A 60,948-nucleotide genomic window follows, 5' to 3' on the forward strand; every position below is an offset into this window, starting at 1 on the left:
ATCATCGGAAAGAGTGAGAAAGTGTGTGAATTTTCCCACTGTTCTTGGCCGAGCTGAGTGACTGCATAGTCTGTGCGTTTAGTGGCTGCTAATCGTCTCTTCCCGTCGTTGTTGTGGAAGTGCATCCTGTGCCAAGGCCTGAACCACCCTCGCCTGGCACACTGCCTGGACCATCTCGCCCAGGCAGCATAGCTGAAGTGGCTCGCGGAGCCAGCACGGACACGCAACCCAGCGGGACGCTCCTCACAACACCGCCCAGCGTTAAAAGAGAGCAGATCTGTTCCGTTAGCATGCACATGCTAGCGCTGAAAATACATTCCTCTCATGCCAAAGCATAGGCCCGATCGGTGCACGTACTGTACTTACTGGAGAACATATAGCTGTGTGGAGCCAAACAGAACATTCAAAACCAAAATGTGTCCGAACGCAATTTGCATGCTCCAACTCCACATCCCGCAGATTGCTCTGCAGAGCAATCTATAATGAGCCTAATTTACATATAAAGGAGGCATGTTTGCATAAAACATTGACTTCATTTAAATAAATCACAAAACAGCATTGTTTCAATGTATGTAGTGTAAGATTAAACAAGATTGCGTATGGTTTTTGCACAACCTGCAGGCTTTTGCGCTCAAGTTGCGCATCCGTTAAGTGAATTCGCTCCGAAAAAAACAGCAGAACTGGATATTTGTTCAAATATTAATGTCGCATTTTGAGGATTACAATCGTTCTGGTGATTCTGTGAGGGTGTTAATGATGATTATCATACGAGGACGCCTTTCTGAATTGTAATCTTCTTAATTAGCGCTCGCAGTCATCTGTTGTGTTCATCAGCGGTGATGTAAATGACTGCATTAATAATTGATTGTTGGCACACTGATCTCTAGCTACATGCTCTTAACAGATGGCCTGATGCTGAATGGAGGTTTCTGCAGCTGTTGGTTACAAGTTAAGGCAGGTAGAACTGGATTTCATCTTTCCACCAAAAGCTGTTTGTCTTTTTACTGCCTCCGTGGATTTCTTCAAGTCTTCTTTATAAGGGCAAACGTGGCATACTGTGCTACATGTACCTGGTCATTTACTCTTTGTTTGGAGGGTTTTTTTCAGCTTGGTCAGCTGACTAGATTTGTTACTGCCAAGCTTGTCCTTAGATACCCTTGTTGCACCTAGTCTTTGCAATTCAAGCTTAATCTGTTACACGGGGAAAGCGCAGCCGTGTAGGAGGGAAACAACATCAATCTTACAGCTGTGGAGATGTCACGCAGCTTACCTATTTCCACCCCTGCTGTCCCGAACAGCCGTAGCGCACATGCTTTGACCTGTTTAGTAGCTCTTGAGCCCTGTTTTCAGATAAAATATTATTGAGAGAGCAGCGTGGTCTTTTGTAAGTATGCCCACGCGAGGCCTTGCCAGGTTGCGGCTGAGCGTATCGCTAGCATCGGATTCCATCCCCATGGAGAGACAGAACCAAGGAAACCAAGGGGCTGGTGAATAAATAGTATCCCGCTTACTTTACTGTGAAAATGTTACTCTAGTTTGCTGTAGTCTAACATGCACATGAGCAATTAAGAAAAACAGCAATAAGTATTTTTTATTACGCATTCACCCTTTATAATCACGTAGCCGGTTTCACTTGATTATGAACTGAATAGAAAAAACGAACAGTAGTAACTAAAATGCACTGAGCAATTCATCTGCACAGTCACGAAAATATACTGTATTTAGTGCATCATGACTCACTGATAGCACGGCATACGTTATGTCCTGCTTGCTATGGACTTATTTAAATTTACTGAAATTTGCCTATAAATACATATTTTCTTTTCTAAATGCAGTGGATTCAGTTCTTCAGTAATATATGCAATGTATTTTTGCTACTAGCCTGCAGCACCATTGCTGGCCTTCTCATTAACGGCGCGTTTCACACACTGATGATATTGTGTACATGTGAGCTTATTATAAATATTATAATGAGATTAGAAATAAATTTGCTGTTAGGAAGGCACAAAGAAAAGACCTTTTATTCATTATTTACTCATGAACAGGATTTGTGTGTGTTTGTACTGGTGCTCATTTAAATGTTAGAAATCCCACCGAATCAAATAAAATGCAGTGCATAAATTACTATGTGTGTGTAAGTGTAATGTACATGTATATGTAATGGTACACATAACAGTGAATTATTTCAGAATCTATTATTAGATCTGTTATGCATGGGTTCATCAGGTCTTTCTCTTCTCTCCCACACACTGCAGGATTTGAAGAGTGCAGTTGTAGTTTAGAGCACTGGCACTGATGCCCTTTACTAGTCTTCTTCAATCCTCTGTGGATTGCAGTTCAAGCAGATATATGATGAAATATCTGCTACAAACCTCTGTGTGAGGAAATAGTAAAATGGTCTTGGCATATGTTTGCCAGCCATTTTTTTTTTTAGATTAAAGCATTGAAAACATAATGTTCCAGTGAACTTGAAAGATGGCTCATACAGCTAGCGGTGAAAATGCCAGGATTTAAAAATCCGTCTTTCAGACATTCATTTTAAATGGCGTTTCTGGAAATAGGCAACTAATTGCACATTTTAAACCAGAACAACTGCATTTCTTTATACCATTAATAGAAATGGGTTATTCATGAACACCTGTGATGTAACAAATTAACAACTCTCTTTATTTGCCTTTCTCATCATTTACCTTTGGCTGCATTATAACGATTTTCTGATTCTGATTAAAGATCGCGTTCACATGTTCTAGGAATGTAGATATAGTAAAAATATAACATTTTAACAAATGAATTAAAATAACTGTGCTGAAATAAATAAGATGTGAGGTCTGTCAAATGATCAGTACATTCCATTCTGCAGATAGATTAATTTAATGTGCATGTCAACTATAAGGTTTATGAGGTACGTATGGCAAATTTGAAATTGTCACCACTATTAATGTTTGAGAGGTTTCAGGGGTTCTTAGCACAAACCAGAATGCTTTTCACATACTGACAGTGACTCTCAAAACGACATAATTATTTAGAAAAAGGCACTCTGTATAATCAAAGATAACAACCATAATAAATTAGGGTTATTATAGTTAACTAAAATAAACCAAAACATACAAAAACCTAATTTAAAATATAATAAACATTAACTGAAATAAAACAAAAAAAATGCTCAGGTAATTGCCATGGCAACATATATCATTTTAGTTTAGTTTGACCTAAGTAATAAAATAACTAAAACTAAAGGTAAAAAATATGACTATAGATATTCATAGACAGAGAAACATGACCAAACTCGATTTGTAATATAAACTATAACAGTATCTCAATTATACAAAAAAACACTGCTTCATATAGAATAGTAATCCTAAAAAATTATTTAAAAAAACACTTTATTGCAGTAAAATGGAACATTAAGTACATTCTATGATGTATGTCATGCTTACACAGATTAATGCATGCAACTGCATGTTAGATATATGTTGATAGAGTAATAATTGGAACCCACATTAAAAGCAAACCTGAACTAAGTGACCCTTTAATGGCCTTGGAAGTGTCCTCGAGCCATTTGTCGTGATCGTGACAATGTCAGCGCACTGCTTTCATCAGTTGCACAGCCGTTCGCTCGATCAAAGAAACCTCAGCGGAGAACTGGTAAGAGTAAGCCCCTCTGATGAGACCAAAGCTCTGCAAATGGCACTTGCTTCAGTACTCTCATGTTGCAAATGATCAGCTAATTGGCTAATTAAAGTAATCTTTGTATAAATTGCTCCTTAATTACAACCAGCCAATAATGAGCTACTCCAGAGGGAGAGTTACCCCCGACCCACACCAGTGTGACTATTATTACACCTCATATATGAGCATGAGTTTGACAAACACACACTATTGACTCCAAATGAGTCAGCTAACCAGAACCGCACATACACCAAATACTTACAAGACAACAGCTGGTCACTGCTGACACTGAAAGGTAGTTTCTAGAAAACTAATCTCTGTAATTTGCAAAAGCCCATTTTCTGATTGCGTTTGTGGTTATGTTCCAGTAAAACAGTCCTGCTTAATCTCCTCCTCTCACTTTAAACAAATACTGGTAATTGATCTAGAAATGTGGGCCAACTGCCCTGAAATAACGCCTTTCCATCTGCCTAAAAGCAAAGCAGGCTATGCAATTGATACACAGTATTCCTAAGATCCAACGTTATGACACCAAAGTTCTTCATATGTGCTTAGAAAGCACTTACTTACAGAATATTGGCACAAGGAAAGGAAATCGATGTCCCGATCGGTTTCATTTTTGTATGCATATTCAGCTTTATAGGACACCTAACAGAAAACCAAGTATTAATATAAAGTTAGTAGGGAGTATGTTCGTGTATATTATACATACATACATATATATATACACACACAGTATATATTTTGAGAATATGTATTTACATGTCTATATATATTATTAATATATATATATATATATATATATATATATATATATATATATTTTTTTTTTAAATATAAACTACTTATATATATTATATGTGTGTGTATTCATAAATACATCGTAAAAATACACGTTTTGAATATAAATTATTTAAATATAACGTAATGAATGTGTACTGATATTAAAATTTATGATAACATTTTTTATAAATCACATATTAATTATTTAGGCAATTAAATCTTTATATATTTTGATATATCGCGATTATCATAGTAGACCGGCTATCTAAAAAGGATAACTATTGAAGGTCAAAATTTGATCAATAAAATGTTAATCAGTCGCACAGTGCACATAATATTTTCATTCGAGCTCTAGCAGTCAAATGTGAACTATCGCAGGTAACATCGATTTCAACAGCTAAGAGGTAAATTCACTATGAAAAGACTTGCACAAACACTTCAGAGCTCTGTTGAATACGGCTCATGTGCTCAGGACCTCTATGCAGGAAGCCAATTTTGGCAAGGCAGAATAATTTGATTAAAATACTGAAAACACACAAATCAAATCATGAAAATCGAATCATCATTTACTCACTTTCATGTCGTTCCAAACCTGTATAACTGTCTTTGTTGCAATGAAGCGCAACAGGGAAAAATCTTAGAGAAGAATATAACAGCAATTCTTTCCCATTCAAAGAAAATGGGAACTCAAGCCATAAGGCTCCAAAATGACAATAATATCTATAAAAATAGCCCATATGACTCATGCCACCAAAGAAAGAAAGCAAATGACATGAAGGTGAGTGAATAATGACAGAATTTTAGTTTTTAGGTGAACTATCCCTTTAAGAGCCCCCGAGGCTTCAAAACTAAGCTCAGTTCATATTGGTTATTTCCTGTTTAACCCTCCATGTACTGCAGTTGCATCAGAGACTTGCATGCTACAAAACGAAAGTCTTAGACCAGTTGTTCATTTGATATCCAAATAACTTATTGGTTTATTGCTCACTTGCATCAGCTCTACGTGCCAAATCCCGTCAGCTGATGTCTATCAGCTCTGGGAACCGCTGAAGTCAAAAGGACACATATCGCGGGAGATTATGGCTCCTAGGAGAAAGGAAAAAATAGTCTTCCAGATGTTTGACTGGCATAAAAAAAGATAAAAATATTAAATCTGCATGGTTCTCAGTTTTACAAAAATCAATAACAATGATCTGCTGGGCTTTTTCAGTGGATCATTTTCTATGTCTGTTTCACATATACAGTAGCTGTTCGTCAAATGTTCATCCTAAGACAAGAACGGGTATTGTTTTGGTTTGAGGACAACTTTAATGAAAAGTTTTGACCCACTGTAAATGGTTTCTTATTTCCTCATGTCCTCCTTGACTTCGTGCCGAAAGAGTTTGTTTTTGCAACATGCGCTGGAATATCCATTTAATAGAGAAGGTTGTAAAGAGAATAGTGAGGGGCATTTGTTAGATATATATGTTGTGTTTTGTTTGCTTTTTCTGAGAAGGCCTTGCGCAGGTGCAACACTCTGTCATTTTTCATTTCATGACACTGTCCTCACTCAAGCCAGTCTGTTTAATGGGATAAATAGCCGAGGAGCATCAAGGTTGTGGCGAAGCCGCGATGTAAATAGAGCGACGCATCGGGGGGTGACAGCTGAGCAACAACAACAAAACGTGAGGCACCATTTAAAAGGTGGCACACACATTATGCGCGACCACCACGGCACCTTCAAAATAAAAGGCTTTTATTTGTATGCTGTCAATACAGTTAGCTTTACATCTTTTCAATGGCAACACGACGGCTCCAGACAAAGGCGCTGTGAGAGGCTGCTATGTGAACGCGAAAAATATTGTTCGAGCTCTCTACAGCTGCCTTGCACACTTTTGGTGACCGGTTTCTACTGTAGGTTTGGCCGGCGCAAGCGGCGCAGTGTGGGAGAGTGGCTCTCGACCTTGCAGACTGAAAGGGTTTCCCAGGGACAAGCCACAAAGAGGTCCGTCCGTCAGAGGGGCCCACGCACGCCGCCTCAAAGATCCGCAGCAGCTGTCACGCTGGAGCTCTCGCCAAGCAACAACAGTTCTCTGCTTTGAATAATTTCAGCGAGATTTGAATAAGCACATTTTCAAAAGGGGTTTTGCCAGCTTCGGGGTGAGTGTGCGAGCAGAGCGAAATGAAAATGAGGTGACTGGAGTGAGAAATTGAAGCTCGGAGTGAAGTGAGAAGTTTAAAGGTGTGAGGAAATCCATCTACCGGGTGACAGTGGAGAGATTTAAAACCCAAGTGAACCAATAACACACTGTTTTAACACAATTCAAATATCTCAAAAACTCTTCCAGATCAACCAAATCAGAAATGTGTTACTTTTAAGTCATATTACACTGTTAGTTAGGAATATTTAATAGTTCTAAATAACTATGCTTGTCTCGTTTTAAAAACTGACTCTACAGGCGACAAGCGACTGCCTTCGTAACAGAGTTATTTACTCATCTATTTAATCAATTCATTCAAAACCTCTGATTCATCTTGGAATAAAACGAGTATGTCTGTATGAATGAGTAATTTATTCATTCATCTAATGAATTAGATCAAAAACTCTGATTCATTCAGGAACAAACAAATAACGTGTGTTGCTTGGAGACGCAATGATCAATTCTGCTGGGACTTTCGTTTGTAACTCTTTTCATTGAAAGCAAATAACATTTTTCTAAAGCTTATGAATGAAACATTGAATTTAATCCAATTTATTCCAACCCTCCTTATAGAGCTTGAGCATTTAAAGTGACAGTTGATATGTATATGTATGTGTTTTTATATGTTTTTGTTTTTTTTAAATCGCATTCAAAATACGTTTTTATTTACATATGTGCGGTTTATATTTATTATGCATAAACACATGCTTGTATATATTTCAGAAATATAGACTTAAATATATAGATAAAGATATTAACCATAATACTTTTGTAATTTAATTTAAGGAAAATTTTAAAACCTGTTTAGCATTTACTGATCAACACACACCCCAGACATATTTTATATAAATATTATGATGTAAATTAAATAAAAATAAATAATAAATAAACGGCACTACTCATCTTTATCATACAATGCATGTTCAGTGATGTAAGTGATATCTGATATTAAAAGGTTCTGGTTGATCTGATGGGTTTTTGTACATCTCAAAATACCCTTGAGTCATTCACATAAACCATGTACCATACATCATACATTTACTGCAGACAGCTTCAGCAGTTAAGAACGCAGGCCCCAAGCTCAGGTTTCATTTGCATCTCTGATCAGGATTTTATCTACAAATAATGTGCAGACGCCATCTCGTCTCCTGGTCTGTGGCGTTTGATCTCAGCGCAGTGAGAATCTGATATCAGGGGCTCTTGTAAAAAGAGACAGGCATCAAAAAGCTTGCCACGGAATAAGTGTTTACCCACGACATAAGGAGCTGTCAGTGTGTCGTCCGTGCTGTCGGTCCCCTCAGGATAAAGAGCTGTGCAGATTTGAGGACTTTATCTCTCTAGAAGGGATTATATGTGGTTACAGGGCAGAACTGAATCATTAAAGGAGACTTCCGGGTTCAGCAGAAGTTAAGCTCTGGCTTAACATGGCACGATGTTGATTAGCAAACAAAATATTTTTGATTTGTTGCTTAAAAGACAAAATTGGGGTTACAGTAAGACATTCACAATGGAAATACAACCTTAAATGACACTTCTGCTTTAGGTTATGACATCAGGATTTATAACTTGCAGAGCTCATGAGAACAGGCCTCGATTTCACAGCATCTGCTCCAAGATACTATTGTAATTGTCAATGCCAACATTTCATTGTCTGACAAGCTTACAGCAAAGCGCTTGTTCTTCTGCCAAAAAACTAAACAAAACACCAATAAATCTGACAACTGATTTTTTTTTCTGCCTTTTTTCAGGTCTGGTAACTGACTTTGCATTGATGTCCTCTGGCAAATCACATTATTCATAACTGTTGACTCATTATTCAAAATCATTACCACACAGACAAGCAATTAAAATGCACCCCAAAGTTGTTTCCAATATGTCATTTTCAGGGACAACTGGGCTAGCATACAGAACATTTCATACTGCACAAAGATTTCTATTGTTCAGATGGAAGTAGCTGTCACATTTCTTGTATTTTGCCATTCTTTCATTCAGAATAAAAAAATTCTCAAAATTGTGCTGATTTTGGAGCCTTTTGCATTCTAATATTTACTTTAATCAGGAAAAGATTAGCAAATACTCATCTAGAATCAGCATTTTAGGTCTCACTGCATCCTTTTTTGAGATTAAATATTTTCCTGAATATTACTTTTATGAAATTATATACATTTTAAACATGAATATAAATACTTAACATTTTTATAAATATTTTTTAAAACAATGTGACATGAAGAAAAAAAAAAAAATAAATAAAATAAAAAGTAAATATATATATATATATATATGTGTGTGTGTGTGTGTGTGTGTGTGTGTGTGTGTGTGTGTGTGTGTGTGTGTGTAAAGGTTTAAAAGGTTAAGGAAAATTAAGAAAAGTTGAAATCATCTTTCATTTCAGCTTTCGTGAGAAAAAGAATGGATGGTTCCAAGAAGTGGTTTCAGTTATGTTAACAGGCACTCTTTCTGGTAAGTAGTTTCACTAATTTAAAGGGGCCATATGATGTTGCTAAAAAGAAAATTATTTTGTGTATTTGGTGTAATGCAATGTGTTTATGCGGTTTAAGGTTCCAAAAACACATTTTCCACATATTGTACATTATTGTTGCTCCTCTAAGCTGCACCTTTTTACAAAGCTTTTTTTTTTTTTTTTTTTACAAAACTCATCGCTCAGAGAAGTGAGATGTGCTCTGAGTAGCCAGCTATCCAGTGCGTTGTGATTGGCCAAATACCTAAAGTGCGTGATGGACATGTTACACCCCAGACTATAACGTGATGCTATGTCCCTGCACGATGTCACAAAAACGATAAAAAACATTACAAATGAGGCATTTGTTGCATCCAGTAGGGACATAATTACTGATTATAATGACTTATACTGTCCTTTACAGTAAAATTCTTGAAACGTTATTTTTTGCAACTATAAGAATCTTATCTATGCGCTAACAGCTTTTAACACTCCAAAGAGAAAGGAAAAATTCTTTTTGCCACATATTTCTAATTTGAAAGACATTAGGTCAGGAAGAGAACATTTGTATTCTTTTTTTCTGAGACATGGATACCCTGAGGAGACATGCTGATGGGAAAAAAATTAGATTGAAGGACAAAATATAGTTCAATATTTTTCATTCTTTCACACAACCACTGCATTCCTGCAAGAAATGTTGCGTTCTCTTACAAAAGTATAGACCTTAGTCAGGTTTTAGATGTAATATTAAATTGAACACTGAAAAACAAAGATGTGAACAAGGTTGTGAGGGATAGACTTTACAATGGCACACTTTGTATAAAGGTTCTAGATCACTTAATTTTCTTGTCATAACTTTGCAGAAAATTTGCATTCACTCACAAAACATTTGTGTTCTGTTACAAAACTATTGCCGTCCCCTTACAAACTTTATCTTGCAAAAAGCATTTTTCCTGTCGCCAATCCATGTGATTTGTACAGTAAATATCCATATTTCAAACATAATAAACACTTTTCTCTCACTTCAGCTGTCTGTGAAAACTGGAAGTTTGAAATATGATTTTTATCATACATGGATTCACCACAGGGGGCCTTTATTCCCCCCGGAGCTTTGTGAGGGATGCACATGTTATTTCACGTCTTCCAAACTGATTCCAAACACGTTCAAAGGCTTGGAGAGGACTGGACATTTTTTAATATAACTCTGATTGGATTCATCTGACAGAAGGAAGTCACATACACCTAAGATGCTTCAAAGATGAGTAAAAGACAAAGTTTTTTGGGGGGGTCAAGTAACCCTATAAAAAAAAAAGACTTTTAGTCTCTTTTATATCCATCATTTATTTTCTATCTAGTTTCTTCAGAATTATGTAATCAATATTTTACAATATACAGTATGCATCATTTTGGTTTGTTTTTCACAGTAAATAGCTTCAATTTAAATAAAACAGTTGTGAATCTGAGAAAACAGATTGTGTTGAACCACTACAGGGAATTGAAACCCATCTGGCAACCCTTCAGATTTGACAATATCACTTTTCCAGAATGCAGCCATGGCTGACAGCAACAGCTTCAATGAATCAACACAGCGGAGGCATGTGCAATTTTCTAAGCTCCTCTCTCTGACATCTTGAACAATATCTTTTTCAACCTATGGCTGTAATGGTTGAGGCCTGTCAACCCCACCAGTCCCCCTTGGCACTTGCTCTTACATGGAGCACTTCGATGCATTCAGTGTGATTTAGATCAACTACCTTGGACAAAACCACTTCGGCAGGAAGGTACGAGGAGGGGAGGGGATAAGCAGGAACTTGAGAAATGGCTCTTTTATCAGCACTAAAGTGCTGGTTGATCGATGGGCTGAGATTAAAGAGACTCTGATGCTGGCCACGCTTGAGAGAGACATCAGGACAGCCTGCCAGGACAAGTTTCTCAGAAGCGTGTTTATGTGAGTAAGCGTATAGCCGATTTGGTAACTGGGTTCAGCTGAGGACAAGAGTAGGGGATTCAGGCCAGAACATTCCTCTAGAGAGACATGATCGGGTTGGCCTGAGGGAAAAGAATCTGCATTTTGAGGATAGAGTCCCAAACCGTTTGGCATCTGCTTAGCTCCATTGGTCAATCAACAGGTTTTTTTTAAGCCTAAATACACTACTCGATTTCTGCCCCTGATGCTCAGGTTTCCTTTGTCACTATTTACGAAGTAGGTTTTAATAATCTGTTCAGATTTTAGATGTCGTGTAGTGTATTCCAGCCTTTACAAATGATCAACAAAAAAATAAACTGTAGTCTCCAATTTTTATTCCGAGGGTTTGACTGTACCTTTAAATCTGTGTGGCTCATTTCTTGTGTGGCACCTTCAAGAAGCATTCCGCACAGCAGTGTGAATGAGCTGAGCAATCTCAGTTTGTCTTTCAAGAATTTGGCATTTTCCTGTAAGTACATTCAGCAGAGAAAAAGTTGATCACAGGACGGTGAATAACCGTCTTATTTCCCCAAACACCCCTGGGCTAAACAAGTAAGTTGAAACAAGCCTGTAATTAGTAAAACTCGTTAAATTACTATTGCTCACATGGTTAATGATTTTAACAATCTTTTGCATGTTACTTCCCTCACAGTATGGATAAAAATCAATCTGGCTTGGTCAGCCATTCTCATTTTCATATTAATAAGAGAATTATTCATCTATTTTATTTTCATATATTCAAACATTTTTTGCTCAACATATTTCTACCTGAAATCTATTTGGACCTTCTTGAGCAAGCACGTAGTCCAATTCAAAGATAGCTTTCTCACATGAAGCCGACACAATTTTATAGCAATCCTTAACCAATTTCCAATTTTGGAAAATTGGTTTCTAAGTCAGATGAGTACAATCTCAAAATCTTTTTTTGCACAGTCTGCTTATGGCTTACTGATGGTTTTGGTTGATGCTTGATGCTTACTTTTTACTAAAAATCATAAGTTTTCCTTTCAATCACAACAAACTAGTTCATACAAAAGTACACCTTGTATAATAGTTACATTTCCCTGTTTGATCAGATTTTTAAAGTAATAGTTCACGTTTTCAAACATTTGCTGAAAATGCACTCACTTGGAGAAATTTCGCACTGCATCACTTCATCCTCTGCAGTGAACGTATGCCGTCAGAATGACAGTCCAAAACGTTACAATAATCCACATGACTCCAATCCAACGTCTTGTGTGTTTGCAATAAATAAATCTTGGATGGTGTAAGGGTGAGTAAATGTGGAATTGAACTATTCCTTTAATTTTGTGCCCGGTGTAAGAGGAAGAGCATTGGAGGACAGCCATTTTCTAGCCATTCAGAGATGGTTTTGTCCTGACGGGCTGAACACATTTAAGGGTGAACAATGATTACAATAACTGAAGGAGATCAAATGAAGTGGCTTTTTAATTGCAGGGGAGAGGCTATTACTGACGCGCCCACGCGGAACCAGCTCTGCTCGGCCAGCGCTACCACATTTCACTGCAAATAAATCTATATAAATAATTAAAAAACGAAAAAGCCAAGGAAGACGATAAAAACAGCAGGGAGACTCACTCACAGTCAGTAGATGTGATAATTACAGAAAAGGGCAAGATGAAATGTGGGGACAACAAGACATGGAACTGGGTCAAAAAACTAAACAAAGAGCAAAGAGGGTAAACAAAATGTTCCTGAAGAGTTTACTCTGGTGCCATCTGCTATATGTGTCAGCTCTGACATATGTGGCATTTTCAAAAGTTTACCTTTTTTTACTCTTTAAAGTGTGATAACGCACAGAACACTCACGAAACTCCTCAAAGCTGGGCTAAGCTTACATTTTCACAGATTCCTTATACATTCTTTCTTTCTTTTTTTTTGTAACGTAGGCAACAAATCTTTACAATCTTTATTTCCTGATGTTCTGTAAATCTAAAAATGTGGTGTAAAGACTGCAGCAGTACTGTAATGGGGGGATGTGCCGTACCATCTGTGCTGTGCTTTTGAAGGTCATTAGCAGGTCCACATGGAATCTGTGCTCACAAAACTCTGCAGATTTTCACAGAATTGGAACATTTGTCTTTTATAAAGTTCTAGCATGTTTGTTTACTGAAATGCTTTCAGCTACCGATAAGAGATCTATGCAGAAACTGAAACTGAGAGACACGGAGAATCTGTCTGGTTCAGTTTCAGTCATCACACATGAAACTGCACACATGTAAAATAAAATCCTTGCCTGTTTAGAATTGTTAAAATGTGAATGGTATTCAATAAAAGAGTTCTTTATGACCGCATCTGAGTCACAAGGTGCCATGACACTTTTACAACCCATAATGCTACAGTAATCATTACTACTCACAGTGAAAGGTTTTTAGTTTCAAAAGAAAGCTGCAGCAATGAAAGTATGAACACATTCTGTATAAGTTCACACGCATTGGTTTCTACTGCTCATGTTTTCAAGCAACAACTAACTTTGCTCTTGAACTCCACAGATGCTGACCTAGATATTAATATTTTTCCATTTCACTTCCCACGTTATGTTTGTTACCCACAGACACCACATCCTCTTGTTACAACCTTACCTGAGAGTCTGTGACTGTTGATTATTAAATTAATATTTAAATAATTATAATAATTTTAGATAAAAGGCATTTAATAATTGCAAGCGTTGCTGTGCAATGTATTGCTTTAATGCGATTAGTTATTTACATTTCATGACGTTAATACCATCTTCATTTTAATCTATTTACAGCTCTAGCACTATTATATATATGTCTTGTATAATATAAGTCTGAGAGTTTTCCAGTGTTCTTTCACCCCTCTTGAAGAGTTGAAATAGTGAAGATGAGGGCAGAATGCTTCAGTGTCTGAAGTGTTTAGCCGTGTTGGGTCTAGTGGATGTCAAGAGGCACAGCCAGGAACGCTTTCTCAGGTCGTGTAGTCACAACACAGCCATCAACCCCACTACCACCAGGTAAAGACAAACACAAAAGTGACCCCCTGCCGCTTTGCCCAGGTGTGGGGCGACACCGCAGCAGGGGGCAGCTCACAACCTTTAAAGCGGGGCTAGATCAGGCAAGCTTTCCTTGAAAGTCATGCTGTCAGAACCACTCTGTTACCAATGTGAACTGTTTATGAGAGTTTTAAGGAAAACATCACTTTAGAAATTATGAAGCTACAGTGGTTTAGCTTACATGCAGGAATATATTATCAATATAGAATTTTATTAAAGTATAGATAGATAGATTCCTATCTTTTGACAAAACTTATTTCATCAGTAGCAGTGCCAACATGGAAACACTGTCACATACATGGAGAATCAATTATGCCTCGGTTCTTACAAAACAAATGTATCTGTGCTTCACTGTTTGTCAGTAGTGGTCAAGATAACAATGAAGTGAAGATGTCCAGTGGAACAGCATGTCTAGTGACAGACGCATTCGTGCTGTGAGGAATTTATCACTATGGCTCCATCAGTCTCTGCCCAGCCAAGCTGCCAGCCTTTGGATGAAACCCCACTTGGCACTGGCCACTAGCTTTTCATTTCAGCCACGGACAAACCAAACCATCAGGGAGTGAAACCTGCAGTTAGTTTCTCTCTGAAAGGGAACTTTGGGTTGATTGGCTGTGATTGTGTTACACAAAGCAGGTAAAAAAAAAAAAAAAGATACACACATGATCTCTGGACTCTCTACACATACAGAAGAGGATATCTGTAGAGTTCACTGGCCTGCAATTTCATCAAACACAGACATATATGTCATTGATTATTAAGTAACAATTTAGCATAATATAAATGATAATAAAATGTAAAATGAAATTACATTTTAATGACTAAAATTTGTGATACATCAAAACCCCTACTTAACTGATGAAATGACTGCGGTTTCGCATTTAATATGAGAGGAAATGTCAAATGGAATAAAATTAAATTATACAATGTGTGTCTAAAGGTGAGCCATTTTTCCCATTGTTCATTTTTTGAGGATTCAGTTACTATAAAATGAATCAACATAATCTGAGGCCGAAAGGTTTTACTAAACATATTTTGCAATGTGTTCAATCCACACTGACTAGTAGAAAGCTGCTTTGTCTGACAGCGACTTCTGCGTGAGTTATGCTTCATACTCTACACTACTGACAATAAAAAAATGGACTTTTCGCTTAACATGACTGAAGAAGGTGAAACCAGCGGAACCCCTAAAGGGACATCAAGATGGTACAAAAATGCAAATGTTTAGCAAGTGAATGCATGTTCCTAAAGAGAACGCAAATATTTCACAATCAAATGCAAAGTTTCTTGGGGTAACGTAAAAGTTTTTTCTGAGGAACACAATAGCAAGAAAACACATAAGTATTTTAAGTGAACAAATGCAAATGAGATGCGAGTGAGAATGTAAATGTGTTGTTAGAGAATGCAGAAGTATTAAAATATATTTTTTCTCCCTTTTTGCAAATGTATTTTGAGCAACGTTTCTTGAGAGAACTTGTCCCAGTTTATATTAGGTGACCTTAACGTACTTACTTATTTAAATTATTGTGTACATACATGTTTGTACATTGTACTTATATTTTCGAAAATACCTTTCTGTAATTATATCTGTAATTAATTTCCGGACTTAGATTTGTATTAACACTGCTGACCCATCCTTTGCCAATAACCAATAACCTGTCCCTAACCATACTTATCTCCCACCTCAATAGCAGCACAATGCAATGCAATATGATGTACATAGGCGTAATAAGTAAAGGGCCACCTACACTGTAAAAGAAAACAAAAAAAAAACTCATACAAACATAAGTTGAGAAAACTCAAAAATCTGCTAAAGCTGGTTGCCTTAAAATTTGAAGTTGGCTCAACTTGTTTTACAGTACATAAAGTGTGACTATTTTTTTTTCTTCTTCCTTTTGCTCCATTTGAAATTTTAGAGGCTATTTTATGTCCATTAGACGCTCTATAGGAGCCGGATTTGTAAGTGGAATGAAACTCACATTGCACTGCATGCCAGTTGAAGTGTTGAAGCATGTGGCTGAACCACTAGGCCATGACTTGCTATGGTACATTATGAGCTCTAACTACAGTAAAAACAGAGGATACCGCCTGCATTGAGAGATGTTTGAGTGTGAAGTCAAACCGGGGGGCGTGCAGACTCTTATTTCACCATATGCTGTGACTATTTTCCTACCTTTTCACAAGACGTTTTATCCTCAAGGGGAAAGTCATTTATTCCTCCTCCTGTGTCTGTGGCCCAGAGGCATTGATTCCAACCAAGGAACTGAAAAATAATTAAGAGCTATTTCTGCTTTTAATATGTTTGCTATAAGGCTCCAGCTTCTCCATATGCCTTTTAGATTTATTTAACACAGCTTCACACTAGAGCTATAGACGTAGACAGCAGGACAATGACAAAGTCAGTGATATTTAAAAAAAAAAAAAATAACTAAGAATGAAACTCTGCTTTCAATAGAAAGACCCTGTTGCAATAGAATGCCAGGTTGGATCATTGATATGAAGTGCTTGAATTATTTAAATATTCCTAGATGATTTACATTTTTTAAAAACGCTGCCCTATCTCTCATATGCGCACACACACAGTGAGATTAAAGCTAATTGGGCATGTGTCACTTTGGCTTGGGTAACTCAGGTAATCTCTAGTCACCTTTAGTCTCTGAGATAGTAACACTCAACAACCTTAAGCCTCTGCACTTAAAACAAATCTGTTTCACGCACAAGTTAATCGCTACTCTTTCACAGCAGTATGCAGTAACAGTGCTCCCTTCATTTGTTATATATATATTTTTGTGTTTATAGCACAACATTAAAGATGCATAGAAGAGAGCCACTGCTGTGAAATGATCCATCTGTAAAGAGCCTGGAGATATATATATATATATATATATATATATATATATATATATATATATATATATATATATATATACACACACACATAACTGTTCATATTTGCTCAGGTTCATTAAATAATATTAACACATAAAATTATGTATTTTACAGGTTGAAATTAACTCTGATTAATAAATGCTTTAGGGGTATTTTTATAGTTAATGTAAACTAACGTAGGTAAATAATGAATGCTTATTGAAAATTTACTCAAAAATCTAAGAAACCTTTGTGCAAAAAAAACTTAAAATTAAACTTAAAAAGACAATAAACTTAATTAGAGATATGTGTTTTTACAAATTTGCTTCTCATAATTTGTTTAATTTTAATTATGTAACATTTTCATCGGAAAAGACAAAAAAGAAAAGAAAAACTATACGCAAGCTAACACTGATGTAAAAGTCGACACTCAGTGTGCACTTATAGAAAACTGAAATGATAAATTGCCCCATTTAATGCAATGAATTCTAGATGTTCTTCAAAACAAGTTAATTTTCTTTCTAAGATGCATGCATTTTTTAAAGGTTACTGTAATTCAGAGGTGGGGACATAATATATGCTTTCAGAGTCTTATTCTCAGATTGGTGTACACAATGCATTCACCACGGTATCATATGCATGCATGGTTAAATCCATATCACCGTGGATATCTCAAACATACATAATGCTTAGTTTTTCCCCCAGAATACATTTCGGGACTGTTTTCAGATCTTTGCTATTATCACTGAACGCCGGTCAGTAAAATAGCTGTAATTTAGCATTTGAGACTTGATTACAGCTTTCAAAGATAAATGATAGGGACTCATTAAGGCTGCCATAAAATAATTACATCAAAAAATGAAAGGGAAATGGAAGATGATGCCTTGATTTGCTGTTATGGTGAATGAATAGGGGTATTCTTGCCACGTGTCAAGGCTCAGCATTAATGTGCTTTAAGAGAACAGGATGTAATGTGATTTGCCCGTGCTTAGGCTGTGCGCTTAGCCACAAGCAGGAAGAGGTAATATAAGACGTAAGAATGTGGCTTAGTTTTTGAGAGCTCATTTTCCAGGCAGGGGTTATGTTTGCATCAACCACCCAATCTGGCTGATTTCATCTTTGACACAGTAATTCATTGATTTAGACTGATGTTTGTACAAATACACACACCCAGGTTCATTGCGACTGGAACTGCGCACCTGATCATAGGTTGTGCATAATTATTGTGCAGCAGTGGCAGACAAAGCACCGAGGGAAATGTTAATTAGCCACACAGAAGAGCCACATGTCCATCTGCCCAAGGACGCCCGGTTCGTCGGGGATGACAAGCACTGACAGATGCGTAGCCATCTCACACGCTCCCTTTGAAATCTATCAGGATAATCTCAGGCACGTTTAGAACTTTGATTAAAAGTTAATGAACTTACAGGACAAGATATGTTAGGCATCTGTAGAATTCCGGCATGGCAAAATATTCTTCATGGTCCAGTAGAGAGAAAGCATGCTTGCTATCACCGAGACGCTCTGCTGACAACGTGTCAGTTGAAGTATGTGTTAAGTATCCGCTCGAGCATTGTGCGGTGCGGGTGATTGACTTAGCAAAGTGGCTCCTGTGTGTCACAAGGCCGATAAAATGGCACGTGAGGGAATGTCATTTAAATGGGTTATTGTAATGACCTTCAGTGGGAGCGCACGGCTGCTGTAGATAAATTCCGATTTCCTAGCTCTTAATTACGACGAGCTGGAGAGAAGATAAACACTTAACAGCCTCTCATGGTCAAGTTGACAATCCCTCAAAGGCCACAAAAGAGAAATTCCGTTCTAGATTATAAACCACAAGTCCGAAATCATTAACTGCACAATACGGTCCAACGAGGTTTCCTGGTAATGACAACGGCAAGGATTCTTTCTAATGCTCTGGCCTTGAGCAACTGAGAAGTAATTCCTGTCGATCAGCACAGAGCAGATGTGATGAGATGGTAGGAAAGATGCTCCGTAGTCTGACCAAGATGTGAATTTCCTTTTCAAACCAAAATGATATATATATATAATACTGAATTAAAAAAACATAATAAGAAGAAGAACAACAACAAATTATAGTGGTAATAAGTAATAATAATAAAAATACATTATTATTGTTATTACTATTATTATTACACATATAATTTGATATTTTTGGGGTAAAACGTAGAATGTAAGTTTTATAGGATACAAGATTCATGTTAATTATGCAAGTAATAATAAAAATAATAAATATTCTATTATGCATTATTATTATTGACTGTTCATCTGTACATGTATACATTCATCCTATATATCCATCCATCCATTCATCCATCCATCCATCCATCCATCCAACCATCTATATTTCTATCTATCTATGTCTGGAACTGCATTGGTTCACTTTTAAAAGGGAAAGAAGAGGATGTGGAGGTTGGTAGAAAAGAGCGTTCTTCAGCATTCTCTCTGGTTTGAAATATCAGGAGAGGGAGACAAAGTGCGGTGGGCACTGTCATTGATCACATGTCTTTGACCTTCACAGTAGCTTAGTTTGGAGATTTCCAAAGTCACCTCTGGTTGGTGGAAAATTGACATTTCATTGTAAAATATGCTCCAGAGTGCCCTTTTCATACACTCGGTTCCAAAACTTTCAGCTTTTTTACTGCAGACACTGAATGTAGAAACTGAAGGACTTCAACAAAGGTTCAGATCACTGCAGCAATGGAAAAAAATGCTTATGGTTAAATAGGGCATGAGGATTATGTGTGAATATTTGTGGATCAGATTACATAGGCTGCATTGGGCCAGGTTGGGAGTTGCTATTATGTTACAGTGAGAGCAGAACACAAATCACTAAGAGCAGTCCTCTGTGGAGACCTTGCGATGTAGATTTATGATGGCTTAATTTTTAAAAAAATGTTCTGGTTGGTAATTATCATATGCTCCTAATGATTTGTTATCATTTTTCTACCTGAATTTATGTCTAAATAAAAAATAAATGTTTCGCATTATATTAGACAATTAGCTGCTGCTGATCATGACAACATCACAGTAGTTGTTTAAAATATACAAAAGCATAATAAAATAATTAGTGTATAGCACAGAGGTGTTCCAATTAGCATTACTACTTATGTCAAGATGAAGCCACTTTATAATGCAAGTTCAATTATGAGTGCAGCGCACTTTCATCTCTGTTATAAATTCAGAAGTGCCTGTCAAAACGCCTGACCTATAAATGACTCGGAAAAATTATCGGGTTTATACATTGATGAAGCTAAAATAATAATGAATGATATTTTATTTAAACGCAAATCTATAACAATGCTATTAAGGTGAAACTCCCAGCTGTCATTCTTTTATCAAAGGCTGACAACAACAATAGCGAATGATTTCTCATTAACCATGCAGGCATTTAATGGTTTTTAGTAAGAATAAAACAATACATCACTCACTGCCTCTTTGTCTTTTACAAAACTGTAATGGTTTCTCTCTCATGATTCCAGTTCATGAATTATAGATATGTCTATTATTTCTGAAAATTAATAACTGTATATGCAGATACCTTAAAGTCTTGAAAAATAAAATGTAACATTATCATCGTTACTGCTCATGGGGGAAAGCGTACTGTAATTGAACACATACCAATAGCAGGGCATGTTGTTAAATTGTGGGGTATGTTATCACAGTGAAACAACCTGACTGTTTAAAACAACCTCTGACTTTTACCAAGTGCTCTTTCTCCCCTTCAAGTGTGAATACTCAAAAGACATTTAAGACCACTATTCATTTTAAGCTAAGCTTTTAAAATCTGGCAGTACACATTACAGTCTCCGAACTCAATGTGTCCCGGTCTCCTGGACACCGATATGATTCAGAAAAGATGAATCACTGTCTGGCCAACTGAGATTTCAGTATGGACATAAAAGTTATGATCGTGATCATTCAGCAGCACTACAGCACACAGTGAGTAGCATCATTTGTTTTTTGCTTTTAGCATCTGGTTATCATGGAAGCCCATTTCCGTCACTGAATGAGAAATGTAAAAAAAAAAGTTATTGAGACCTTTTATCTCACAATTCTGATTTTTTTTTTTGAATTATGTGAAACAAACCTCAGATTCGTATCTTATCATAATTCTGAGATATAAACTCGCAAGTGGAAGTCAGAATTCCGAGATAAAATCAGAGTTGTGAAACATAAATTCTATAAATTATGAGAACATATTAGCCTTTTTCTGCACAAAATTGCTATTTTACACCAATTCTGACTATAACTCACAATAGTAGGTATATATCTCACAATTCTGAGGGGAAAAGGGCAGAACTGCAAGTTTGTATCATGCAATTCTAGGGAAAAAAAGGAGTTGTTAGAAAAAATCACAATAATCTTTTTTTTATTATTTTGTATTCAGTAGCGAAAACGGGCTTCCATGGTTTTGACTGGACCTAGTGAATTTTAAGCTAAATTGTATAACTCTATAACTATGAAACAACTCAAAGCACACCATTAATGTTCAAAAGCAAACAAACAAAACCTCAATTAAAAAAATCTCCATTAAGCTAATTTAAACAGCTAACAATGACAGTTTACCACAAGCTGACATTTTCTGGATAATACCTTCGCGTTGAAAACTGTTCAGTTTCCATCAAATTCCATCAGTGAATGCAGTGCAATTTATTGTGTTCACTTGATTGCGAAAATATAATTTCCTAAATAATGCTGGCTGGGGGGTGGGGAGGGGTTAAATGTGGCTAAAACCAAAATATAAAGCCTTGACTAATGAAAACACACACTTTTGTAATTGGACTAGCCTGGTCTGCCCAACATGTAAGTGCTGCATAATTGCACAATAATGTGTTGTATGCCTTTTATAAATGATAGGATGTTACATCACAAGTATGATAGTATTCTACACTACTATTAACATACAGTGAATATTTCACAGCCTACATTCCGAACTCACGTCACTCTACTGCCACACACAAACCCCTCATAGAGAGGGCTGGCTTAATGTGGAGCCAGCTCTACGATTGGTTTCAACTATTTACATATGTTGTTCTGATTGGATAAAACGCTTGTCGATCAACAAGGTGCCGCGCTTACGTAAAGAAATGGGCGGGTAAAGGCAGCGGAGGACAAAAAAAAACCAAAACAATCCACCCCGGCGTCCATCTTGAATACAGTAAGCCAACGGTGACTGACAGCAACGGAGAGGGTATTCGCGATAAACTGAGTTCCGACCGCTCGGAAAAGTCAACCGACCGCGAACGCCGGGACAATACGTATCGAAGGATTAGGTTTAGCGACGTTATTTGTCAATTCGTTATTTCGTTTCATTTTGGCGTCATATTCCTGACGGGGCTGATGAAGTTATTTCGGAGGCTGTACGTGCTAAGCTTTATTCAGCCGTCGACATGTCTTAGTTTAAGACGTCTGTTTGTTTTAACTACCTACCTTAGCAGTTCTGGAGAAGAGTTGTGAGCTCGGCAGTTGCAGGTTTGAGTCGCTAACATCAGTAGGGAATGTGCATATAGCGCGTTTGGCCATATTTAAGTCCTTCACTGTCAACTTGAGCTCGCGCGTGCGCTGAATCGTGCGCGTGACCCCATTTATTTCACTTTATCTACGATCTGTTGTACTACACATATTGTATGTAGGCGCAAAGCGAAGTGAGCGTGATGTGGAAACATCGCTTAGGGATGTTAATTCCATTTTCATCCCCGTAAATGTGCATGCGTTAAGCGTACTGCCATAGACATTTCGGGAGGTTTGGGAGCATTGCTCTGCTTGAAATGTTCGTTCCTTTGCATTAATAGCTAATATTTAACTGTATATTTTATGGCGGGTTCTATGCATGCTGTTCAGTTGTTCTGGTCACCGGGGTTGGGAGCTGGCCCATTTGCTGAACGAGTTTATTGAACGGAGGTTCGTTTATTCTGAGCGCGCGGCAGGGCAACATTGCATAGATATAGTATTCGTACGCGTTGGAATTTCCTCGTTTTTGATATGGGTTTTAAAGCAAACTGCACGGACAGTCACATATTACTTTATTTTTAAAAGCTCGTCTGCTTCGAATGAACTATATCACCAGTGGACACTTTAATGTCGTTTCTAAACCGACGAATCAGAGGACTATAAGCTGGCATTGGATTTGTGCACTGCCATATATCACTGACTCGGTGACATGGATGTGTTTCACTGACTGCCGATCAGTGGTTCGGGGAGGAACTTGAATGCAAAGACTTTTGGATTTTGTAGGACAAGACAGTAGATTGAAAAAATGGGACCTGCAACAAAGCTGGCTTTTGGAGTGTTCCTCATTTCCTGCTCCTCAGGTGGGTGTTAATACGTTTTGACCCCTTTCAATACAGTATGCATATGTAGTTTATATTAGTATCATGACATGTCACTTTCTGTGTGTATGTATGTGCCACCGGAGGCTGTTTCTCGTGTTACTCCGCATTGAGATCAAATTCACTGGTTTCTCGTAAAATAGCTACATAATACCATCTGAATATAATCCAAGCGTGCACCGTACAGGAGCAGCGGTTGCTGCCAGGATTTTGCAGCTTATTTCCTCAGTAACTGGTCTGACCAGTCCCCAACATGAAGATCCGTTCGGTGGAGTTGAGAATGCACACTAGTAATGCGTTGAACTACTGCTAGCGCCAATAATATTGACCAGTAACATTTTGCTTGCTGCTGCTGCTGCTCATGCATGCATGCATGTTTTATATGTTGCATGTAAACCCCCTCTACTGGTAGCTCTTATTTTCTTTAATTATTCATGGATGAGGACTGTTACATGTTTAAGTATGAGTGATTAATAAAAAAATGTAAAAAAAAATCATTTGATGAGGCCGGCAAGGCCAAAGGTCATATTTGCATGTGAGAGCATTAGATAAGATACAAGTGAGTGCTGGAGTTCATCAGCATGCACCGCAATGATTGTGTTTATTCAGGGAAATTTAAGGAACTGCATGACAAATGTCTCTTAACAGACTTTGTGATTAAGGTTTGAGTTTTGCTTTTATTGAAAAATGCATAATAGGCACAGTCTGTGCCTGTACTCAGTGTTCCCACTACATCCCTCATCTTGGATCGCACTTGCCCACACATCCCTGCACTCTTTTGGCTACAAAGACAATTAATCAATACAATGTTATATTTGAGCACATCGCTTCGGTATTTATATCAGTCTAAAGGCAGAAGTATTCAGAAGCATCTGGGTAACATAAGAAACCATATCTTTTGGGTCACATTGCATATGCTTTCTCAGAGGAATTGGTGTAAACTAATGGGATGAGCATATAAACCATTAATAGACCTCTGCTTGAAGTGATATGAAGAACCTTTCACCTTTTTTTTTTTTTTTTTTGTGTAGTTGTGGTATCTAGAGCCACAGTTAAGATTGTTGTGATGTATTGCTGTGTTACACAACTGAATGTTCATAAAGATACTTCAGGATGTCATTGTATGTTTTGTCTGTGTTTGGACCCTGTTTGCTGTTCAAATACCGGATATAAATGAACAGTTTGATTTTGTTCGCTACATCTAAGCTATCACAGAGGTTTTGCCCAGGCATGAGTTTATGGCTGCTGAGAGAATCAAGTCTGAACGCTTGCCCAGTAGAATGTGAATTATGCCTTAAACGTCACAGCTCCTAAAATAAATCACAACTGGCAACTTCTGACCGAAGCACACAGAAAAATAGGAACTATAAAGAGGAATTTGATTTGTGATTTATGATTTATTTAATGGACATTCTTTATTTTTTTTTATGCAAAATGATAAGCGCTTTAAAGTTATAGATTTATTTTAGTTGGTGCTGTATTATTTTGTTATTAGTCTCCAATGGTTTCTTTTATGTCCATTTGACAAGATAACATGAATTGTATATTTTTTAAAATGTTTTTTTTCCTCTTCCATTTTCTAGTCTAATCCTTTTAGGAGCGATTAGTTTGAACTATCTTTTTTGTTGTTGTTTTAATTAAAGCATTAGAGTGAATATAGTCTGATATTGATGCATTACAAAGCTACACTGTAGTTTTGGCACGAGACAAGCCATATTATTGCGATAGCAATTTGTAAACGGACGCAAGATACATATTTTTTTGTCATTATTAAGATTAATAACTGGTAACTTTCATTTTTTTTCAAACTTCAGCATAACATTGTAAGTGTTAGCTTAGGTGTAATGGATGATATACTAGACGTTGGAAGTAATGTGCTTTACTTGACCTTAGATTGCTGACCACAAACATCTTAGTTGAACTTAGGAACTTTGTTCAGCAGCTTCGCTTGCTGTATCTGTTTTTGATGTAAATATTTACCAGCTATTAAAAGTACATGCCATGGTCAGCTGTTTTTCATGAGAGCTTTGGTGGAACTGAGTGTCTTGCAAGATAAGCATTTAAAGCAAGCAAAAATCCGTTTGTGTTCCTTGCAGAATGCATTATCATTTGGCAGTTTGCATTAAAATGGCACTTTTGTGCTTATGATTGTGTTAGTGTTTTGGACTACATCATGACTGGAGTGCAGAATGTAAGTAATGCTGGTTCCTCTTCCAGTGTCTTATTCACTGTAACCTATCAGCACAGCTGTTGTGGGTAGGAGAGGCTACATTTATTTCCCTTGTATAACACCCAGACAGCTTAGCTGGGTCATTGTACAGCAACACAACTTCTAAAACAAATCCCCAAAACAAAAGATTTTTTGTGTCGTGGACCATATATACTTACTCTAGAAATCTTCTTTTGTACAGCCACAACAGGGTTGCCCATGGGCAAATCAATAAATGGGCATTTGGATTATACAGTAGGTACAAGATGGCATAAAAATTTTATATAAAATATATATTTATTTATTTATTTATTTTTTGTGTGTGTGTGTGTTTTAGTATTTTTAGTGTTTACTTTAACTCATAGTGCTATCTTAGTGAAAGTAGTGCAAGGCTTGTTACTGTTTGTCATGATGGACATTGATTATGCCCATCTTTGATATTAAAGGCATCTTAAGTAAAACGGCTCCATATGTACTTCGATAAATATAAAATACCTGAACTGGAAGTCTATTGCTCACGTTCGTGATTTTCGAATAATTTGTGGAATAATGTACCGATTGAATCTTTTTATATTGATTCATTAGGATGAACAAAATAAGTTCATAGCCTGAAGTGTGTTCCACTTTCAGGTTGAATATTTAGCCAGGGGCAGAAAACTATTTATTAGCTGCAGCTGATTAGATCTGTGAGTGCTGTAGTGCTTTTATTGTTTATGATCTGTTATCTGGATGTCTGGATCGTAACACCTGTTATAATTTTAAATGAGCATGTTTTTATTTTAACTTGTCTCGTGTGCAAAGTGTACCAGGGATTTTCAATATTTTCTGACTCGAAGGCGCACGTGAATTACAGATACCAACAACATGTATTGTCTATAGTTGTATAATTGTATGTATTATCTATAATCTATAGAAACTAACATTTCACTACCAGTTGTACTTGTACAAATTGTATGTGACAAATAAAACCTTGAATGTAGTTGACCCAAAATAAAAGTGAATTAATACTGCATTTAAAATTAAATATTGTAGTGACACATTATATATGGTAGACATATATCTGATGCTAACCGTGATATTGCAGTGTCAGTGATTTTTCGTATTAACTGCTCCTTTGTTTAAAACCAGTTTTACCACTAATAAAGGCATCGGCTTTTCTGACGAGATTTGATCGACACTATTGTATGTTGTTGTTTTTTTTTGCCCAGCCCTAATTTAAATATATAGCCTGATGAGCTGTGTATTTTAGAGTAAAGCATGGCACTGTTTTATTTACATGAGCTGTCCAGTGTTTTCAGTGTCTCTCAGAGGCTTGGTTTACAGTAAATGCTGCTCTACATGAATTCTGCAAGTGCTGTGAATTTGGCTCACTTATAGCAGCATGTGCCAACCACCTTTCCGATGTTGTAATAAAAATGTCAGCAAAAGACATTTAATAAATAATGGTTTGATGTTCGAAAGAATGTAACAAATAAAGACGGTTCGGTTCTCTAGAACGATTCAAACCTTGATGAATGCATTGCTGTACAATTGTCTCCTCCCGCCTTCCTTGTGCTGTATTCTGATTGGCCAGTGTCACCTGTCAGTCAAACTGGAAGACAGCACTCATTGCCTCCAGGTATCAGACCTCACGCAAACTTAGTTTTCACACAATACAATACAGTTAAAACTTTTTACATTGAACATGTTTGAAAATAAACAATAAAATTCTCTATATAGATACTTTAATATAGGTTTGATTACATAATGATATCGGATTTTCCATTTTGTTCTTAGATTACCAAGTATCCGATTAATGTGGGCATGTCATACATCATTTATTCTTGTTGCGTTAGGAAGACAGCATAAATAAGTAGGTGTCAGAACTTCTGCCTTACTGTACATGACCTTAGTCTTGCTTAGTTTAGTTGGTTTATCTCAGCAAAGTATCTTTACCCAGATGTAATCAGTGTTCTCTGCTCCACCATGTTTCTTTAATGCCAATCGGATGGATGTTTTCGGCCCAGTATCAAATGTCGGTATGAACCCATGCGCTCGGTTTGTCACACTGTTATAAAACAATAGTCATTCACCCTGTTAAATAAAGTCACATCGCTAATATTTAAACAGCAGGTTAGGTGGACTACTAAAGGAAAATGGGCTTTCCATACACAGGAGGAGAGGCTCAAAAATGGAAAGTCCTTCAATTAGTTATTCTGTATTGATCTCTGTGATCCTGATTATACAAACACATTATAATTAGATTCTTCCCATATTTTTATTTTGCCTAAAGCGCTACTGCGAGATTGATAGCTTGACCTTGAGTTGCTTCGCAGTGTATTTTGATCCTCGCCAACTGGACTTCCATGACATAGGCAGGTTGCAGCCACTGTTGCCCAAGATGCAGATGCCTCTGTGAATAATTTACAACCACGGTTGACCACTGCTGACGGAAGGGCTATTTGAAATCAAATGTGCTGCCTTTGTCCTCTAACGGTCTGCTTTGACCTGTGCCATAGTTTCCCTGTTTCTTTGTGATGGACGATTGCGTGGTTAAATCGTGATTGAGTAAATATATCTCTTTCTCACTGTTACTGTAGGTGTGTTTTAAGGCTTTTAGCTCTAAGAGCTGCTTGGCCTAAATATTCTATATATGAATGATTTTTCAAAGAATGACAGATTAAACCTGTCATCCCTGGATTGCGTTGTCAACCCCTGAACAAGATTTCCAAGTGTCTTCTAAAATGTTGTTTCATTACACATCTGTACATGAATTTCAATGTGTTTGCAAACAACTTTGAGTGTAACGCAAAGTCAAGTTGCCTTCTGACAGCTAGACACAGGAACAAAGGCTGATCCAGCTTGTGGTTTTTTTTTTTATGCGATCGTTCATTTCATGCATCATAGATCTGTGATCTTGTGCTGTCACATCAGAGCTTTCAGACAGTCCTGTGGTGGTGTTTGGTTGAGGGGGGTGGAGGGAAATCAAAGCAGATTAAAGGGATTTGCAGCGAAAAGTGTGTTAAACGTGATTGACAGCTGATTGATTTGACTTCTAAATTGTATACATTTGGTGAGTCAGTGGTGTGTCCACATTTATTTGCACAAAAAATGTAATTCATAGAGGCAGAATAGACTTTTTGTAGCTTAGTATTAAAACATTCATATTTGAAAGTTTGGCTGCCAAATCAAAGTCCGTATAGAAGCACCATGCTTTGTTAAACATCAGAGAAGTTGTTAACACCAGATGAAGTTTTAGATAACCTAATTAATGAATTTATTGTTTGTTTATACGACTGCCTAGATATTGGATATATAATAAAAAGAATGTACCTAAGTGAGAGCAGACAAAACACCATGAATGCGGTCATGGCTTTCAGAGGTTGGTGCTGCTGTTTGGGAGCACACTCGTGTAAGACATTTCTTGGAGGCAATAAGAAAAATGCTTTGACAGCAGATTTTGCTCAAGTATTTGAGAATAACCATCACAACATTTCAGATGCCGTGGAGTGACATTGGTCGGCTGGTTAGTCAGGTTTCGGTTAGTCACCTGACTTTTAGCGCTTGGAGGAATTTATTCGCAAAATGCATTTCCATTCGCCATTGTTTGAATGAACCCTTTTTTGCACAAGTCAAAAATCACCCCAAGTGAGCAAAAAAACGTTTGCAAATTAAGGAATTTTTTATTCGAAATTTGGCATTTCCATCACCCGTTTCTCATGATACTTCAAAATGCATATTAAAATAGGGTGATGGAAACCCAGCTAATGATTTCTGCTGTGTTGTTCCTGAAGGCATCTTTAGTGAAACTTCACACATGCAGAAGACCTAAATAGTGTAACCTGGTTTGCAGAATACGCAGATTTGTTTTAAGCTAATTGTGATGTTTTGTGAAAGTAAAACAGGAAATTATATCACAGAGAGGATCTCTATAGACCTTCATTACTGTTTTTGTTTTTCTCCAAGTTCAGTTTGTTTGTTTTTTGGGTTTTTTTGTAGTTGTTTTTTGTCAAATGTTTTGTTTAACTGTTTCATGTTTTTTTTGATTAAATGTTTTTTTTTTTTGCATTTCACTATATATCCAGGGACCAAATCTAGCAGTTTTTACTGTATTAAAATTAAGAAAAAATTAGAATGAAAGGCAAATATGTATAAAACAGTGTTTTCCAGTTAAAGACTGGATGTACAATCGGCAAGAATACACAAGAAAATATTTGCTTCATTCTATCAATATCCATGTTTGGATGTTTCTTGGAAAGAACCGACTTGAATGCCAGGAAGTGTATTTGTAATGGTAAAGTGCAAGGTCTCACACTGCTTGAGAGGGCTTTTGTCTGAGCATCTCAGTGGGAGCATAGCCTAAGATGCTCAATTATGCAGTGAAAAAGTCTTTAAAAGAGGTTTTGTTAGGGGTTATTTGAGAGGGCTTATAACTAAGGTTCAACATTTATATGCAATATTGCACGTGTATTGATACATTTGTTCTCATTATATTTAAAATGTAGTCCTTTGAACTGTTGAAATGAGGCTTACAATGTGCAGTGGACACAGACACTAATACACTGTTTTGAGTGGCAGTGCAAATCTGTTTTGAATATCTCAGTCAAATTATTATTTGAATGCGGTCAGAATAGCAAACATAAAATGTATGGAATCAGATTTCCAACTTCACATTAGTGGATGATTAAAACCTATATTTCCAGAGATTGCAAAGACTATGACTATTAAAGACTATGAAATCTCTAGAGCTCTGTATCAATTAAACCATTCTGATTTACAAAATTGTCAATGCAGTTTCTTTTTAGTCTGACCCATTAATGGATTGGCCATTCATTGATGTTTATACTAAACTGATTCCAGATTTGAGGGTGGCCTGAAACGGTGCCTCATGCCACCCTCCTCCGTTGCTTGAGTCTTGTTTGCTCTTGCCCTAAAACTGCATCTTAAGTAATTGGAAAGTTATCTGATTGCAATTCAATTGTCCCAAACCACATAAAAGCACTTAAGTGTGTTTACATGAACAATTCTTATGTGCTGTAATCCAACAGAATGGCAATTGTATAACTAGCTCAACACACTTTTTAATGCCAAATGTGCATTTAATGCCCATCGGTGGCCAATGCACTGTGTGAGTTCATAGTCACTATGTGTGCTATTCTGCATACAGGTATGGTAGTTAAGCAATGATGTCTGCATAGTTACTGAAACGACCCATGTAGGCAGCACTAAAAGTTAGTATTCAGCTTGATCACAAAATAAATGAAAAAAATTATGTTAACAAAGGCATGTTAATTAAAGCTGTGGTCCATAACTTTCGATTCTGTAGAGGTTAATAAACAGAACTGTTCTCTGTTTATGTCCACGACGAAGCACACAAGTTCTGGGCTCCACTGCAGCGCCAGCGTAACCTACCTGAACCTAGTTTGAATATAAACACTTATAATGGGTGTACACTAGTGATTTCAGGACAAGCCAAGAACATGGTTTGGAAAATGGACCCATGGTGTACTCGCTTATTATATTCATTTAGTAAATTTAGAGCACACAAAAGTTACGGAGTGCCGTTTTAAACATTGGGCAGTGTCTGATGCAGGGATGAAGTCATTTGTTACAGCACGAGAAGTTTAAAAACTGAAGTGTTATGACGTGAAATGACCAAATAGTTCACTTTCTTCACATCTAGTTGGTCGAATGGTGCTTCTCCATTAAAGCACAAGGTGCTCTTTGGATCGCTCTTAAATCTGTAACGGTAATTTGGAACATTAGCATTTGGCTTAATTGTGTTATCAAACAGATAATAATGTGTTGCTAATGTCACACAAACCATGTTCCAGCACATTGACTCCAAGAGACTGTTATGTGTTTGTGTTTGTTTCAAACCACATGTTTTTTTAAAGTATCTTTAGTGCACTGCAGTTTTAAAGAGAAAGTGCTTAACAATAAATGTTGACTGAAGTAAAGAATGTTTAAAAAAAAGTGTCTTTCACCACAGGGTGAAAACGGATGCATTATTGAAGCATGTTCATTATTGGTCATGGATATTACCTCACTATTGTATACATTACAAATGTACCTGAATCCAAATGTACAATAATGCAGTTATGGGAGATCTGTAATCTCCCTTTCTATCCATGCTGAGAGTTTAAATGTGTCCGAGATGGAAAATGCAAGCATGAGGAACTTCAAATATGCCATCAGCAGCCCACTTCTAAACCTTTCAAAAAACCTTTGTTTCTAATGTGTGGGCAGAGTGTTGGTCATCAAGTTTATTTTGTGTAGGAAACCACCATAAGTGATCCATTAACATTACGGCGTACGGTCTGTTCACTCACTGAGTTGGCTGTCATTCATGGGCCGTGTTCAGAGTGTTTTTAAGCTGCCGCTTCTACCAGCTCTATATATTTACCCTGTCGTTTTACCTCGTATAACCCTGCTGACTCAGAGGAGTCTGTGTATCCCAGCGTCTCATATTAAAAACCAAGAGCAGCTCAGCGGAGGGGTAAGAGCTGTTGTCAGGAAGAGCAGTCGTAGAATATGGGTCAAAGATTTATTGAGCCATCTCCTTGTTAGTGTAGAGGGCAGGTGAATAATTCCCTTATGTTTGCTAATTGTAATTAGTTTTTAATTTATTCTAGATGTTTCCTAACAGATGCGGAAGGCATTGGAGCAATTTGGGGTGCTCCATTTGTTATTTAAAATGAGTAAATGCGATTCTTCCTCTGGTGATCATTGATGCACGTCCTGGGCACCGTTGTTCTTCTCTACATTGATGTGACAGTAATTCTAGCAGATTTCCGTCTAATCCCAATAACGGTGACTTGTGTCTCTGGAACAAATCCTGAGGATTTATCCCCACTAAGGGCAATTAGCAAATTAATTCCCACCAAAATAAATTTCCTTCAGGATTTAGTTTTTGTAGTGTGCTAAACATTAACAGTACTAATTTCTTTCAACAAATTATTGTTGTTACATTTTATTAAAACGCAATTGAAACAAAACCTAGTACTTAACTGTACCCATATATATGCACAGCCATTTAGTATAGGCTGATTTACATTTAGGCAAATATAAATATAACACATAAAAGAGTTCAATAACATATTTTTGAATCAGACGCATTCATCTGCTTTCAGTTGTAGTAATAGGGATAATTTCAGTTCGGTTGGCAAATCTGACATCTAAGCTTTTCCAGTAAAAGAAGTGAATTTTCTGTGATTGTCCAGGATTCAGTTTAGTCTTGTTCATGTAAAAGAACCCACCTTTTTTGCATTACTGCAAGACATTTTTAGATAACATTCTAATATGCTGATTTTGTGCTCAAGAAACATTTATCATTATTAGCAATGTTGGAAATGGTTGTGCTGCCTTTTTGTTTTGTTTTTTGTAAAAAAAACCTGCTATAAAATTAGTCTTGCATAAACTACATACAGTCATTATTTATATGACATAACGCTATACCTTTTTTTACTGTCACATTTGCTCAATGCTGAATAAAATATTCATTATTTAGTTTTATTCCACTGTGTGATAGTGATGCTGGAAGCACTGGTTTGTTCTAAGCACACATGTATACACGCGTACAGTAGGTGTTAATAAACCATTACTGTGTTGTCATTGTGTTAATAAAAACACTGACGTGCAATGAATTTTTTGCACTGAAGATGCCGTATGGAATGCACACACTTAAATGTTTTTATTGAAAGAGGTGGGTAAAGAATTTTTGGAGCATACAAAAGTGCTATTTGTGACATGAAGAATGTTTCTGTAATTGCTTATTGCAGTGTACATGCATTGTTTTCTGTTCCATTCAACTGTATGGAAACTGTATTCAACCCAGCACGGTGCCACCACTAAACCTGTGCAACCAGTCCTAGAATACCTGGCCCAAAGCATAAACTGTTCTTTGTGCTTCATAATGTGAGCATCAGCTCAAGCGTTGCAAAATGTCTGGATCACAGAGGTTCCCATAGATGGAAGATTGCAGCCAAACTATTGTTTATAACTCTTGACTTTCCTTTCTATTCTGTTAAGCTCCGTCAAAATGTTTTTGAGCGCAAGGATGCATCTTTTATAAACATTCAGACGGAGACTAAATCTCCTCAACCTGCGCAAGATTCCTAGTGTCTTTGAGCAAGCTTAGCAAGTGAAGTAAAACTCTTGATTCCACTATTTGCTGTTTGTTTTGTTCATTACACTTTTTAGTGATGGTGATGAAACTGTGTGTGTGTGTGTTTTGAATAATTTCTCAACTCTCATCACTTCATATTTAAACACGATCTTACTTGCGGTTGTTTCAGGAAGAAGTTGGGAAACCGCCCTCCACCGCATCCTGTTTTAGAGCCCTTCTTTGTTAATCAGGCTCACTACTTTACGCTTGTTGTTTTGGTTAACCACAACACTTACTATTTTTTTTTTTTTTAAGCCATATGGTTGTCTGTGAATTAGCTTATGCAAACAATATAAAGTCCCATCTGCGAATCTCACTTTTTTGGGTTATATTGAACCTCTTTCTGTTACAATATCTGTTATAAACCTCAAGTCTTTATCTTGGATTGATATTCAGCTGCCAATCTGTGACTGACAGTTGTGGTTTGTGTTTTATACTTTGGGTTGAGTGTAAAGTCCTGTGAGTGATCAATGAAGCAGGTCTCAGCTCTCACTGCAGGCAGTCCATGTCTTAACCGGCCTCCCCTGTGGTTTTCTTTTCCAGGTGCCATTCTCGGCCGATCAGAGACACAAGAGTGTGTGTTCTACAACTACAACCCCAGCTCAGAGAACCGAGGAAATCGCAGCGGTATCGAGTCTTGCGTGGGTGAGAAGGACAAGAGGCTTCATTGCTTTGCAACTTGGCGAAATGTGTCAGGATCGGTTGAAATAGTAAAGCAAGGCTGCTGGCTTGATGATGTCAACTGCTATGACAGGTAATCTCTAGTGGTTTTATGCCTGTTTGACATTACCAAAAAACCAAGATAGTGTGAAGAAAATAACTAAAGTGGTGAGGAAAAAAGGCCCATTCCTGATTAAATGACTGGAAGTTTTTCAAATGTGTATATGTTCATTCAAAAAATTAGATGCAGTAGTTTTATTTTTAGTTTTTACATTTATTGTCATGATGTGGACCACTGAGCGTTAAGCACACTAACTTTAATGATCTTTATTCAGTGGTTGCTCTTCTGAATTCACTGAATGATTTGTTAGAATGACTCAAACTGGTAATTCAACAGTTTACGAGGTTTTGTCATCTGTCACATTTAATCAACATCATTTTAAGTGTCAGGTTCTGTAGTCACATCACAGATTTTCCTCCAAATAACGATCATTTTGATTTAGATTATAGAGGCTGTGGTTGAACCCTTCTGCAGCGCACATACGACCAGCATTTATTTTTGAGTTTCTAAAGCTGTAGTGAAGATGTTTTTGCTGCTGACATGCATTTTTTCTCTTCTTTTGACATCTGTAACATTTGTGTAACAATTATTGTCAAATTAGATTAATGTATTAAATAAAGGGCTAAAATACTGCACTGTGGTGAACACTACCATTCAAAGTTTGTACTCGATGAGATTTTTAAAATAGAAAATATGCATTTCATGGATTAAAAGTCACAATGAAAACATTCATAGTATTACAAAAGATTTCAGTTTTGTTCTTTTATACTGTTTGTATGCCAATTCCTGAAAAAAAAAAACATCAACTTATATTTACTTTAATATAATGATTTGATGTGATGAAGTAGTGTGTACATTTCTTTTTTCTTCAGTTACTGATTAACTTCCAGATTGCCTAAATGGTCTAAATTGTCCATGGTCAATGGTACTTACATTACAGAGAGATTACTCCACACATTAATTTAACCAAATACTTCCTTCTCAAGATTTCACATTTTGGATAAAGGCTTGTGTAAACATGTTTCCATGTCAAGGTTTGGTTGTGAACTTGTAACCTCCATCCATAATAGGGGATATATTAAAAAACGGTGTTATCAGCAGCGCATCTGCCCCTATGCAACAGGTAGCACTGCTGAGAGATCAGGAAGTGTTTCTCCTGAACGGAGGTGTTTTGATAGCGTGCAAAGGCAGCAGCACTTCTCTTGTCCTAACATGCTGCTGAACCCGTTTACCTCAATCGTTGGAAGGATTTATGTTTTTTTTTTTTAAATACGCATTGCACTGCCGTGTCAAGTCCTTATGTAGCTAAGCAAGTATTGCAAGTGCTTAATGACGCGTGTTTGTCGCAAGCAGGAACGGGACTCACTTTTCTAACTAAATAAATATCTTCCATTCCCCTCTTATTTGTTCATTTGCACCTGCGTGTGTGTATCTTAAGGATTATTGGTGTGCTGCTTAGCTTTGTTTATCTTCTTTAAGCCAACCTGAGAGCTCTGCTTTGATGTGGGCTGCCAGATTTTAAAAAGTATCTCTTTGGCACAGGCATTTTCCGCCTATGTGTATTTATCCGTTTGTTTGCTCTCTAACCCGAGCAAAATCCAAATAAACCTTGCAGCATGCATGTCTTAATTATCTCCAAATGTAATGACATCCTTATTTTACGGCCAAAATTATTTTTATGATTCAGAAAAAAATTGTGCTGCTAATCAGTATTTTTATTTAGTTGTTTTTAAATCAAATGAATTATGTAACATTTAATTAATCGAATGAATTGCATGTAACCGGTATATACTGTTGTACATACGGAGTACTTCTTGGTGTTTTTGGGTGAACTGATGAAACGTTTCAGTGGTCGCAAAAATGACTGTTGTATTTTGTTCTTTTGTGTCACATTGAGGTAATTGTGCAAATGTCCATAAAAGAACAGTCGTGAGCTAAAAGATCTGCTTGATCTTTATCTTGCAGCACTGAGTGTGTTGAGAAGAAGGAGGACCCGGATGTGTTCTTCTGCTGCTGCGAGGGCAACATGTGCAACGAGAAATTCTTCTATAACCCTGACATGCCGCCAGTTAAGAGTAAGGCTACCCTCAGCGACACAAACAGCAAAGTCTTTAAGGGTATTGGAAGTTCTTCAGTTATACCCCTTTTTCTTATGTAATTGTGCTGTCAGTGTGAAACCCTCCTTTATGTTTCTGTCTCTTCATAACCTATATTACCTAATAACCTCATTATTAAAATCATTAATTAACTCGAAGAACCTCTCTGACGTTCTTCATGACTGTTTATGTCTAAAGCCCTCACATACTCACTGCTTTTTCTTCTCCATTGTAGTCTTTTTTTTGTTGTTTTTTTTCAATGTGTTTATTTCCTGAATTATTTGTGTTGCAACCCTTTTTTCTGCCACAGTTCAATGCCTATGTGATGTACATCTTCAACTGTACAGTACATGCATAGTCTGTGCTGCATGTTATTTAAGAACGTGAAACATTTCATTAATGAAAAACCTTCATTAAAACATATACTTTAGGAAGATTCATTTAGCAAAACATCATAGCATGTTGCATCAATGTTATGATGTTTATGGGTCAAAGACGAAAAGAGTTTAAGCATAAAAATGTATATTGTTGTTGTTTTTCCCCAAAACAATTTAAACATTTTCTGTTTAATTTAATTGCAATTTTGTTTTCTGAGCAAAAAATAAATAATAATAAATGAAAATAAATTCATTGATTTACAGATGATGTGAAATGTCATTTAGTGTGACAAGTTTGTCAGGCATCTTTATACCAAAAATCTATTTATTATGTACAAGTCACAATAGGTATGTTTAATTTTTTTAAGAAATATTGTGTTTCACTGTGAGAATGTAACAGTCCAAAAACTCACTTGAAACCATAAAAGTAGACACTTTACTTCCATTTAATGTGCTTTTTATGAACATAAAATCACTTTTGTGAATTTCTTTTAATGCGGGCTCCTTGACGTCTTTGACACATGTATTAAATGAATGGCTGGCTATTAAGGTACTGGTTTTCAAATCTCAAAAGTGTTACGATGTAACTAGTCATGATTAGTTCCTGTTGGAATATTACAGCTGAATTGTTTTTTGTTCAATATCCTATAAGAAAGTGACATTGATGAGGTTTGGTTTCTGTGATCTATTGGAGATTGAAATCTCATAGGTGTGCGATTTAGCTTTTGAATAGATGTTCCAGTTCATTGTGCCTTCTTTCTATAGTTTCACCTTGAATTTAACATTTTATTTGGAAATATCAAATTGCAAATTTGCTCTTAAGCAAAAGATACTTTAGGGGATATATAATTTAATATTGTTTTTGAAAAGAGATGCTTACTTTGACCCAGCCAACAAATCATTGACCAAATCTGTTAATTACTGTATACGTCGGCTCTTATTCATATCTGCATTTCTCGTGTCCACTGCATAGCTCAATGGCTGCAGATTAATCCGCTTTTGAATGAAGAGCTTGTTGTCTCGTATGTTATCTTACTGATGCAGCTCATCAGGCTTTTTCATGTTTCATAACCTTTGCTCTACATCAATGCAGATGAAGCTCTTTTCAGGGCTGGAGGTTTCTTTTTAAAATCGAAATCGATTCTTGTGATGTTGCTGCAACCGGAGGCTTTTATAAATTCAGGTGCTATTTAATATCAAAAATACAAAAAAAAAAACTAAGCTTGCCTGTGTGAACAAGCTCAGACACATTGGATGGAGCTAAAGCAGATGCAAGCGATGAACATGACATATCTGGCTATAAACGTTCAGAATGTTTGGTAGGATTATTATTCTTACCAGAACAGTTTTGTTGCACAAAAAATAGAAGGCAACATTATATTTAGCAAAAATACAAATTGTAAGGCTGGAAAATTTTGGAGAACAGAGCGATTGAATAAATAGCAGTACTTCAGGTTTACATTACGTTTCCCTTCTGAAATGTCTGTGAAGCGTGACACTACAGAATTTGAACCCATGTAGATCTTCATTCGCTGCAGTCTACATAAACTAAACATAAGCATGGCTTCAGAACAACCATCTATATTGAGCTATTCTGTAATTTGGCAACTCTGAGCTGTTTGGCTTTCATCCATCCATCCTAAAAAGAAACATTTAGAAGATCGCAGTGCACATCATATAGAAGACATCAGTTTGCTTTCAACGGCGTAACGTGCTCTCGCAGCCTCAGAGATGACCGTGTTTTTTAGATTACCGAGGCTGATCTGGTCGCTTTATCTCTTCTGAGTAAACACTGACATCAACATCCTCTTAACCAAATGAGGGATGGAGGCATGTCAGAGAATACAGACCCAGCGGTTCTAATCTACTGGCCCAGTGCTCTCAGCTCGCTGCAGGGGGGCAGTTGTACGTTTCAGCAATCGTGATTTATTATCTGCCCGCGGTCTCTTGAAAACATGGCCCGATTTAGTTGCGTGCAGTACTGGTTATGCTCCGCCTGATGAGTTTTGACACTACAACTGTCGATATCAGTGCAAATGCGGTGGGCAGAAGAGTCTTCAGTACTTCAGTAGCAGAGGAGGTGGGTGGGGAGGGGGGGGTCTCACTCGTGCTTATGTAATGGGTCTATTTCCAGCACTGACTCACTCCATATGGAATGATCTTGATATGAAATGCAAAAACCCACAGGGACGTGAAGAGTTGCACAAAGCACACTGGAGTTTCTCAGAATTTGCGTTCTGCGAGCAGGGAGCTGTGTGCTTTTATATGACCTTGTGACCGGGTACTCTCATGCCCCACGGCTGCGTGTGGCCGTTCTGCCCGCTGAGTGGGGGAAGGGTGGAGTATAGGGTCGGATGAGAGTGGGTTTGTTGGGGGTGGATGTGTGTGTGTGTGTTTTTCTTTTTTTTTCGTGCTTGTGGATTAATCCAGAGTCCTTAGCCCACTTCCAAGTCCATAGCTGGCACGAGAGAGAAGAAATGAATGAGATCTCTGCTGGACCGAAGCTAATACGGGTTCAGCTGAAGTTCGACCGGGTGGGTCGCACACATGGTCCTGCGGTCAGCTCGGGCAAACGGGAAATGCTCTGCCATAACATAAGAGCAAGGGATCGCTGCATCTCTGGCCAGCAGCCACGGCCCAATCCGATCTCTGGCACTAGATGCAGATAAACCGAGGGCCACCGTGTACACTGACTAAGCATGCTATTCTCCCTCAAGCGCACACTCGTGCGGTTCTGTTGAACCGCTCTTAACGGGAATTTGCATTTGCATAGATGCATGTGCTTTGGAATAAAGCTGTTTGCGCGAGGCAGAATCTGTCAGCAGCCTTCAGGGAATCAAATCAACCTCGTTTCAAGGCTGCTGTGAAAGAATTGCAATTAGCGAGTTCCAAAGGTGTGGGGCATAAAATAAATATGCAGTGAGAGATTCGCAACGTACACTGCGGATCTATATACGTATAGAAGGTGTGTGCTAGACTTCGTATCCGTCATCTGTTGTGTTCTTCTTGAGGGAATCGGAAGCACACTCTCATATGAGGTTCTGCTTAGTAATGCTAATGAAAACTGAAGTCATTCTGTCAAATGCTGATGTCATCCCTTTTCACATGCATGTTACTTTTTAAGCCAATAGTGATCATAATAGTGTGGGTTTTAAAAATAACTATTAATAAATAAATATTAAAATAGCATGAGAAAGGTTTGTCGTCAGTGTTGTAGTTTTTTACATTTTTTTAATCCCACCATAGAACACATTGATACGTCAACTACCCATATATATAGAATCTTTCATTAAAGTTTTGAATGTGGACTTTTTATGCATTTATGAAATCGGCTTCTTAATTACTTTGTTACTTAGCTTTTTCATTTACAGACAAATTAGAAATGTTCCCTTCATTTAGGAATTTAGTGTTGAAAATATCTGTAAAAACATCATGACCTATATCATATCAGCACACAGTGTAACTGTCGGAACTGGTGGAATACAATAAGCAAACTTTTTTGAATACATTACACTTATATGCACATGAAAAATACTTCAAAATATTTCCTTATTTGTTTAGTTTATTTACAAGTCATTTACTTAAACAACTGCAATGTAAATGGTTCTCATGACAGAATGTAGGAATGTGTCTTGTTAATATCATCAAAGTCTATTCTCAATTATTCATAGTCATATACTCTTTGGGTTCAGTCATATTTTGTTGTTGTTGTTGTTGTTGTTTTTGTTTTTGTTTTGTTTATTTTCAAAAGGGACAATAACTATTTTTTTAACCAATTTTGACCTTCTATTCATCAAAAATTTCTCTAAATAATATATATATATATATATATATATATATATATATATATATATATATATATATGTGTGTGTTTAGTAGCACAACTGTATTCAACATTTAATAATGAGGAATGTTTCTTTGGTGTTAAATAAGGTTCATGTCATACTGATGATTCCTGATAATTCAGCTTTGCCATCACAGGCATTTATTATATATTTAAATATATTACGAGTTTTTGTTGGAATTATAAGTTGTAATATTATTTCATAGCAGCATTGTTTCTGTTGTATTTTGTTCAACTAAGTGCTACGGAGCCCCTTGAGGAACATAGTGGAGGAAAATAATTTTTTTTTTTTTTTTTTTTTTTTTTTTTTTTTCAAATCTTTTGCATTGTCTCGCAAAACTTTTGTACTCCCCTTAGAAACTTTGCATTCGTTGTCATGGGAACATCCCAGCTGAAGATACGTGAATTGTTACACCCGTTATGTATTCGTACAGACAATCCTTTTTTGCTAAATATCCTTTTCAGGTCTTTTACTGCAGAATTTTCCCACCACCTTGTCACTAAAGGGGCTCCATTAAATGCAGCTTTGGTGTGCATAAGAGACTTCGTAAAAAAATAGTACAGACCCCAAACGTTTGAACAACATTGTAATCGTGCACCTAAAACGTTGATCGGTACTGATCTCTCTCTCTCTCTCTCTCTCTCTCTCTCTCTCTCTCTCTCTCCTCCTTCTCTCCCTAGCAACATCTAACCCCTTCACCCAGAAGCCACCACTCTTCAGTACCCTTCTATACTCCATCGTGCCCATCATGGGCATCACGGCCATTGTCCTGCTCTCCTTCTGGATGTATCGACATCACAAGCTGGCGTATCCACCTGTTCTGGTGCCTACCCAGGTAAATTGATACCTTTACTATATAATGCATCTGTTTTGATTCCCTTTTAGTAAAATGAGTACTTTCATATTTTGAAGTGAAACTAATGTCAGTGAATCACATGCAGCACAGTGTTGCAAAATCCATCTGCTCTTATCACTGTAGCTCTTGAGTCTCAGTGTATCAGAACATTTTCATGCCACTAGAAACGGTGCTATTGGGAGCTGCTATTTCCCCTGGGCAGCACCTCCTGTTGATGTGAATGACAGTGATTTCAGGGATCTAATGTGCTCAATGTCACACTCACTTAAGCTCAAACACACTGTCAGCTGAAATCAAACTAGATCTGTCAGGACACGGTTGTGTTTCAGTGCCCTCTTCTCCCACCAGAAAGACGAGATAACAAAGCTGACATAACACAAGACATGAGCAATTGGGTGACCTTTACCCCTGTGTGTGACTAGTGTTGAGAATCACATCTACTTCTGAATTACACAATAGATCTTTATAGATTTAGCCAGTGAAGTCAAAATCTGAACTGCTGGGTCAGCTCGAGGAAAAAATCCTTACTGTTTGCCTCGCAGGACATCTTTAGCGGCTCAGAGTAGATGCATTTATATGCGCTGTGGTCTCTGTGGTAGCACAAAGGGTTACCTTCGTGTCAGGTGAGCATTTGGAATTCCCCGATCGAGTTTCAGCCTTATGTAGGCCATATCTGACAGATGAACCATCCCCATAGCGCTGCTGATATCGAGTATCATGATCAGCCCAAACTTGTTTTTGATATGTAGGGAACTTTATTAGCTTTTAATGCAGCAGTCAGAGGGCCTCGGGGACTATTACAACACTTAGTTAATATGGAACTGCGTTTTCAACTTTCCCTAATGGTAATTCAACTAGAAAAATTGTAGGGGTTTGACAAGTGGTTGAGCAGGAGGTATGAGAACAGTTGTTTTTATTATTTATTTATTTAAAGAAATTAATACTTTTACTTAGCATGGATGCATTAGATGGATCAAAAGTGACATTAAAGTTTTTGCTTTGTTACAAAAGATTTCTATTTCAAATGAATGTTTGTTTTTTTGCTTCAAATAATTCTGAGAAATGAAAGAAAGTTTATTAAAATGGTTTCTGAAGTATAATGTGACACTGAAGACTAGAGTATTGGCTGCTAGAAATACAGCTTTGCTATCACGTTATGAATAAGAACAACCTTATATACATTTTACCCGAAATTAAAATCTAAATTATAAATTGTAATAATATTTCACTTTACTGCTGTATTTACTGTATTTTTGAGCAAATAAATGTAGTCTCAGTAAGCAAAACAATCATACTGACCCCAGTCCTTGGTAGTTTATATACAATTATTTTTTTTTTGTTTTGATCAATCATTTCCTCTAGAATTTTGGCTCTAGCTGTCACCCTACTGCATCACAAACATTGCAAGATTGCCAGAAATGATTTTGTAACGTGTTGACAGGAAATGTGGCATTTCGCAAAGTGCCACAAAGAAATCTGCTTGTTTTGAAATGCTTAGAAATTAAATTTCTTTGAAAATCTGTTTCATCGACTTAGACATTTGAGTGCAGAAAAAAGGCTTTAGTTCGCTTTCTTCTTTAGTGATGAAACCATTACTGTCCAAAAGCTTGCTCGCTGTCTGTTGATAAATAACATTTTGCTTTCTTCTGCCTTTCAGAGGAGCTATTATTACAGGGTGGTTGCTACGTTTGTGATATAACCTTTCTTTCTGGTGTTCAGTGCTAAGCTAGAGCTAAACTCTCATAACTTATTTCCACAGCTTGAGCTAAATACGAGTAACATGAGAGCAGTTTGACTTGATATCTATTACTGTTTGCTCTGTTTTTTTGCTTTATTTGGTTAAAGACTCCTCTCTTGTCTTCCAGTAACTTCAGCAGTTAGGTCTTTTACTCACTGATATGATCTTTATAAACATTTACACTGCAAGCTGGATATGCTCGATTCATCTCATTTAGATAGGCCCGTCTTTAACCGTGCATAGTGGCCTGATGCTGATGCATTTACATCGGGCACTTTATCAACATAGATGAGAATCATTTTATCATGCCCTTAGCAGTTGTCATCATTTTGAATAGCTCTGATTTGAAATGTTTCGCCATCAATTCTTAGGTCGTTTTAAAGCATGTAGTTAAAAATAATGTCGGCTTTTGAAATATTTGGCCCCCAGCCTCCACTTTAGAGTTTCATACCATTTAGAAAGCAAAGAGTAACTTCTTGATTATTTAACGGTTTTCTTACGAGGACCCAAGACCTAACATGCCCCTCAGGAGAGAGAGCACACTGTGCTTTAACCGCATTAAGTGCTTGGCTTCACTGTGAGGACGGGAATTTTTTGTTTCTGGAAGGAAAGGACATTCAGGCAGCAGCACGCATTTTGCTGAATTTGTAGAAAAGGTCATTAGGTCAGATCCTGCCTTCATGTGCAGATCTCTCTCTATCTCTCTATATATATTTTAGCTCTTATGCATGTGCCTAAAATCATTCCACATACGTCTTTATTTAAATCACTGTTTTTATTTTTACTTAACTTTTTTTTTTTCTTTGTATTTTTGTTAATTGAATTAGAAAATGCTTTTGTATATGGGGAGGGAAGACGTGCAAACTGCTGCACCACAGCAGTGTTTTTAAGTCATGGTTAAGGTTGGTTGTCTGACAAGAGTGCGGTATTATATTGTAACTACGAATGGGAATGCATGATTTTGCTTACTAAGTAGTAATAATTTATGCCCGATTTTCTTTAAACTTTTGCTTTGAACTCCTTTGTGTTTTCTTTTGAAATATTCAGAATTGTTCCTAGTTGACAGTTTTATTTGGTAAAGTCTCTCAGAATCGTGTAGAAGTCTGGCAGTTGCTGTAACATGCAGACTTGGCCTCGGGTGTAAGCAGCAACCGTTGAGTGGTGTCCTTGGGGCTAAAGGTTCATTCTTTCCAGTTATATTCAATTACACAAAGTTAAAATCACAGACGAGCCAAAAAAAAAAGGCAAGATGTTTAATCATAATATCTACTTAAGGCTCACGTCTTCGTCAGACTTTGCTGTTTTATCTCATGAATCGTGCTTCAAACGGAACCAAACAGAAAAACCCAAAAAATATAAATAAAATTAAAAAAAAAACAAAACATTGGTTGGACAAATAGATTACAAACACAAGACATTGGTTAAATAAATGTTGATACGTTAGGACGTTTACAGTCAAAAACAACCTCTGAATGCATTACTCTTAGTCTCTGCATATTGAAGTATAACAAGTGTTGCTGTCTTTTGGCTTGGCATTAATGTTAAATATTTTGGATCTATGTAATTGGGTTAACCTGTAAAATTGTATTGTGTTGTTCAGCAAGTGAAGGTTCCTACAGAAATAGTGAAGAAATCGTTTAATTCCCCATCACGTCTTTCCATCTCATATACGTTAAACTAAAACTAACACTTGATTTCCTCTTTCCTTCCTCAACTAGCACGCCTTTCATATAATGATAGAGGTAAGAGAAGCCTGACTCATTCATCTTTTTTTTCCCCCAAGATTATGTTGGAACCTCATTTTAAACCTTTTCTTTCATTGCTATCAAAAGCACCCCTTTGTTTATGTTAGCACATTTTCCTATAATATCCCACTGGTTTTATTTTGCGTTTATCCCTGCACATTGCCTCATCAATCTGTGATGTTCTGACTTTCAGTGCACGGATAACAAAAGCAAAATCCTCTCTGATTCAGGGGATTCAGGCAGAGATCCCTTGATTTAGGTGCATGGTAAAAGGGCAGTACTGAGGTTAAAAATGCACGTCTCCAAGCATGCAGCAAATGTATGCAAAAATGAATGTTATGAATGTGGGAATGGGGAACAGCCTAAAGTGCTTTTATTGTACTTAACCTATAAAACATTTGCAGTCATATTAAAAGATTCATGGCAAACTGTCATATTGCATCAGTGTCACCCCTTGGACATTCTCTGTTTCAGCACACACAAAATGCACATGAAAAATCAGTGGTTAGATACCTTTGAAAGATGTGAGGCCGTGGGTCTCTGCGGCACTCATTTGCAGTTTTGGCCAGTGAGGCAAAGCTCTTAAAAACTGGAATGAACTAAGATTATTCCCTGATGAGTCTTGAGCTGTATTTACATTTGCATGAATGTGCTTCTTGACAGATGTTCATCCATGAGCTAAATAAATCTACAACAGTGAAATATAAAAATGCCTTGCTAGTTTTAAAAGGGTCATTGGATTTTTTCCCCCTCCTAGCAAGGAATGCAGTGGTGTAGTGATTTTATATATTGTACTTTTTTTCCCCCCTTCTTATACTAAAAATTACTTTCCATATCACACTAGCGGACTAGAAAGAAAGTTAAAAATGGCTAGGAAAACTGAATTATGACTATGATGTTTAACTTTTAGACCAGGAAATCTTGGAAATCTATAATGGACCTCATGAGGAAATAAAATGCTGCAGAAGTGTAAGATATAGCACTTTTAGAACCTTTTTAAATCACCTTTTTGTTCCCAGAAGGTGATTGAACAGTAATGTTGGGCTGCCCAAACCCAAGTAAAGAAAATCAACTGGTCATTCAGCATTGCCTGATTCCTCTTGAGATTTAGTCCATCCTGAAGGTTTAATACAAAACATCACATTGATTTTATCAACCTGTGTGCCTGTAATGATAAGAAACACTCTGGCACTAAGTCCGTTTATTTCTTAGCTCTGTATTACATTGTGTATATATGCTGCCTACGCTTCAATTTGTTAAAGCAAACTGTTGTGTATTGCTTTGGTCTAAATATGTCTTCAAAATGAATTACTATATGTAAATAACTCACAAGAGATCAAAAGCCCACAAAATTTTCAAGGCCCCAAATTTTTAAGTTATCCCAAATGCATTCTATTCATTCTTTTTAAAGTATAGTCTTGGTAAACAGACATGGACCTTAGGGTGGCTTTCTGATGAAGTTAAATATATTTTATTTTTCCATAAATATTTATAGCAAACCTAAAAACACTGAGTGCAATAAAAAAATATATATATATTTTCATCTATTTAATGTATTAAACTGTTGAGACATGAATGAGTATAAAAATGTCCATTAATGAATACATTTGAATTGAAAGTGATATATCACAAAATAACAAAGCCACATTTTGAGTTGTCTTTGCATGCAAATTCAAAAACAAACTGACTATGATCTGATTTATACAGAAGTTTGTATATTTTATGCATTTCTGAAGAAGTATTGCCTAAATTCCTCTTTTTTTTTACCGGTTATGCAAAGTATAGGCTGAGAAATGAGTGTTAAAGACATCAGTGGTATGAATGCTTCACATGGAAGTCACATGCAAAACAATTGTCTCCACTGGACTTTTTCCACTGGTCTCTTTATTTTCAGGCATTGAATAAACCAAACAACTCCAGTAACCTGCACTCTGACATACAATATCTGCCACAGGCGTCTGGGTAGACGGATAGCCCTCTTAAATTACCTGTGTTGTTTTTCTTTTTCTCTATTTTAGAAAAGGAATGCTTTAAAAATGTCAGTCTGCGCCTCCATCCACGGCCGCTGCCCCAGGGGCAAACGCTTCCCGTAAGAACTATTGTCGTCCTGTTTATGGCTGGGGTCTGCTTAGTGACTGACGTTTAGGCAAATGGAAAAGTAAACATGACCCTGACCCGTGTGGGTGTAGGTGTGTAAGGTCAGGGTGAGGGTTGTTTTCTTTATGTCCCCCTCAGGAGCTGAGTCCCTTACCTCCATCCTCCCTCATTACGCGCCGAGTCTCTCGGTTTGTGTAACAGCAAAGCATTGCCATCTCAGAAGTGCTCGCTTTCTCGCCTCACTGTTTCGTGTTTTTCTTCTCTGCGTGATGGATGTTCTGTTCTTTAACCTTGTCTCCTCCCACCCACAGTCATGCGATGTACTTTTCTCCAGCATTTGTTTCCTTGAGGACTTGGAAAAAGTTAGTTAACAACCCAGATCCATATGCTAAGGAGTCTCAGTTCAGAACAATCGTGCCTCTCTCCCCCCCCCATGTTCAGATGGTGGAAATGTAGGCCACATATAAAAACATGCCTGTTCTGCATTTGTCCTACTTTTGCATGAACTCCAAACCACAATCCAGCAGGTGCTCTGTGGACAGTCTTTCTTCATCCCACCTACTTATTGGGCATTTGTTTCAAAAGGAGGCCAAATGAAGCTCTTTTTCTCTATTCAAGCACTTACAACTAACAAAGGGAAGTAGGTTGTTACAGAGTTTTAAGGGGGAATTACACGAGACACCTGAGAATAATGTATTCAGGTAATTTTTCTTCCATATATATATATATATATATATATATATGCTTATTTTTACTTCTGTTTGATTAATTGGATTTTATATATTTTTGTCTTATATAAGCACTTCTTTTAATCCATATTGCGTTTATATTTATATATTGCAAAAATAATAGGCGTGGAAATCTTCAGGCACTTCACAATCTGATTCCAAAACGATTCTTGAACTACGTTTTTCCCTAAGTAATTATTCTGTGCATCTTTACAACTTTACATCTTAATCAACAAGTTTCTATGTTTTTGTTTATAGTTGGAATATCTGTGTGTCAGTAGGCTACTGCCATCTTAAAAGTAGGGGTGTGAATCTTGGTTTCACGATTCAATTCAAGTCAGTGGCCCGGTTTCACAAACATGGCTTAGCTTAAGCCAGGACTAGGCCTTAGTTAACTTTAACAAGATGCTTTGGAAGGTAGCTTTACAGGTGTGCATGTTGACAGAACGATAACAACAGAACAATAACATATTGTAAGATATGTCAGTGCAAAATATTTCCTGTTGTATCAGCTCAAACATGCATTTTAGTTTGTGACTAGCTTAAGCCTTGTGTGTGAAACAAGGGGAATATCACATTTTCGGCTTTTACTGCACATTGCTACATTTTCATATCAATTTTTAATCAAATTTGTTTTGTGCAAAATTTACTAGATTTTTATTATTATTATATAAGCAGTCTACTTTTTAAAACAGTTACTTCTTTAAAATAGTTGTTAAACCTACTGAAAGTTTACAAACAGTAGTTCTAGGTTTTTCCTCAGCATTATTGCTGTTAGATTTTTACTGATGAGATCGTAGACCGTGGCAGCATTCAGACTAATGCACAGATCTCTCTTGATGTTTCAGATGTTTTGTCCTGCTCTGAAAATATAAGTGTACATTAATTTCGTATGAAAGTATTTGATGCAAGTGCTTTTCACCGCAGCCCGCTTCAGGAGAAACAAAAACACAGCTCATGTGAAAGTATGTCAGTTTGCGATTTCCTGGTACTGCATTGCAATCAAATGAAAACATATCTAAAGTAAAATGCGGCAGATGAAAGCACACACTATACAGTAGGGCTTGGCGATAAAACGAAAACGCTGCAGTACGATACTCTTTCATTTCAATGACTTGCGGCGCGCAAGGATGGTTTGTGCGCATTCCTTACTAGCTGATGAGTCTCGCGAACATTGAACAGCACTGTGAAATCCAGTGTGAAGCGCCTGAGTTCAGCAAGAAAAACAAATAAAACTGACGATACAGCACTGACAAACACTGTTCACAAAGATACAGTCAGAAGACTACTTAATCTACAGATCGGCATAGTTTACCATAGATTTACTATAAGTAACAATAACTGCACCATGGTATTGAGTCAGAAATGTCAGTATTCCTGTCCGATTTTATTGTATTATTAATGCAAACGGGTATTAAATGTATTGAAGGAATTAACAGAATATGTATTATTGGAATAAACTGTTAATTTTTTATTAATCTCTAGTGTTTAATGCGTTCATACTAAATGTATTAAGGCATTATATTTGTGGTTTTAACTGTGATTATAATGATCTAAATGTATGCTACTATGGAAGACCAATAATTAAAAAAAAAACAGTCAGTATAATTACATTTCACAATATAAAAGAGGTTGCTAAAATGTATTATTACAGATATTACTGATTTTTATAGTGCACATAAATTTGCATCTGCATCCCAACTAAAGCTACTATTATATGTGTATTTCTAAGAGACAAAAAATTTATATTATTGATATTATTAGGCAAGACAACCTGTTTGTGATTTGAAACAATATTACTTATTAGAACATGCAGATCCGCTTTTTTACAATTATAGTTGTTAAGGATAAATGACTGGAAAAGTATAAAGAATTCAAAAATGAAGAGTTTGTCATGTTCTGACCATAGCTTAAAACCACTATTAACTGTCAGGTTTTTACTTTTTCCACAATGAAGCAAAGATCTGCCTTTCGATATCGACTGATATATTGAGTTTTTTTGGCCATAGCCCTACTGTCAAGCAATGTGCACGTGTCTCACAATGTAGATTCTGTGCAATAAAGCCCATCGCATCTCTACTGCACACACGTGCAGTATGCAGGAATTTTTTTCTCCCAAAAATAACATTTGAATGCAAAATTTGTGGATTGAGTATTAGGAGAGTTGTATGCCAAGTACAGGGAGCACACCAGCAGAGTTTGGATCCATGCCTGTAGATGCCATCTATATTGCTTTCTTGCACTGATTCACTTGAATAATTGGAATTAGCTTATTTGATAAGCGGGAAATAGTCCATTGTGTTTTGCTGACAAAGGGTAATTGGTCAGAAAAGGTCACATTGGGTGTAAGACAAGGTTTGAGCTCACTCTCATGCATTTAGATGAACTGCTAAATGGTCTCTGCTTACATAAGGCATGTTCAGAAAGGTTGAAGTCTTCAAGGTATAATGGCATGCCAGTGCATTTCACGGCACCCACAAACTAGGTCAGCTGCTTATCAAATCTGTGGTCCACTTACAGAAGCTATGGATTATGTTTAACAAGCTCTGAACTGCAACTCCCATAAGCCCCTTCTGTCCAAGCTTAATGCAGTTCAGCTGCATGATATGGTCCACCTTTACCCCATTTAACACACAACCACAGCTATATGAGACCCCTCAGTGTTCTCATAGCATGTTACAGTCCTAAAACAATGAACAGGTCTTCTGCTAGGCTTACACTCTTCCCTTCTCCCATAATAATGAGGTAAAGTGCTAATTTTACTTAAGAAACTTTTTTTACTTAAAAACCAGAAAGGACACATTTAATTGATAAATGTAAAAATTAAAACGTTTATAAAGTTAAAAATATTTCTTTTTCCAATAATTTTCTGTATTACATTTTTCACGAAAAAACATTAAGTAGCACAACATGAATAATAGATTAAATAATAATAATGGTTTGTTGAGCACCAAATCAGCATATTGAAATTATTTCTAAAGAATTATGACCATGTGACACTGAAGACTGCTGAAAGTACAGCTTTGTCATCAAAGAAATAAAAAAATGTAAACACATTAAAATAGAAAACTTTAATTTTAGTTATTTTTGTAAGAATTATTTTAATTAGTTTTGCATTGTAATAATATTTTATTATGTTTGTTTTACTGTCTTATTAAAAAATGCAAAAGCAGCTACTTTCAAAAACAAAAACAAAGCTCTAACCCACCCTAAACGTAATTGGTAGTATAACACATGATTTAGTTTGAAGTCATTTTATAGGTTTTAAGACTTTATTGGTCAGACAAATTTCCTCGATGTTATGAGTTTGTGTAGCAGAAGATACAATCTTGCATGTGCTTGAGTACCCATTCCCCTTCGTTTGCATGCATATGAATGGAAATATATCAAATTGAATACATAATTCTAGCATGAACCAATCCTTAACTCCCTTAAGGTGGGAACCGCAACATACCAGTGGCACCAGCAATCAACATAGCTGGAGATGTTTTATTGAAAGAGTCACAGGTTAATTCCAGGGTCTACTTCCCGCAAGGTGTCTTTTCTGTAATGGGCATTTTGAATGGCCCTTTTTTGTACACGCATCTTATTGAAATATCCTTATGGTGCTTAATGGTGGCACTGCATAGTTTGTCAAGAAATCAGCCCAGCCAGCTTGTGATTTAGAGAGTCGCTGTGAAACAAGCTGGGTGATGATGGTCTCCATAGTGATGAAGTCTACAGCAGTTATTACACCTACAGATGGTCTGTTCAGCCAACCCAATGGCTTACACTTCCTTATTTAATGTCTTGCAGGACCCTGGACCAATGCCGCCGTCTCCCACCCTGGTCCAAAAGCCTCTGCAGTTGTTGGAAATCAAAGCTAGGGGCCGCTTTGGTTGTGTGTGGAAGGCTCAGCTGCTCAATGACTATGTGGCGAGTGAAGATTTTCCCCATTCAGGTACAACATGGAGCCGAGGCCAGAGAATCGGCTTCTAAAGCCGATGAGCTAATCTACCCTGCTTAAACAATTACACAGTCAAACATGGAGCTGAGCCATGTGTCAACTTGTGAAGTACATAAACATACACTGCATGTACAGCATTAGCCCATAATGTAATTTAAACAAACCTTCTGAAGTATTGTGTGACACTAAATACTGGAGTAGTGGCTGCTAAATAGTCAGCTTTGCATCATAGGAACAAATCATGTTTTAAAATATATTACGATAGAAAATTGTTCTTTTAAAAAATTTCTGTGTTTTTACTCCATTCACAATCAAATAAATGCAGCTTTAGTAAGCATTAAGTATGTAAAAATATAAATATATATATATGAGGATTGCCCATCATGCCGATGTGCTGTAACAACCATGTACTTTGTGTTTTTCTCAGGACAAGCTGTCATGGCAGAATGAGTATGACATTTACAATCTCCCCGGCATGAGACATGAAAATGTTCTGCAGTTCATCGGGGCAGAGAAAAGAGGAAGCAACCTGGACATTGAGCTGTGGCTCATCACGGCTTACCATGAGAAGGTGTGGAGATGTATGAAGGCTGGACAGTATTGGCAGCTTCTAGATCCATTTTAGTTTCTCAAAGTTTACTAATTAATCTCTGCTATAATAATAAGCAGGGATTACATGCTATTTAATGTTGCTAATAAACTTTAAAAAGTATTTTTTTTTTTTATGAAATTATGAATTACGATAATGTTTAAATTACAATGATTATAATTTATTTTTTTTGAGAATTGGTTGCTTTTTGAATGCTACTTATGTAGTACTATATTTTCAGGTTTTTATCTTTATATGTCCTTAAGGAACGTTACAAAAGAAAAATGTATTTTTTGTATTTGTCATGTTAATTGTTAAAGAGTGCGCTTAGACTGTGCACAGTCAGTATTATTGCTGAGTTTATACTTTTATTGTGAATTGAAAGGGTTTTAGTTTTTTTGCACTGCAGGCTGATATATCTGTGTGCAGGGCTCCCTGACGGACTACCTAAAGGCAAACGTAGTGACGTGGAATGAGCTGTGTCACATCGCTCAAACCATGGCTCGTGGCCTGGCTTACCTACACTCTGACTTCCCCGGACACAGAGACGGCCACAAACCAGCCATCGCACACAGGTTAGAAAACTCTTTGGATTACGATCATTGGCTGTATTAAACAGAAAACACTCTATGACTTGCTTTGTTGTGCAGGAAAACATTTTTGATGGGTTGAATTCTTGAATTCTTCTTTTTTTTCCATGCAGTGAAAGTCAATGAAAGTCAGTTTTGGACTCCACTGACTTTCATTTGCATAGACAAAAACAGCTGAAACCATATTTGAAGTATCTTTGTACTTAAAATTGTGTTATATTTGCACAGAGATATTAAGAGCAAGAATGTGCTGCTGAAGTCTAACCTGACGGCATGTATAGCTGACTTTGGTCTGGCTTTGAGGTTTGAGGCAGGAAAGTCAGCTGGGGACACACATGGGCAAGTAAGTGGTGATCTCCACACCTTTTCACGATCCTCCAAAGTTTCGTGTTGATCGCAAAGTGCTGCCCTTTGTGCGAGGGTTGGCTTTGTGAAGTGTGTTTAAAGATGAATATGATTCTATGGAGGTGTATCAGAGGCTGTATCTCACAACATTATGTACTGCCTACATAAAAGACTTGTCACGACACCTAAATGTCAGAATCAGTAGTCGATATCAGCAGTGAAATGTCTTTTTCACTACCTCAACAAAAATGTATATGCTTTTGAGCACAAAAAGTGTTTTGTTAAAAAAGTTAAATAGTAATATAAATGCTAACAAATTCGATTAAAACCATGTTATGTGGGCTTTAAGGGCTTCTCAATTAAGTAATCACATCTTGAAGTTTTTTCAAGAAATTATTCAAGTAAACAGTTGGTAATAAAATCATGAACAAATAGTACAATTAAAACAATAGAACAGGGATACTAATTAAATCAACAACGCTGGACGTTTTCTCATTTCAACAGCACTCTGAAGTATTCGGGTAAACAGTTAATAATTTATTAAAATACAAAATTCATTAAAAATGAGAAGTACGAAACAAGACACTTTCACATTTATTGGGCTATAAATCACAGCTGGATGGGCCCATATTTAAACCTAAGCTGGTAGTTCCCCACGACAAATACAGCATTGTATTAATGCCATGTTCAAGCGTTTGTGTAGATCTAGATCATTAAAACGTTATCGTATACTTGAATGTATAGTTCCTCTGGCAGCTGGACCCTTGCCCATAATTCACTATTCTTTAAGGCATACTATGTGCATATACATGTTCTATTTTAACCGGTGTTCTAACCAAACGGGGGTTTTTGCTGTGCACTCCAGGTGGGAACCAGACGTTACATGGCCCCGGAGGTGTTGGAAGGGGCCATCAACTTCCAGCGAGATGCTTTCCTCAGGATAGACATGTATGCGGTAGGACTGGTGCTTTGGGAGCTGGCGGCCCGTTGCACTGCGTCTGATGGTACGTATGTGTGAGCCGCTGTTCTTCTTAGAACTGTTCTGACATCAGTCTGTGCAGTTATCTCAGTTATTTTATAGTAGAAATTTGATTTTACATTCGAGTTGTAAGGGGTCTGGCATCATTCACTGATGTATCACACAAATGTATCACCACTATGTTTTTCCGTCGCTTGGACTCCTGAATAAGCCTATCACTGTAAGTGCAGTAAGTTTACTATTATTGATTATTGGTGTCTGGTCTAATGGAACAGTATTGATCAGGTGTGGACAGTGAAGCAGACCTCAGGGACTATTGTGACAGAAGTTGTCATGTGTGACAACCTCATTGAGTGCAGTGCATGATGTTAAATGTAATTCGGTCTCGCTGCTTATCCTCCAAAGCATCTTCTCCCACATATGTTTGCCGTTTTTATGGATAATGCAGATGTAAATTTTTTAAATCTTAGGTTAATTTCAGTCAGGCTGAACAAAAAGCTTTACCTCCAAAAAAAATTATATTTTAAATAGTTTTTATACAGCTCGAAATGATTAAAAACGTGGTCTAATAATCAAAAACGTTATGTTAGAAAACATTGCATTACCAAATTCAGCTGATGAATGGTTTCAGTTAACATTTATTCTGACATTCTTAAAGCGTTAGTTTTTTATTGTAAATTTACAGTTTACTTCTTTTACTCCCTGAGATCTCTTAGTTTAAAAAGACCTGTTAAAAGACCTCAGTGGTAGAATTTCCTGAGCTTGTATGTTTGTTGCTTTTTAAGGTCCAGTGGACGAGTACATGCTTCCGTTTGAGGAGGAGGTGGGCCAGCACCCCACACTAGAGGACATGCAGGAGGTGGTGGTCCACAAAAAACTTCGGCCCACTCTCAGGGAGTGCTGGCAGAAACATCTGGTACATAATCACCATTAAACCTCACTGCTACGCTGAAGTTTTTAGTAAAGACAATGCTATACTTGACACAAAACATGTTCATTTGTCTATCAGGGTCTGGCCATGCTGTGCGAGACTATAGAAGAGTGTTGGGACCACGAGGCCGAGGCGCGTCTCTCCGCGGGATGCGTCGAGGAACGTGTGATCCAAATGCAGCGGCAGACCAGCGTCTCCGCCCCAGAGGAAATAGTCACCGTTGTAACAATGGTGACCAACGTGGACTATCCCCCCAAGGAGTCCAGCCTATGACTAGAGGATATCAGCATGTGAATTGCGGGCTGACCGAACAGAAAAGACTCGTCGGGGATGGTGGTGGACCGCTGTTCTGACGGCTGGCTTCAGACATGCTGGATAATCTTCCTGTACTTAACGGCTGGAGCAAATGCAGACAATGCATTTTGTGCCGAATCTGGGTTTAATACAGGTTTACCCAGAGCCAGCGACGTTATTGTATGTGTTGTGTATATATAAACTAGTACCACGGGGCACTCTGGTGAGGACGGATGGATTATAAGCCGACGTCGAAAACCAACCTCTTTGTTGTCGAGAATAAACTTTCCCATTCGAGGGGGAAACGAGACTCCTCCTCCGCACGGCGCTCGTGTCATTTCAGTATAAAAAAGGGCAACGTCCATGTAAAAAAAAAACAAAAAAACAAAAAAGACACATTTAATGTGTTCGTATGAATGACTATTGTAATGCCAATAAGAAACAGCTTTTTGAATGTGTAGTGTGACGCTGCTGTACAGATATCAACAGAAAGGGTGACGATACGACCCAAATCAACACGTGTTTCCTCTGAAAGCTTTCAGAGTTTCTGTCAGATAACCACCAACCTCTCGACAAGGTATACCTCAGTTTCTCATCCTAATAATAAGTTTGTTTTGTAACACTATATGATATAAAAAAAGAGGCTTTTCGATGACCTCCATTTGGCACGGAAGCTTTTTAAATACGGGGAAAACTTTTTTTATATGACAGATTATGCCAAGAAACGATGGCCATTCATAAACCAGTGTTCTGCCTTCTTTCTTTTAGTTGTTCTCTGTGTTGCCCTGCTGTTTAAAATGTGATACTTTTGTTGTTTTTTTTAGCATTGTGAACCGTTTGTTTGTTAAAACAAATTTTGACCTTTATCGAGACCTGTTGAGAAGAAAAAAATCCCTGACAATATGAATTTTGTGAACATAATACAGAAGCACTTACCAATATAGGTTTGCGGTGTCCTCACAACATTGACGTATGTGCATGCCTTGTTTTCTTTTCTTTTTTTTTTTTTTTTTGGTTCATTTTTTCATTTTCTTAGCTTTTCAAACCTTTATCACACGAAGCTTGTACATGAGATCCCGTTAGCAGTCATGGAAACCCCTTTATTATTGGTTGATCTGAAGTATTTCCTGTTTTCAGGGCGTCACTCTTTGTTTAAGTTCCATTTGGAATCATTGAATCTTGGTCTTCTACGGTCTCCTCGCTGTCCGCTTCTGTCGCGCTGCGAGTAGAAGACCACCCTTGTGCGCTGCGTTTGAACCAGCCTCCTCATGAAGCCCGACCTCACGAGTGACGCGTCGAACTGGTTTCAGATCAGCAGCCAGGTGACCTTCTACACACTTCTACAAGAACTGTATCTCAGTATGTCTCAGGAAGCGTTTCCCTTTGCTTTGAGCCCTCTGGTGCCATTCTGGTGACCCTTGTTGTATTATGTATGCAAGGGCCCTTAATATAACACCTTATTAGTGTGGTCATATTATGTGCAATAACATCCTAAGCAGGTACTGTTTCACAGCTCACAGGCCACTTCCAGTGTGGTAAAAATCCAAGCGCCTAGCAGTTTGCTTAGACCATAATGTACATCACAAAGTGAAGTCGACGTCAGGCTATGCATATGTTATGATGCCCGGTTGTCTGAGAGTATTAAGCTAATAAAATGCTGTAATGGGGACCGAACACATGCAGTAACTCTTTGCCAAGAGGCTGACAGAGTCTTTTAAAAGAACAGCTTCTCTGCTGCTGCTCTTTTGGCTTCATTCACACTGCACTTGAATCCAATTTGATTTTCAAACCCGATCTTTAAAATCATTTCGCCAGAAATCAGCTTTTTGGACAGTGTAGTCAATAGCCATTCCAGATAACAAAAAACTGCTTGAGATCTGATCAGACCGTTCACACTGAAAATACCACATATTTATTTGATTTAAATCTGGTTTGTAAAAAATCTGATCTTTTTTTTTTTTTTTTTTAAATCCCTTTCTGACTATAAACTGATTTTGTATCAGAGGCTAAATTGGATTTCTGCTGCCTGTCTGAACAAGTCCTGAAATACGATTCTCTGTAGTTAATTTAGCTTTTAATATTGCATCCCAAAAAGGGTGGAAAAAAATGAATCAATTCAGGCACATTTTTGAACACATTTCTGAAAATCAGAGTTTAATCTGATTTAAAACGACATATTATTGTTATTTTTGTCAGGTTTGTAAAAATGTTTTTCTGTTCAGACTACAAACAGCTAAACTGATTTGAATCTAACAATGAATCAAAATTAAAAAAAAAAAAAAAAAAAAAAAAGATTTCAATCTGATTTCCATCCATCTTTGTCTGTGTTTTGTAATCATAGCATTTGATGTTTTGATCCATTTAGACTACAGTTCTAAACTGATTTAAGTCTGATACAAAATCTGATTTCTGTTGCCTGTCTGAACAGATGGTAAAATATGATTCAGTGGCTCACTTTGGTTCATTTTGTTTTCACAGTTCTTTTACAATGTGATGCATTTGACAATGTTCAGGTCCATACAATCGTATGCAATCAAGCCCTTTCAATGAAAGCTCTCTATCTCTCTCTACTGTAGCATTCTCAGCCAGCTCGTTCTGTTTGACTTCATCTGATGGTAAACTAATACAGGGGCCTGTGCAATCTTTTTAAGGCCCTTAGTTGGACTCTGTAGATGCACAAGTCATTGCATTGAAGGTCAATTGGTTATAACATCAAGCTGAAGTACCTGGTTCATTTGCAGGATGAGCGCTTTGGTCTGAGAGCATCTCCTTGAGGTTCTTGTGATTCACTTTTGACTAAACACTACAGATGATTCAATAAGCTGAGTGACTGCTGCTGGCCTGTAAAGTGTTTTCACCAGGTGCTGTCCTGTTCCCTGTCTGTTTTTGGTTTTCTATTTGGGGAATCTGGGGGTGGGAGGGTGGAAAGCCAAACTTTAAAAGCCCCATGTTTAGTAGAAGACTTGGATGATAATGCACCGTATGTACATATGAATGTTGTTTTAGATTGTGAAAAGAGCATGCATTTTTAATGTCTCAAAGAAAAAAATCCTTTATTGATATTATTATTATTATTATTATTATTATTATTATTAAATATTTTAATGTTAATTTTGTACATCTGTATTTTAGTTTTAATAATTTATATCATGGCCCAACTGTCATTCTTCTTTTCTGGATTAATGAGAAGTGATGCTATTTTTAAAACTGGTCAGATAAAACACTACTAAAGAATCAATCCTTTACCTCAGACTTCCACTCACAGAGTTCAAAAGATTGAACAAACAGTGTAGCACGACAGACAACATGGTGCAGCGTCGCAAGTATTGCTCCTGGGATTCGACCAGCAGCTTCTCTCTCTGTCTTTTTTTTCTCAGACACGCTTTTTCGGTCTTCGTGACCATGTCTCTTCTCAACTACACCATTGAGTGAATGTCTTCACTTTACCAAAACTCTCCATTTTAGGTGCGAGCAGCTGTATTACTGTTGTGCTGGACATGCCATTTTTGTCCACCTTTCTCTCGAGTATTTAACGCATTCAGGGCCTGATCAGACGTAATTGTTACATAATGTACAGATGAAATTTTATGCTACTCTTCCCCTCAAATAAAGTATAGTGACTGCTCTCAAATGTGTGCTGTGTCTCACTGAACCTACCTGGAAAAAAAAATGCATGCATGCATATATTCTCAAAGCTGGGGATCAATACTAACCAGTCTGATGAATAGCTGTTATGTGTGAACACTCCGCTAGATGTCAGCATTTGGCCTAATCCTGTTTACACTCATTTTGACCCTATTCCACTACGTTTAAATTGGCTCATTTACATTTTAATACTAATATTCAGTAAATTAATTATTAATGATTGGTAATTCAATAAACTACTGACTAATGTCGATAAATTCATCCTTCTATTTAGCAAGAGGTTTCGAAAACGTATTAAAAAATATTACTGAAGTCAAACTTTTAAAAGGTAGTGTTGGTGTCCTCCAGCTATTCAAATACCGTATGTGACCCTGGAACACAAAAACGGTCATAAGGGTCCATTTTTATTTTCCGAAAGCTGAATTATAAATAAGCTTTCCACCGATGTATGGTTTGATAGGACACTATTTGGCCTTTAAAGTTGTTCTTAGCAATGCACATTGCTTATTTAAAAATGAAGTATTGACATATTTACAGTAGAACATTTGCAAAATATTTTCATGTGACATTATCTTTACTTAATGGTTTTTGCCATATAAGATTTTTGGCTGCTACTACTGTGCTATTTATGACTGGTTTGTCCTACAGTTCCACATATTATTATTATTATAGTTATTATGCATCGCAGGTTTTTTTTGTTTGTTTTTTTGCATTATATTATGAGACAGAAGGGTACTCGAGTCTGGATTAAGTTTCGGGATGCACTCACGAGGCTCTCTGCGCTGACATACGTCCTGATTAATGATAATAATAATACAAATTATTAGTATTAGTATTCTTTAAAAATAATAATTATGATAATATTAAAATATATCATGTAATGACAGGTGCTTTGCAGGTGTTTTTTAAAATTGCTGTCATTGTGTGATGGCCGAGGCTCTTTTGAACATGGACTGTCTCTCCAGCAGCACGTCAGAAGCAGTTCTGCAGCCCAGCAGGGACTGAACGCCCACTTCTGCAGCTTATATATAAAATGAAGTGGACTGCTTGTCCAGCATCTCAGATCACTGTTTCTCTGTGAGCTGTTGAACTGAAGCACCTGTAAATGTCCTCGAATAACAGTGTGGGAGTCGACACATCATTCTCCTAACACACTGCTATGCGCTTCACTGGCTTTAACATAACAAAAGAAGAAAAAAAACATAATGCATCCACTAGGTGAGCTGTGCTCAGGCCTTAAGGTCTGCCATCTTGACATGATTCATATGCTATTATGTTCTGAATTTGCTTTATAGTCACATTTGTCTTAAAAAATGTTCGTGAGGCTGATCTGTAATCAGACGTGGTTCACTTTTCTGAATTTCACGGTGGAGACTTAAAAGTTTGCATTAAGAACAAGTTAGTGGTTTAGCATCTCATCCCGTGAGACTAAGTGGTTGATAATAACCTGATCAGAGAGAGCCATTATCCCTGGAGGAGAAAATTAACATCTACACTGAGCTCCTCTTGGGAAAAACATGTGTCTCTTGAATCATTTGGCAGCTCCCCAAACACACAAGTCACAAAGCCAACGTGCTCTTGCGTTTTTTCACTATACAGTATGCTGCAAAATATTAATAAACAATGAATGTATTTGATTATTTGTGTATTTAGATTAACCGATGATGTGACAATTTTATTGTTCTCTGTTCACGCGTAAAATGTATTTATTTTTCTTGGACCGAACAGACAGCTGTCTGAAAAGCCAAATATTAATTCAA

At 37.0% G+C, this 60,948-nt stretch overlaps 1 protein-coding gene across 1 annotated transcript; it reads left to right on the forward strand.

Annotated features, from left to right (window-relative positions):
- The first annotated feature begins 22,103 nt into the window (after positions 1-22,103).
- On the forward strand, positions 22,104-59,174 carry acvr2aa (activin A receptor type 2Aa). Its single transcript, XM_043248569.1, is given in 13 exon segments — positions 22,104-23,293; positions 34,210-34,420; positions 36,353-36,504; positions 41,386-41,540; positions 45,018-45,041; positions 51,665-51,787; positions 51,789-51,809; positions 52,243-52,386; positions 52,834-52,979; positions 53,223-53,337; positions 54,205-54,343; positions 55,104-55,234; positions 55,328-59,174. Coding segments are annotated over 13 exon segments (1,611 nt in total). The 5' UTR covers positions 22,104-23,238; the 3' UTR covers positions 55,523-59,174.
- Positions 59,175-60,948: the final 1,774 nt, after the last annotated feature.

Source organism: Puntigrus tetrazona, chromosome 9 (assembly GCF_018831695.1).
Source record: "Puntigrus tetrazona isolate hp1 chromosome 9, ASM1883169v1, whole genome shotgun sequence".
Taxonomy (NCBI): Eukaryota; Metazoa; Chordata; class Actinopteri; order Cypriniformes; family Cyprinidae; genus Puntigrus; species Puntigrus tetrazona.